The sequence below is a fragment of the Canis lupus genome, chromosome 7 (genome assembly GCF_048164855.1).
Source record: "Canis lupus baileyi chromosome 7, mCanLup2.hap1, whole genome shotgun sequence".
Lineage (NCBI taxonomy): Eukaryota > Metazoa > Chordata > Mammalia > Carnivora > Canidae > Canis > Canis lupus.
In genome coordinates, this window is record NC_132844.1 from 947,501 (window position 1) to 1,018,892 (window position 71,392).

The 71,392-nt window shown below is 46.5% G+C and overlaps 2 long non-coding RNA genes across 4 annotated transcripts; both read left to right on the plus strand.

The window, feature by feature from the left end:
• The first annotated feature begins 2,897 nt into the window (after positions 1–2,897).
• Positions 2,898–7,126, plus strand: LOC140636198 (uncharacterized). The gene is made up of 3 exons (XR_012033494.1): positions 2,898–3,174; positions 3,273–3,362; positions 6,467–7,126. It is a non-coding gene; the product is annotated as an uncharacterized lncRNA (long non-coding RNA).
• Positions 7,127–27,406: 20,280 nt separating this feature from the next.
• LOC140636468 (uncharacterized) lies at positions 27,407–44,457 on the plus strand. Of its 3 annotated transcripts, XR_012033649.1 has the most exons (4): positions 27,409–28,114; positions 28,222–29,624; positions 29,798–29,977; positions 43,131–44,455. It is a non-coding gene; the product is annotated as an uncharacterized lncRNA (long non-coding RNA). The 3 variants fall into 3 exon arrangements; XR_012033647.1 differs by having other exon boundaries at positions 27,407–28,114; positions 28,222–29,977; positions 43,131–44,457; XR_012033648.1 differs by lacking the exon at positions 43,131–44,455 and adding an exon at positions 37,610–39,025 and having other exon boundaries at positions 27,407–28,114; positions 28,222–29,977.
• The last annotated feature ends 26,935 nt before the right edge of the window (positions 44,458–71,392 follow it).

A 71,392-nucleotide genomic window follows, 5' to 3' on the forward strand; every position in this document is an offset into this window, starting at 1 on the left:
AATAACAATTAAGAATATTTCATTTAATTTTAAAAGTAATGTGGTTAGGGCCAGTCTTGCTCAGTTCATTTGAAAGGGGAACGACTATAAAGAAAAGCCAAAATTCATAATAAGTAAATAAATAAATATTTGCCCACAAAGAAATAAAGATTTATTTTCTTAGTCCTATATTCTTTACTAGTTTCTGATTTGATTTGGCACCGTAAGCAAGACTTAGAGATATTTTTACCATATGAAAGAAAGGCAAAACATGCTATTTTAAGAAAACTGCTACTAACATCTGAAAGATCTCCATTTTCCCGTATTCTATTTGGATAAAAACAGAACAGCAATGGAAAATGAATAATTCAAAGAAAATATGTCATCCTTTGCTAACTAGGGTCTCCTTTCTTCCTTCATTTGATTAAGCAGAAGAACAAGTCAGTAGAAAGATTTGGGGAACTTTTAATGGCCATGCACGCCTGCAGCCGAGGAGGGGCCCCTTCGCATCTCACAGCACTTACATTCACGGCTGATGATCGTGTCAGCTCTGAAATGATGGAGTTCTGTTCAGTGCATCCAGCCTAACCTGTGTGAAAATCCTTTTTTTCTCTTTAAAGATTTTATTTATTTATTCATGAGAGACACAGTGGCAGAGACACAGGCAGAGGGAGAAGCAGGCCCCATGCAGGGAGCCCGACGTGGGACGTGGGACTCGATCCCAGGTCTCCAGGATCACACCCCGGGCCGAAGGCGGTGCTGAACCGCTGGGCCCCCCCCGGGCTGCCCTAAAAACCCATTTCTCAACAGATTCGGTAAGTTTTTAATTTTTATGATTTCACTTTACAGATGAACAGAGACCCAGAGAAACAAACGCTTTGACCAAGAGACCTGGGAAGTTAGCAGGAGAGTGAGGGAGAACCCCTAGTGCCCTACACGGCTTAGCCGTTACGGAACCTGGGAATCACCATGTTCCCAGAAGCTCACGTTGCCTGGTTTATTAAATCTCGAAGAATGTGCAGATCATGTATTTTCCAAAATACTATCCTGTTAAGCTTTCTCTTCCATTGCGCACTGTTTTACCTTGCCATTCATTGTCTTTTTTCTGACTCCAGGCCTGTGGGGTTTGACTTGACTTCATATACCAGCAAAGCACTAACCGGAGTTGACACTTTTCTTGATTCATTGTGCTTAGATTGAGTTATTAAAAATAAAAATAAAAGAGTTTTTATATTGTGTTATGTATCAAGAAACACACTCCTCTTTTTAAAGTAGAAAATCAGCTTGGGGTAAATGACTTTCTATCCTTGCTGTTTTTTAATTTAAAAGAAACATGTTCTCTTTTTAATGCAAATAACAAAAACTGCTGAATATCACAACCAACAATGCCTAACTAAAGCAGAGAGCATGCAAAGGTGACTTGTTTTTGTAAATCAGTGACTGTAGGGACTTAAGAAAAGCACTGTTCTCGAGTAAACACAGCACTGGCATCTCAGATACGTAATGATTTAAGTGCATGTTTCAGCTTGTTCATTCTCCGAACAATCTTTCAGGCAACACAGGCGTTTCTCTATTTAAAAATGGTCATTCATTATGATCCTATTATTTATAATCCCAGATCTTAGGAAAAAATATTTTGATCGCATAGATTAAATTGCAGGCATCGGATCATCAGTGGCTTTCTAGAAGTTACTCTTTTTTTTTTTTTTTTATTTATGATAGTTACAGAGAGAGAGAGAGGCAGAGACACAGGCAGAGGGAGAAGCAGGCTCCATGCACCGGGAGCCCGATGTGGGATTCGATCCCGGGTCTCCAGGATCGCGCCCTGGGCCAAAGGCAGGCGCCAAACCGCTGCGCCACCCAGGGATCCCCTAGAAGTTACTCTTTACTGTTCTCTTTGCCCCCGCCACCCCCTGGCCTCCTGCTCATGTTTGCATTTTTAGCAGGTGCATTACTTCCTCGGTTATTATCTGTATATCAAAAGTCGGTGGGGTATTAGAAAGTAAATCACAGCTGAGATCCAAGAAGGGCTACCTATAAAGTGCCAGGTACTTTATTTATTTATTATTTATTTTTTTGCCTTTCCCACCTAATAGCTTATTTTGCCATTGGCCTCACCACGCTGCCCCGGCGGAAATAACTGCATTTGTTTTAGCCGCCCTCCGACCGGTGAACTGGGGAACACTTCTGCTTTCGTTTCTCTCTAACCCTTTGGAAAATAAAGTTATTTAAGTATAGTTCTGGGATTCTTATTGTCTCTAAAGGTCATCTGCTCTGGCCAGAAAGGTTTCCAGGCGATGAGAAATTTGATTTACCCGGAAAAACAAGGAGCCTCGTTTTTAACTCTTCCTAATGGCCTTCACGAGGGAATTAGAACATCCTCCTCAGAAAAGGTTGACATGCTCTGGCATAGACGGGGGCTGAGCCGCACTATAAACATGTTAGTGTCTTGACTGTGAATTGCTTGCCACCTAGATGAATGCTCGTCACACTCTCCGGGAGACACTTGTCACAGCCTCGCGGGGACCTGCTTATCATTCATGTGGTCACTTCCATTACCTCTGCTCAGACTGTGCTGACCTGCTATTAGTGACTCTAATTTAATTTCCCTCACTAGTGTCATGGGTTATTTCTTCCATTACTTGAGAGATTTAATTTACAGGGTAAACTCCATCAGATGAGAGAAGGAATTTTTCATGACAGTAGGAACAAGTACCTTTGAAGATTAAGATGATGCTGGCTATTTATCTTGGTCATCTCGGAGGTGGCGGTGGAAACTCCATTGAATGGTAATATATTCCTGTGTGGACGGTGCCTCCGACAGGAATTAAGCAGTGTATGTTTTGCTGATTTTATGCAGTCACTGTTTTGGTGCTTGTTCATTCAGAGAATCTTAAGTAACAGGTACTGTTACTTAACTTCCGGAAGATAGAGAAAGAATAAAAGGATGTTATTTCCCTCATGTTCCCCCGTGGACTTCAGAATATGACTTCCTTCACTTTTATTCCATTGCAAAAGAACAATACAGGGGGAGGGAGTCTCAATTGTTTAAGATTTGATTAAAGCCTTAAAAGATGTTGTTTTCTCTGTTTTTAGATTTGGCTTCAAGAAATGCCCCATCAGGGGCTCCCGGTAGCGAACAGATAATGAAGGCACAACTGACGGCGCAGCATTGGAGGGGATGAGGCAACTGAAGTGCGTTCGTTATTTTGTCTTTCTATTTTTATCACTAATTGCCAGAAGGTTTAAATATTTTCACTCACTTTTTTTTTTTTCCTCCTTCTTCATCTCAGGACCTTGTCTACGTGGCTTAGTCTTTTCTCCAGATAATCGTGGATTTCTTTGGTCTGAGTTTTGTCCCCAAATGTCTTGTGAACTGTGTGGTAAGGAAAAAGAAGATCAAACAGAGAGCTTCATGTCTCTGTGGGCCTAGATGGAGAGAGAGAGAGAGAGAGAGAGAGAAAGAGAGAGAGAGAGAGGTCTATTCCTATCATCTTCTCCATCTTCATTGTTGACTATCTTGTTCAGGCCCCCAAATTGGGTTCATCCCCACGTCTTTTCCTGCTTTCACACCTGTCTCTCTTCTTCACATACACGATGGCCTTTTACTCCCAGAACTAGGATCCTGACTAGTATCGCCATGATCGGTGTAGGGGGCTTCAGGGAGATTCTTCTCAGATGCTGGAAATAAGAAAAACATAATGGACTTCTGAGAATTTGGCTGGAAATTTAATGCAGGATGAGCAGAATGTGTAAGCGTCAAGGATCCCCGAAGCTATAAAACTGACTATACCCGGAGCGGACGTGTGGACATACATAAGGTGAAAGGCTATCACCTACAGGAGCAGGGGCTTGGTCTTCCATGGAAGCATAAATAGCATCATGGAGTCGAACGTGGGCAGCGCCAGCCAATGCCACGCCAGGAAGAGAAGCTTAACCCCCAGAATGTGATATTCTGGCTCTTGAAGTTCGTTTGAATATGGCCATTTCCACGCCTGTAGGGACTCCCCAACTCCTCAAATCGGATTTTCAAATGTGACCAAGTGAGCTTCTTCCTGAGGAGGCCTTCTGGATGCCTTTTATGATCATGAAGATTTGCTTCTTTTTGGTGGTGGTTTTTATGGAGTGTGGTTCCTTACCAACTCCCAGGAGAAAATACTTTTTATTCTTCCTGTTTGGAAAGGCGGAGATGGTCTTTGGGGCGATGGAGTGGATCGTACCTTGGCAGAGCTTGATTCGACTCTGACAATTGGACACATGGAGTCATTGACCTTGAAAAACGGTTGCGGCGCTTGAAAAATTGCTGAGCTTGGGAATAACCGTAATTTTAGACGATCTTAACAAATCTGTGACTTAATTACATGCCTAATGTAGGGTTTCTAGAGATGATGTTTAGTATTGTTGCGACATATATTTGCTAATTCTTTTCTATTAATGTGTGTACGATATATTATTTAAAATGAATAATTCATTGCGAGTTTGTTTGATCAATTCTCCTGTGAGCTTCTTTGTCCTTGGAAACCCAGAGGAGTAAAATACTACATCTGCTCTTGTGCCTGTCCATGAATGAGTGGATCTCAACGCCTAGTTGGGCAGTGATTAATCAGATCCGGCCTGCCCTGGAACAGCTGTGTCCAGGACATCTCCCCCTGGAGTTGGTCAGAAGCATAATTCACCTCTAGGGATGGCATATGTCTCCATTTATTTTACAATTTTGTGCAGGGAATTTTTTTTTTCGCTTTAAAATGCAGGTAATATTTTGGTAAAGTATTAAGAGAACCAGACTTGTGGTCAAAGATCAAGGTTCTAAGTCTGTCTCACCCCACTGATGAACAGATCGACCTTTGGGAAATCACTTGTTAGCCCTACATTGTACACTAGGGCACAGTTTAATATTCTCTTCTTTAATTACCTTGCCATGTTGTCAGGAGCAACAAATAGATCAATACATATGAACAACATGTCATACTGCATATATACAGAGAGACATACAGTCAGAGAGCGAGCGCACCTCAAAGTAGGGAAACAGTTAAAACATCGTGCGTTTCCAATGCATGACGTTTGTTCTTCCTCCTCTATACGTACATGCTGGGCTACAATGTCCACAGCCCAGGCTCATGAGCAAAATCACAAATTTTTGGGTTTCCTGCGCCCGCACTTGATACTCCTGGGCGTTTTCCTTCCCTTTAATGGAAGAACCCTTGATCTGTGATGTCCTGAGGCAATCCCGACATTTTGGGATTTGTCTTAGTCATCTCAAATTTAACTCTGGCAATTAGAATTCCACCCTCTGCACAGGCACCACCGAGGGCCGCATTGGGGCTGAGCGGGCACATCTGGCCCATGGGCCCCCCGCCCCCCGCGGCCGCACCGGGGGATCCAAGCCTCTCATCTTGCTCTGTCTCCCTTTGCCCAGGGGCCGCGTTCTGGCCTGGGGCCACCTGTAGCACGTGTCCTGCGGCTCTCCCCACCGGCCCTGAGACCCCCTGTTTGGCCAGGCCCGTGCTCCTGTGGCCGGGGGGAGGCCGATGGCTCCCAGCAGCCCGCCCTCATCTCCCAGCTTGGGCAGTGGGGGAACTGGAGGAGGGGGCTGTCTTGTTGCTTCTGCTGGATAATATCTCATTCAAGTCCTGCCGATTAAAGCCTGAACGGAGGCATTTTGAACCTAACGGTCAAAAATCTGTGATTTTTCACTGTGATTTCTCTGCCAGTGCTGGATGAATAAGCTCTTGGTAAAAGGGGAGAAACTCAACGAATAAGGTGGACAGGGGGGCAAAACGCATGGATTATATGCTGTCACATGAATTCCTTTTTGCTCAACTCCTTTTTGACGAGAAGCCTCATAGCATTGCTCTAAAGGTTGATTTCTGAGAAAGGTGAATACTTCAAGTGTGAACGTTGAACATGTGGATCTCCAAAATAGTTTTATTTATTTTTAAAAAATTTTTTCCCCAAATAGTTTTAAAAATATTCCTAGAAGCGCAAATCATAAATACGACACATACTATAGTAATTTCGTTCTGTTGTAAACAACTTTGTTTTTCTTGTATTCTCACAAAACTGTTTGTTGGATGACTGCGGCCCTTTGAGGAAGCATGTGTCCTGATAAAATAACTAAGGGGTGTATTGTTTAGGAGATGAAAGACCTCTGTGAAGTGCGTATGGGCTTCATTGAGATGCTTGTGTTTTTTAATTAATGCTGATCACTTATGTGCACACTAGGAGGGCTTAAAAACAGTAAATAATTAATTACCTTTAAATATTTGGAGGAATATGAAATGAGGTCATGATGTAAGCCAGATTTAATTCAGAAAATTATTAGAATGACTAGATCATATTTGTACTTGGTACCATATTTGTAGAAACAAGAGAGCTTGGGGAATAGGAAATGAAAAGAGGAAAGAGGTCAGAGATTCCATGAAATATTAAATATCAAACAATTTTGACATAGAACACATTTTTTTTCCTGTTTCTGTTCTAACAACAGATACATGGTGAACGAAGCAATGGCCCTACTCTTCGAGGCGAACAGGCTATTCAGAGCAGGAGGCAAGCAAATACAATAAAAAGAAAGAAAGCAAACAAAAAGAATACCACAAGATACAATGCCGTAAATGCTATAATCAGATTGTGATGAAGTCGTGTCTGAATTCTACAGGAGACAGAGAGGATGCGGAGAAAGGGGAGCCCTCGTGCGCTGCGGGTGGGAACCCAAGCTGGTGCAGCCGCTCTGGAGAGGAGGGTGGAGGGTCCTCAAGAAGTCCCAAATAGAGCTGCCCTACGACCCAGCAGTCGCAAGGCTGGGGATTTACCCCAAAGATGCAGATGCAGTGAGACGCCGTGACCCCTGCACCCCGATGTTCACAGCAGCAATGTCCACAGTAGCCACACTGTGGGGGAGCCTCGGTGTCCTCAGACAGATGATGGATGAAGAAGCTGTGGTCTGTGTATACACTGAAATATTCCTCGGCAATCAGAAACAACAAATACCCACCATTTGCTTCAACGTGGATGGACCTGGAGGGTATGATGCTGAGTGAGGTAAGTCAGTCGGAGAAGGACAAACATTATATGGTCTCATTCATTTGGGGAATATAAGAAATAGTGAAAGGAATTATAGGGGAAAGGAGAGAAAATGAGTGGGAAATATCAGAGAGGGTCACAGACCATGAGAGACTCCTAACTCTGGGAAACGAACTAGGGGTGGTGGAAGGGGAGGAGGGCGGGGGATGGGGGTGACTGGGTGATGGGCACTGAGGGGGGCACTTGGCAGGATGAGCACTGGGTGTTATGGTCTATGTTGCAAATTGAATTTAAATTAAAGATTAAAGAAAATAATTCTATGGGAGGAGAACACCAGGATCTTCATGGAATTGCATCGTGCGCTCATGCACAGCATGGGCTCCGTTGGCCCTAAGAGAAGGCGACAGGCTTTTCCTCGGAGACGGACGTGCTGGTGTGCAGGGGGGCCAAGCAGGCCTCGTCCAGCTCCGGCATCAGGGTGCCCGGAGGGCAGTCAGCAGCACGGCCCCAGCCTACGGCCCAGATGCAGTGACATGTTCAAGTATTAGGGTTTCTGTGTCACTGGGACTGGGGGAGAGGTGTGCGGTCAGTCAGGACAAACAGGGCAGCCCCCGAAGCACCGAGGGCCTGAGCTGCCGCAGCCCAGCTTCCCCAGCTGCTCCAGGGGCCCAGGGAGTGCCCCCCGCCCTCCGGGACTCACCCCACAGCCTGGCCCGACCCGCAGGCGGGCACTGCAAACGCTTCCTGATTTATTCGACTCAAGGCGGGGTGCCCTCGGCAGGTGCTGCTCTTCGGGGCCTCCTCCCAGCGGCCCTCAGGGCATCCACGTAGCAGGGCCCTTCCAGCTCCTCCGCAGCTTCCTAAGCCCGGCTCTGCCCCCCGCCCAGGGGCCCCCGGGATGGCTGAGGCATCAGGGTGGGTGCAGGGGTGTGTCCCTGGGGCAGGGGGATGTGGTGAGGGCCCTGGGGTCGGTCCCTGGGGCAGGGGGACGTGGTGAGGGCGCTGGGGTCGGTCCCTGGGGCAGGGGGACGTGGTGAGGGCGCTGGGGTCGGTCCCTGGGGCAGGGGGACGTGGTGAGGGCGCTGGGGTCGGTCCCTGGGGCAGGGGGACGTGGTGAGGGCGCTGGGGTCGGTCCCTGGGGCAGGGGGACGTGGTGAGGGCCCTGGGGTCGGTCCCTGGGGCAGGGGGACGTGGTGAGGGCCCTGGGGTCGGTCCCTGGGGCAGGGGGACGTGGTGAGGGCCCTGGGGTCGGTCCCTGGGGCAGGGGGACGTGGTGAGGGCCCTGGGGTCGGTCCCTGGGGCAGGGGGACGTGGTGAGGGCCCTGGGGTCGGTCCCTGGGGCAGGGGGATGTGGTGAGGGCGCTGGGGTCGGTCCCTGGGGCAGGGGGACGTGGTGAGGGCCCTGGGGTCAGTCCCTGGGGCAGGGGGACGTGGTGAGGGCCCTGGGGTCGGTCCCTGGGGCAGGGGGATGTGGTGAGGGCCCTGGGGTCGGTCCCTGGGGCAGGGGGACGTGGTGAGGGCCCTGTGGTCGGTCCCTGGGGCAGGGGTATGTGGTGAGAGCCCTGGGGTCGGTCCCTGGGGCAGGAGGACATGGTGAGGTCCCTGGGGTCTGTCCCTGGGGCAGGGGGACGTGGTGAGGGCCCTGGGGTTGGTCCCGCAGGGAGGGGGAAATGGAGATGGCGCCGACCGGATAATGAAAGGCTCCTCTGCCAATACTCCCCCCCTCCCCCCAAGTGCCAGGAACCAAGAATTCTCGTAAGATCTTTCTGGGATGAAGGTTTCCTTTCAGTGCTGATGTCACCCTGACCTGACGGGCTCTGCAGGTGCAGGGGCCTCCTGGGAGGAGCAGCCTGCCTGAGGGGTCTACACAGCCTCCGTTCAAGTGTCTGCCTCCGGGGGCCCTTGGGCGGCTTCGTGACTGAGCATTTCCCTTCAGCCCAGGCCATGACCCCGGGGTCTCGGGATCGAGTCCTGCCGGGGCTCCCTGCATGGAGCCTGCTTCTCCCTCTGCCTGGGTCTCCGCCTCTCTCTCTCTCTCTGTGTGTCTCTCATGAATAAATAGGATATTTAAAAAATAAAATATATAAATAACTAGATAGGTAGAGAGTCAGGTGCCCGCGGCAGGCGCCCTGTCGTGTTGTCACCGCCGGGCCGAGGGCGCCCAGCCAGCTGACGCACACTTTACACAGCCAGAAAGTCAGGTGCACAACAGTAGGGGGTCATTCCTATTCTTAATAAAGTCTTTATTTTAGAACAGTCTCAGAATCTTGGAGAAACCATGAGGCTGTGGAGCTTTCCAGAAGCCCCCTGTCGTGTGTGCTGTCGTGAACACCTTCATTGCTGGGCCGCACTTGTCCCAGGTAATGAATCGCTATGGACACGTGCTTAGTCATTAAAGTCCACCTTTCCTCAGATTTCCATAACTTCCACCAGAATGTTTCCCCTGCTGCCCAGAGTAACGGGGTGTCCAGCCCAGCACGTGCTGGGGCCCCGTCATCTCCGCGAGGCCCTCCTGGCTGCGACCGGGATGGCGGCCCTGCGTGTCTCTCGGCCTACGTCTACACCAGCTGCCTCGGGGGCCAGGCCCCGATACCCACCTCCCAGGGTCGAGGGGCAGCTGGAGGGGGAGAAGCAGGCTCCCTGCTCAGTCCCAGGACCTGGAGATCGTGACCTGAGCCTAAGGCACACATTTAAAGCCACCTGGGCGCCCCCTACGTAAACATTTGATACGATTTCCTTTCTCTACTATCTCAGCATGTGTATTAATCATGCTTCTTTGTTTATTTATTATTTTTTTTAGTGGTTGCCCTGGAGTTTACAACATGCATTTTTAAGTAATCTAAGTCTACCTTCAAATAACGCCAAAGCCCTTGAGGACTAGTGCGGGTAGTCCCAGTTCCTCCCGCCTGACACTTATCCAAATGCTATAATCACTCAATACAGTGTTACTATGGTTACTTTGAAAGAGATTTTTTCTTTTAGATCAATTAAGAATAAAAAAAAACATAAAGGGTTTTTACCTTTATTTCTCCTCCAATCCTTTCCTTTATGTGGATACACATTTCTGACATATATGATTTTATATCTGACCTATGTCATGTAATTTTCCTTCTGCTCGGAGAAATTATTTTAGCATTTCTTGCAGGACGAGTCTGCTGGCAGTGAATTTCCTCAGTTTTTATTTGACTGATCATGTGTCTTTGTTTCTTCTTAACTTTTAAAAGATATTTTCTATGGACATACAGTTCTAGGCTGCAGTCTTTTTCGCTCATGCTCTTATTATGTACACGGTTTCTGTAGATAAGCCCCTTGTGATTCCTATTCTGCTCCTCTATAGGTAAAGAATTTTTCTCTTCTGCCTTTTTTCAAGATTTTTTCCTTGTCTTTAGTTTTTTGAAACTCGGAATATGATATCCGGAGATGTGCTATTTTTTGGTGCATACCCTGCCTGGTTTTCTTCGAGTTTCTTGGATCTGTGGTTTGGTATCTTTCATTATTTTTGAACTGCTTTTAGCAATTACTACCTCAAGTATTTCTTCTGCTCTGCTCTCTCTTTTCATCTGGTTTTCTAATTCTGTGTACATTACACTTTTTGAAATTATCCCTAAATTCTTAGATATCTTGTTCTATTTCATTACTATTACTAATTTTTGGATTTTATTGACAAAGTCTCTATTGATGTAGCCTCAAGTTGCCTCCTGTGTTGAGTCTCCCATTGATCCCATTGAAAGCATTTTCCCCGGGGCCCCTGGGCGGCTCAAGGGTTGAGCAACTGCCTTTGGCTCAGGTTGTGATCCTGGGGTCCTGGGATTGAGTTCCCACGTCAGGCTAGGTCTCTGCCTCTCCCTGGGTATCTCATGAATAAATGAGTAAAATCTTTAAAAAAAAAAAAGCATTTTCTGTTTTTATGAATGTTGCTCATGTTTAGTCTTTATTTTTTGGAGAGTTTCCATCTGTCTGCTTACATTATCCTTCTGGTTTTACATGTTTTCTACTTTTCCTACAGTGTCCTTACTACATCAATCACAGTTATTTTAAATTCCTTGTCCAACAATCCCGACATGTGTATGGTATTTGGGTTCTAGTGATTGCTTTATCTGTTCAGACTGCATTTTCTTACTTTTCTGGTACGCCTTGTAATTTTTTGTTGAAAGCTGGATGTGTTGTACCAGAAAGAGGAGCTTATCTAAATATTTCTTTAGTGTGAGGATTTATGTTAATCTGTTAGGAGTTGGGCTATTTTTAATGTTTGCTGTAGCTTTTCATGACCAAGGCTTTGAACTCCTTTGGTGTCCTTGCTTTTGTCTCTTTGTCTTCTTAACTTTGAGTTTCCCTAAGTACTTTTGCTCTCGGAGACTCTGGATTTTGCCGTTTCAAGTGTTTGCTGCGGCATGTGAGCCCTACTGCTGTGGTGGTAAATTGTGGCCAATGTGGAGAGGAGGCAGGCTACAGTCTTCTCATTAAATCTCAATCCTTTAGCCATCCTGTGTCTCAGGACCATGACCTTCACTGTTGTGTCTCTGGTGGTACGGTCCCCCCAGCCCTGTCCCTGTCGCCTACTCTCTTCCTTGCCTGAAGCATTCTCCATCTATTTTCGTGAGCCATGACCTCCTGTTGCATATGTTTTTCTCCCTTTAGGTGAGGCAGGAAAGCTAGAGCAGGATGGCAGGGGAAGAATGCCCTTCCTCCAGATGGGATAAATCTCTAGCAAATTCTTTCCCTCCCCCACCCAAGAGAATAGGCTTTTGTTATGAAGAACAGCCTGCATATGTTTCATAATGAACAGTTTTCCCTTCCTTCTGCTAGAGTTATATGAGGTTTCTTTTTCGGACCTCCGCTATGAACCCAGAAGGGCTGTTGGAGGTAAAACCTATGACAGTGTAGTGGGTCCCGTTTAGACTGTGATACCTGGGAGTTCTGCCTCCAGTAATTCACTGACGTTACCATTGAAGTATTCCCGCCCCCCTCATGGCTCCTGCAGCTTTGGCACCGTCTAAGCAGATCTCAGTGTGTGGGGGGACCACACACACAGTTTCTTCAGATTTTCACCTGGCAGTTTGCCCTACAGCCTTAGTTCTCTGATGGGTCTAAAAAAAAAAGTCATTTATTTTCAGTTTATCCAGCTTTTTCTTGTAATGATGGGAGTGACAACTGGTAAGCTCTTTACATGTTGGAGATAAAACCAGAAGGCCAACATTATTTTTTATGTAAATGGCTTGACCAATAAAATCCAGAGTGGGACAGGTAGCTTGTTCTCCCAGAGGTCTCATATCAGTCGCTCCAAATGTTCATTAAATGTTATCTTACTCCTCCTACAACCGCTCTGAAGAGAATTAAAGAAAATCATTCTAACTGTGGAGCAGGGACTATCTTGGAACAGAGGAAGCTTAAATCACTTGCCAAATTGATGTAAAAGCATCACAGCAGGGCAACCCCCGCTCAGTGGTTTAGCATCCCCTTCAGCCCAGGGTGTGATCCTGGAGACCTGGGATCGAGTCCCAGGCAGGCTCTGTGCTGGGAGCCTGCTTCTCTCTCTCTCTCTCTCTCTCTCTCTCTCTGTGTGTCTCTAGTAAATAAATAAAGAATCTTTAAAAAAAAAAAAAACATCACAGCAGGGACGCCTGGGTGGCTGAGCGGTTTAGCGCCGTCTTTGGCCCAGGGCTGATCCTGGAGTCCTGGGATCGAATCCTGCTGGTTCCCTGCATGGAGCCTGCTTCTCCCTCCTCCTGTGTCTCTCCTTCTCTCTCTCTCTCTCTGTCTATCATGAATAAATAAATAAATCTCAAAAAAAAAAAAAAAAGCATCACAGCAAAGCCAGTACAGGCCTCTGTTGCAGTTCCTCCCCTCAGCTGACTCTCCCTTTCTCTCAGTGTCTGCCGCCTCTTCCTACGAGCAAAATGTGGCCCTGGGTTTCACCCTGGAAATCGGGGTGGGCCGCGGGCTAAGCCGTGATAATTTCCACACCTACAGCATCATTTTTTTTAAGAGAGAAAGAGAGAGAGAGAGAGAGCGCGGGAGGGGCGGCGGGGAGGGGCAGAGAGTCCCAGCCCCAGGTCGTGACCTGGCGCCCCCAGGACCCGCCCCGCCCCTGGACCCGCCGCCACCCGGGCTCTCCTCCCCAGGGAAGGCCCCCCCCCCACGCTGTGCGCCCGCCCACAGGTGCAGCAGGTGCGGGGCCTCTGAGGCCTGCTCGGGGCGCGGCGGGGGCGGGGCTCGTCCGGGCAGCAGGGGGGGGGGGCGGGGGCGGCAGGGTCGCCGCGGCCCGGAGGGAGGGGCCCGGGCACTGGTGGCCGCAGTCACCTGTCACCTGTCACCCGGCTGCAGGCCGCACGGAGCCGCGGGAGCTGGACGGGCGGGGGCCCTGGTCTCTGCGGTGACGGTGACGGCGGGCCGCGGGGCGGGGCACCTGCGGGGAGCGGGGGCACCTGCGGGGAGGGGGGGACCTGCGGGGAGGGGGAGGGGGGCGGGGCACCTGCGGGGAGGGGGGAGGACCTGCGGGGAAGGGGGGACCTGCGGGGAGGGGGAGGGGGGGCGGGGGCACCTGCGGGGATGGGGGGACCTGCGGGGGGGGGACCTGCAGGGCGGGGGAGGGGGGCGGGGGCACCTGCGGGGATGGGGGGGACCTGTGGGGAGGGGGGTACCTGCGAGGGGGGCGGGGGCACCTGCAGGGCGGGGGAGGGGGGGCGGGGAACACCTGCGGGGAGGGGGGCACCTGCGGGGAGGGGGGGCGGGGGCACCTGCGGGGAGGGGGGGGACCTGCGGGGAGGGGGAGGGGGGCGGGGCACCTGCGGGGAGGGGGGAGGACCTGCGGGGAGGGGGAGGGGGGGCGGGGAGCACCTGCAGGGCTGGGAGGGGCGGGGGGGATCCGGGGGTGGCGGGTGCGGACCTGCAGGGAGGGCTGGGGGTGCGGTGGGAGCTACGGGGCGGGGGTGGCAGGGGGTTGGGGGCACCTGCAGGGCTGGGGGGCGGGGGGACCTGCGGGGGGGGGACACGAGGGGCGGGGAGACCTGCGGGGCGGGGGGGGGCGGGGGGAGGCCCGTTTGCAGGCCCCTGGCTGCGGGGTCAGAGGGGGGAGCACAGAGCCTGGGGCTGCGCGGGAGCAGGGCCAGGTCCGGCCCGAGGCCCCGCCGGGACAGGTACCGGTACCAGAGCCGCCGCCGCGCCCCCCACCCCCCCGCGGGACACCGGCCCAGCCGAGACTCGCCTGCGGGGCCCCAGCGATGAGGCCGAGCAATGAGGCCGAGCACCGAGGGGTCAGGGGTCGGAGCGCGACACTGGGGCTGAGGGTCGTGCACGGGGGCAAGTGGCCCGGGGCCCAGGCCAAGCTGCAAGTGCTCTGAGCGCCGGGGACTCGGGAGGTCACCAGGCCCCAGGCCCAGGCCAGGGGGGCACAGCTGGAAAGGGCCGGTGGCCCCAAGTGGTATTTGGGGGCAGAAGTGGGTTAGTGCTGCAGCGCACCCTGAGTCTGAGTTGGGGTGTGAGGCGGGAGCTGCGGAGAGGAGGCACCAAGCGGCTGGGCCAGGAAGACACCTGCACCCCCCGGGGACACCCTGGGGACAGCTGTCACAGCCGCACCTGCTGGGAGACGGAGTGAAGGAAGCAGGCCCAGCCAGGCGTGCAAGTCAGCTGCACCCTCGTCAGCCCCACGCAGAGCACACTGAATCCTGGGGAACCCAGCTGGGAGCCCCCACCAGCCCCCCGGGCTGTGCTGATTCTGGTGAAGGTGCTGGGGCTTTCCATTATGACAGCGACAGCCTGTTGGATCTGAGCTGCTCCCAGGTCGGGAGGTGACCTCGGGGCCTCTGTCTTCAGCCCAGGGCGCTCGGAGAGGCAGCAGCTGACACCTGCGGGCTGCCAGGCCTCCGGCACCTGGAAGAGGACGCTGCGGCCCTGGAACGGGGCCTGGCCCCCCGCGGCACCCCAGCTTTGCAGAAAGTCCTGGGAAAGCGGAGGAGGGTGGAAACGGCCGGAGAGGAAGCCGTAGCCGGTGATGATTTCAAGGGGCGGCCGTTACCCTGAGCTGGTTTTATTTTGCTCGAAGCGACCTTTGCCCTCTCTTAGTGCTTCCTCATTTTTAAATTCCGTTTTTATTTCCTAAAGTTCCCTTAGCAATGCCTGCTCGGAAACACGCCCTTCACCCGACACGCCAGGCATCTGAACCCCAAAGCATGCCCGGGCCTGGCCTGCACTCCCGAGCTGCACCAACGGTGGCCCTGGCCGCGGCCTCCTGGTGTCTGGTGATGAGACCGGGTCTCCCTGCCCCTGAGCTGCGGCAGTGCAGGCCCGCCCCGAGCTGCCTCTCTGCAGAAGGATTGGCAGGGGTTCCCACAGCAGCCAGGAGCTCCAGACCCTCGGCCTTCCTGGCACCCGGCTCCCGATGTGGAGGCTGAGAACATTAAGGCCACTCCACCTCAAGTTTAGCGTTGGCACAGGTACAGCCACCCCAGGCCCCTGTGCGGAAGAGCTGAACTTTACGGGAAAAATGCAGAACACCCTTGACAGAGACGGAAAGTCCCGTATTGGAGTGAAAACAGAGCTTAAGAAATTCCCGCACTCTTTCTGAAAATCCCCTAGACCAGCCCATAAAAACCCAGCTGTAACCCCCCTCCGGGTCCAGGTCCCCGCTCCGCCCGGTCGGGTGCACTTGGACCCAAGCTCGAGCTTGTTAATGAACATAAACCCTCGTGGGCTTGCGTGGGGGTCGGCTCCTTGGTGGTGTCTCGGATTCACAGTCTTGGGCACAGGAGCCCCGCCTAGGCCGCACCACCTTCCTGAGCCGTCGGGTGCTCTTGCGCGTGCTCTCCCATCCTCTCTCCACTTTCAGGGGATCCTGTGTGTGTTTTGCTCTGCAAAACGTTTGGAGAAGGACACTTCCTCACTTTGGAGCGGTTCACTAATGCACCAGAGAATGGGTTTGATAGTGTGAGAGCAAAGGAAATCTCTAGTCCATCATGCATCTAGAACCAAAGACACTGGGGACGTGATAGGAGGGAGATGAAAACATGAAACAGAAATCTCAAATTTCTGGGACGCCCGGGTGGCTCAGCGGTTGAGCGTCTGCCTTCAGCCCAGGTCGTGACCCCGGGGTCCTGGGATTGAGTCCCACGTCGGGCTCCCCGCATGGAGCCTGCTTCTCCCTCTGCCTGTGTCTTTGCCTCTCTCTCTATCTCTCTCTCTGTGTCTCTCATGAATAAATAAATAAAATCTTAAAAAAAAATCTCAAATTTTTAGATTAGAAAAGTGTAATTATGATGAACAGAAATATGGAAGTCAGGAGAGACAGTCTTACTTTTTTAAAACAGTTTGGGAGGAAGGTGGTTATGTTCCAGTATATTCTATGAGTGATAATATAAAAAGTTTAACTACTTGACCGTAAACTAGTATTGAATTTTTATGCAAAAATATTTCAGATAAAAGCTAGAACAGCTGTCAGGGCTATTTGGTAACCTACAAATAGTACAAATATATTTAATTTGAGAGTTTTTCCTTATTATCTTGGGGAGGAGAGTATTATATTTAGGATGGGATGTTTAACATAAATTTGTGGTAATTCAAGGAGTTGGATGCTGAAAGTGTGATCAGCTGTGAATGAAAGTGGATTACATTAGTCAACATTAGCTATTTATGTAAGGGAAACACTATATCAATATAATTTCAAAATGAGACATGTATATGAAACATTTTGCATCTTATATCAGGGTAGCCCCAAATAAACCATATTGACTGATTTTGTTGTAAGATGAGAGTGTAATTTTTTGAACCAACTATTTGCTTAGCTAACACAACACTGGTAATTTTAGGAGCTTGCTAATATGTTTTGGTGTTTTGTAGGAGACATTCTCCTTTTCCACCTTTTCTTTTACTTTTTATATTTTTTTCTTAGCTATTTTTTTTATTCTTATTACACGTAGACTTTCAAATCAGTTTAATTTTTCCTCCTTTGATATCTTGTATTTTTCTTGTTATTGTGCTAAATTCATGAATTAACTTACTTTATGCCTTTATTATGTCTTCCTCTTAGAAAATATGATGTGACTTTTTATTATTACTTAAATATTAGGTTTTATCTCCTTTAGAAGGGCTTACATTTTTTTTAACAATAGGGCTCATACATTTCTTGCCAGCAAAGTGTTAAATTATTAAGAGAGAGAAAGAGGTGAGGTGGCGGAGAAATTGATCCGAAATCGTAGAGACCAGAGCTGCACGTCTGCAAACAGGAAAATGATCCATATAAGGTAGGAACTGTGCAAAGTTTGTGGGAGAAAAGAGCCACGGCACTGCCCTGAGGAGGAAGGCCTGATCTCAGAGAAGGTAGTTGAGAGGAAGGAGAAGAGAGAAGGAAAGCGCACACACACACGCACACACACACGAGTGAACACACATGCAAAGGTCTGCACAAGAGGACGATTTCCCAAAACCATCGCTAAGGAAGAAGGGAAGGTTAGGTACCACCAGCCGTCTATGAACGCTGGAGCTCAGAGTCTGAATTTCGGGTGTCGGCGCCCTTGTCAGCTCCTCCCCTGGGAGCCACGCAGGGATCCGGTGGGAGAGCAGGGCTGAGGATCCCAGGTCCGGGGGACAAGCGGCTCCCCTGCTGGGAAGGCATTTGGAAGGGGTGCTAGGGCCTCTCCCCAGGCAAAGAAGCGTGGGGACCGTGGATGTGGCCCGCGCCCCGCTCCGCTGACTGAGGGCAGCAGCCCCGCGAGCCTGTGCTGCAGGGGCCACGAGTCTGAAGCGCTGCCCGGCCACTGCAGTGTTTGCTGGGACGAGCCTGCGCCACCACCACCACCGTGCGAGGAGACCCCCAGTCAGAGGATCAGTGCAGGTGTGTGTAGGGGGGCGTCTCGGAAGTGTGGGGCTTTGAACCACAACCACGCCTGAGATAAAACACAGGCCAGCTGCCCCACACAGCAGGGGGACACTTTGGACAGACAGGATGAAGGTGGGGGCTGACAGGAACCAGGGACGCAGAAGGACGTGGTTTGCACCTCTCTGAGGGTTTCCCGAGGGGGGGGGGCATGCATTTCCTGCGCTGGAGAGGAGAATGGGGTGAAGCCAGCATCTAATGTCCTGTGGGTTTTTGTTTGCTTGTTCCTTTCTTCTTCTTTTAAAAAAATTTTGTCTTTTAAAAATTTGTATTTATTAAGTTCTTTTTTAAAAGACTTTATTTACTCATGAGAGACACAGAGAGAGGCAGAGACAGGCAGAGGGAGAAGCAGGCTCCCTTCAGGGAGCCCGTTGTGGGACTCTATCCCAGAACCCCGGGGTCATGGCCTGAGCTGAAGGCAGACACTCAACTGCTGAGCGCCCTTAGTGTCCCTTGTCCTTTTCTTTTTAAATACAGAAAGAGCATTTTTTTTTATTTTTGTAAGTTTTACTTTTATTTGATTTTTTTATTTTAATTTTTTTATTTCTTTTTTTCTACCTTTTCTTCTATCAGGCTTTCCATAACAAGCAGACCAAAACACATCCAGGATCTAGCTTTCTTTATGTATTTTATTTCATGTTTTAAAATGTTTTGAAATTTTTATTTTGCTTTTTGTTTTTCCCCTCCAAAATGAGAAGGCAGAGGAATTCACCCCAAAAGGAAGAACAGGAAGAAATGATGGTTAGAGATTTAATCAATACAGTATTAGATTTAATCTAATACTAGATTTAATCAATTCTAGTTTGAACTAGAATTTAAAACGACAATTGGGCAGCCCTGGTGGCTCAGTGGTTTAGCGCCACCTTCAGCCTAGAGCGTGATCCTGGGTCCCAGGATGGAGTCCCACATCGGGCTCCCTGTGTGGAGCCTGCTTCTCCCTCTGCCTGTGTCTCTGCCTCTCTCTCTCTCTCTCTCTGTCTGTCACGAATAAATAAATAAAATAATAAAATCTAAAAAAAAATAAAACAACAATTATAAGGATACTAGCTGGGCTTAAAAAAAGCATAGAAGACACTAGAGAATCCCTTACTACAGGGATAAAAGAACGAAAATCTAGTCAGGCCAAAATTAAAAATGCTGTAACTGAGATGCAAACCAAATGGATGTCATAAAAAATGAGAATGGTTGAAGTAGAGAAATGAATCAGTGATATAGAATATAAGATTATGGAAAATAATGAAGATTTAAAAAAGAGAGAACCAAGGGTAATGGATCATGAAGGTAGATTTAGAGAACCCAGTGATTTATTAAAATGGAATGACATGCATATCATAAGAGATCCAGAAGATGAAGAGAGAGAGAGTAAAAGGGGCAGAAAGTTTATTTGATCAAGTTATAGCTGAAAACTTCCCTAATCTGGAGAAGGATGCAGGCATCAAAATCCAAAATGCACAGAGCACTCCTATTAAATTCAACAAAAGTCAACCATCACCAAGGCATAATATAGTCAAATTCACAAAATACATAGATGAGGAAAGAATCCTGAAAATAACAAGGGAAAAAAATCCGTAATCTGTTTAGGAAGAGAGATTAGGTTTGCAGCAGATTTGTCCACAGAAAGTTGGCAAACCAGCAGACAATGGCAGGATATATTCAATGTGCTGAATGGGAAAAATATGCAGCTGAGGACATCTAGCAAGACTGTCATTCAGAATAGGAGGAGAAATAAAGAGTTTCCCAGACAAACAAAAGTGAAAGGAGTTAGTGACCACTAAACCAGCCCTGCAAGAAACATTAAGGGAGATCTCTGAGTGGTGAAAAAAGACCAAAAGCAAGGAAGACTAGAAAGGACCAGAGAACATCACCAGAAACACCAACCCTCCAGGTAATACAATGACACCAAATTTATATCTGTCAATAATCACTCTGAATGTAACCACTTAGATCCTAAATGTTCTGACCCAAAGACACTGGGCATCAGAATTTTTTATAAAAAAATAAGGCCCATGTGTATGCTGCCTACAAGAGACTCATTTTAGAGCCAAAGACACCTGCAGATTGAAAGTGCGGGGATGGGAACCCACTATTAATGCTAATGGACGTTACAAGAAAGCTGGAGTAGCCATACTTATATCAGATGAACTAGATTTTAAAACAAGCCTGTAACAAGAGATGAAGATGGGCATTACATCATAATTAAGGGGCCTACGCATCAAGAAGTTCTACCAATTGTAAATATTTATGCTCACAACTTGGGAACACCCAGATATGTAAATTAGTTAATAATAAGCATAAAGAAATTCATGGATAATAATACAATGATAGTGGGCGACTTTAGCACCCCCTCTTACAGCAATGGACAGATCATTTAAGCTGAAAATCAATAGGGAAACAATGGCTTTGACACACTGGACCAGAAGGACTCAACAGATATATTCAGAACGTTTCATCCTAGACCAGTGGAATACACATTCTCTTTGAGTGCACATGGGACATTCTCCAGAATAGGTCACATATTGGGTCACAAATTAGCCCTGGACAAGCATGAAGAGATCGAGATCATACCATGCATATTCTTAGACCACACTGCTATGTAACTTCAAGTCAACCACCAGAAAAAATTTGGAAAGACCACAAATACATGGAGGTTAAAGAATATCTTACTAAAGAATAATTGGGTTAACTAGGAAATTAAAATAATTAGTACGTGGAAGCAAATACAAATGAAAACATGACAGTCCAGGGGGATCCCTGGGTGGCTCGGCGGTTTGGTGCCTGCCTTTGGCCCAGGCCGCGATCCTGGAGTCCCAGGATCGAGTCCCACATGGGGCTCCCGGCATGGAGCCTGCTTCTCCCTCCTCCTGTGTCTCTGCCTCTCTCTCTCTCTGTCTATCATAAATAAATAAATAAATAAATAAATAAATAAATAAATAAATATTGAAAAAAGAAAAAAGAAAACATGACAGTCCAAAACCTTTGGGATGAGCAAAGGCAGTCCTACAAGGGAAGTATATTGCAATACAGGCCTACCTCAAGAAGCAAGAGAAGGCTCAAATACACAACCCAACCTTATACCTAAGAAGCTAGAAAATGAAGAGCAAATAAGGCCCAAAGGCAGCAGAAGAAGGGAAATAAAGATTAGAGAAGAAATAAATGACATAGGAACAACGACAACAGCAACAAAACCACCCAGTAGAATAGACCAATGAAACTAAGAGCTGATTCTTTGAAAGAATTAGTAAAATGGATTAGCTACCCCTGGCCAGATGTATCAAAAAGAAAAGAGAAAGGACCCAAATAGATAAAATCACGAATGAAAGAGGAGAGATTGTGCTCGCTTCAGGAGCCCATATACTAAAATCACAACCAACCCGCAGAAACACAAGCAATTATAAGAGAATACTATGAAAAATTATATGTCAACAAGCTGGGCAATCTGGAAGAAATGGAGAAATTTCTAGAAACTTACAAACTACCAAAACTGAAACAGGAAGAAATAGAAAATTTGAAGAGACCCACAACCGACAAAGAAATTGAATCGGTAATAAAAAATCTCCTAACAAACAAAGTCCTGGGCTAGATGGCTTCCCAGGGGAATTGTACCATTTAGAGAAGAGTTAATACCTATTCTTCTCCAACTGTTTAAAAAAAAATAGAAGTGGAAGGAAAACTTCCAAACTCGTTCTACAAAGCCAGCATTAGCTTGATTCCAAAACCAAAGACCACACGAAAAAGGAGAATTACAGGCCAGTGTCCCTGATGAACATGGATGCAAAAATGTTCAGTAATATGCTAGCAAATGGAATTCAACATTACCTTAAAAGGATTATTCACCCACAACGAAGTGGGATTTATTCCTGGGCTTCAGGGGTGGTTCAATATTTGCAAATCAATCAGCGTGATACATCACATTAACAAAAGAAAGGATGGAAACCATATGATTCTGTCAGTAGATACAGAAAAAGGATTTGACAGGGCATAGCATCTACTCTTGATAAAAATCCTAACCAGTAGGGATGGATGGAGCGTACCTCAGCATCAGGACGGCCATTTACAAAAGACCCACAGCTAATATCACCCTCAATGGGGAAAAACTGAATGCCATTCCCTTCCGGCCAAGAACAAGACAAGGATGTCCACTTGCACCGTTACTATTTAACATGGTCCTGGAAGTCCTACTTCAGCAATCAGACAACAAAAAGAAATAAAAGGCATCTGAGTTGGCGAGGACGAAGTCAAACTTTCGCTATTTACAGACAGCATGACACTCTGTAGAAAGCGGGAAGACTCCACCAAAACGATTGCTAGAACTAATACATGAATTCAGTAAAATTGCAGGATATAAAATCCATGTGCAGAAATCTGTTGCACTTCTATACGCCAGTAACAAAGCAGCAGGAAAAAAAAAAATCAAAGAATTGGTCCCATTGGCAATGGCACCAAAAGTCTTAAGATACCTAGGAATAAACCTAACCAAAGGGGTAAAAGATCTGTTTACTGAAAACCATAGAGTACTTAGGAAAGAAAATGAAGAGGACACAAAGAAATGGAAAAGCATTCCATCATCATGGATTGGAAGAACAACATTGTTAAAATGTCTTTACCACCCGAAGCAATCTCCACATTCGGTGCAATCGTTATCAAAATACCACTTGCATTTTTCACAGTGCTGGAACAGATAATCCTAAAATTTGTATGGAACCACCAAAGCCTCTAAATGGCCAAAGCAATCCTGAAAAAGAAAAACAAAACTGGAGGAATCACAATGATGGATTTCAAGCTACATTACAGAGCCGTGGTCACCAGGACAGTAGGGTACGGGCACAAAAACAGGCACACAGATCAATGGGACAGAATAGAAGATGCGGAAATGGGCCCACAACTATACGGTCAACTCAGCTTCCACAAGGCAGGAAAAAATATCCAAATGGAAAAAGGACAGTCTCTCCAACAAATGGCGTTGGGAAAACTGGACACCAACATGCAGAGGAATGGGATTAGACCACTTTTGCACACCACACACAAAAATAAACTCAAAATGGATGAAAGATCTGAATGTGACCCAAGAAACCGACAAAACCCTAGAGAAGAACACCGGAAGCAACCTCTTTGACCTCGGCCATCCCAACTTCCTACTAGACACGTCTCCAGAGGAAGGGAAACAAAAGCAAAAATGAGCTACTGGCAACTTCCTCAAGATAAACAGCTTCTGCACAGCGAAGGATACAATCCACGAAATTAAAGGCAGCCTACGGAAGGGGAGGAGATATTTTCAAATGACATAGAACTTACCAAGCTCAACACCCCAAAAACAAATAATCCAGTTAAGAAATGGACAGAAGACACGGATAGACACTTTTCCGAAGACGACGTCCAAATGGCTGACACGTGAAACGATGGTCGACATCACTCATCGTCTGGGAAACGCAAGTCAAAACCATGATGGGATTGCACCTCACCCCTGAATGAGGGGTGGCCAAAATGGCCAAAATAACCAACACAAGAAACAACAGGGCTTGAAAGGATGTGGAGAAAGGGCAACGCTTTTGCACCGTGGCGGGGAATGCAAGCAGGTTCAGCCACTCTGGAGAACCGTATGGAGGTTCCTCAAAATGTTAAGAAAGTTAAAACCCTACAGTCCAGCAACCACACGACTAGGTATTTACCCAGAGGACGCGAAAATACAGATCCGAAGGGGCACACGCACCCCGATGTTTACAGCAGCATCAACAGTAGCCAAACTATGGAGAGAGCCAAATCAACTGATCAACCGATGGTCTCTATTTCCCAATATTCACTTAAAAATACCGATTCCTTGTATATTTTACCTATAAACATTCCTGTGGTACTTATGGATACAGATTTGAAGACTGTGACAGATTGTGTTTTCCAAGACCGTGGCCACCAAATCTCCTCTCGTGCTATTCTATGATGTGACCCTGCGCTTCCTTTATCAAGGGCGGCTACTCTGCCTCCCCTGGGCCAGTAGAGCACTATGGAGGTGATGCTTGGTGACCTCCGAGGCTGCACCATAAAAATATTGCAGCTTCTGTCGTGTGCACCTGAACGCGGGTGCTTGGAGGCCTGAGCCACCACGTCAGGAGTCTGACTACGCTGAGGTGGTCAGTCTGTGAGGAAACCACCTACGTGGAAAGGCCACGCGGAGTTGCTCCCGTTGGCAGTCCTAGTCCTCCAGGTGCCCGGCCCAGCACCAGACAGGCTGAGTAAACAAATATCAAGACGATTCCAGTCCCTGGCCATCAAGCCACTTCTAGGCTTCGACTCTCCCCCTTGGCCTCCGAGATCACCCGGACTCCTGACCCCGAGTCCATGAGCATGTACGATGGTGAACTTTATCTGAACCCTGTGCTTTTGGAGAACAGTAATGGTCAACACACCTCACCCTTCTGTGTTCTGGAGAATTTTTTTTTTTTCGTGGACATTTTTTTTTTTTTTGGTCTGTTTTGTTTGCTTGCCTTCTGCTGTGAACCAATTATTACCTGTGACGAGGCCAGACACAGACCCTCCAAAGTCCTTTTCTTTGTCTGACAAATGATGCGCGGACTTCTTTATCTTCACTGGCCAATATGGGTAAGATGCCAAATGACTTGATAAACTCCAGTCAAGCTCCTCTCGCGTCCCCAGGCCTTAGAACTATGGCCTACATTTGATCTTAAGCAAATATTGCAAAATGGAGTGACCCTCACTGAATGGTCCCTCCTGAGCATCTGATGACTGTGGAGACAAATAGCTCCTTCTCCACTGTCTTATCACACCACCTGCTCACTCCATTCTCCCCCATTCAGCTCTTTCCACTGGGCTGTTTTACTTCTCCCCGTGAAGGAAACCCCTTCCTGTTCTGCTTTCAAGCACAACATTTGCAGATCTTAGGGTTCAAGCCTTCTCCCTGTTGTAATAACTCCCTTCCCTGCATTATTGCAAGAGTCCCCTTAATGTAGGCTCCCCTTACTCGTACAAGGATTGACTTTTTTTTTCCTTTGACAGCTGAATAAAATGATTAATTTATTTTGCTAAGTAACTGGTTAATTAATGGACTTTGGTTTTTTATTCTTTCCAAAATTTTTCAAAGGGAAGCAAAAGTTTTGTCAATATTGACTCAAAAATTTAGCACTGTAGGAAGGGTTTATTTCGCCATAAAAGTATCCGAAATATTTTGGTTCGGATAGTTACTAAATAGTGATTTGAATAACTTTTTAGGTTTTTGGTCTTTATTTGAGTGAATGGGCCATTTCCTTGATATATTCTAGAAATCTCCACAGTTTTCACTGTAGCTGAGTACATAATAATACAATTTATTTAGGTCCACCCATAGTGTCATCTATTAGTAGATACAACAAGATAGATGTTGAGTAAGAAATGTGTTACAGAAGCTTGATTTTTAAGACTCTGCCTTCAGCTAGAAAAGAAATCTACTAATTGGGCATTGATTCGTGCTAGGTCTTTCACATTCATTACCTCATTTAACCTACAAAGCAACCTTGAGAAAAAATGTATTTTTAATTACACTTTTATAGATGACAAAACGGTCTTCCTCATGATAATTGAATCGCTTTTTTGAAACTTTTGTTCTCTTTAAAAATAAAACTAATCAAAAAAAATAAAACTAATCATTCACATCATAGAAAAGACAAAATCAACGCTATGGAAGTGGAAAAGCACTTCCTTAATGTTTTCATGGCAAAGATAAGAGATGACATCATCTTGTCCGTCCACAGTTTTTATTCCACGACAACTAAAATTTTAGGAAGTGACAGAGAATCGCGGTCCACACACAGGCAGCGGTAAGGATTCCGAATCTGGATTGTGCATGATGGCCCTTGGCGAATGTCCTGTCCTCTCTGAATTTCGGCTTGGCTGCGTCTCCTACGTGTAGGGCCTTGAGATGGAGATGCTACGTTCTGATCGCATAGAGTTCCTGAATATTGCAAGATTAAATAAAATGAGGTGATGTGCTCCGCAACTTGGAGACTAGCGTGCTCTGCAAAAGCAACGCACGTCAAATCCAAGAGCGATGCACGGAGAAGCGGGGCCTGTTCCCGTGTACCTTTCACTTGGTCTTAACTTCCAGACCACGTTTGCTGAGACGGTCCTCCTAGAACGTTTCTCAGCTATGAATTCAAAAGTCTTATCCTGACTTCAAGGTCTTCCTCAAACGCCCCCCATTAGTCCGACCCTTTTCCTGATCCTGTCGGTTGTGTGCGGCCCCTGGCTCCTTAACACGGTTCCGTGGCGACCTGTGCTCCTTTTTACGATCTCACGGAGCCCTTGCCTCTGCGGTTTAGGGCCAACTCCAAACAGGACGGAGAGCGATGCTAGGTGAATAAAAACGGAAGAGTGAGCCCGTCTGGGGAGAGCCGAGGAGTGGCCGTCCCGGGCTAGCACGCCGTGGCGAACCGTAGCCACGTCCAAACACACAAAGGGAAGGTCAGTTTTTAGTAGGTTTTAGGAAGAAACCGGGGAGGGTTGTTGTGAATGAAATCTTTTTGGAAGAGAGCAAGAGTTCAAGGTTGGCTTGGCTGCAGGTGGTGGTTAGGGAGCTGCGGTGGGTGGGGAGGGATCTTCCTTCTCTACCCTAAAGGCAGGAGATAAACTCCACCTTTTTTTTCTTTTAACCTCTAAGTTTTTAAATCTTTTTTAAAGATTTTATTTATTTATTCATGAGAGACACAGAGAGAGAGAGAGAGAGAGACACAGACAGAGGGAGAAGCAGGCTCCATGCAGGGAGACCAAGGCAGGACTCGATCCCGGGACTCCAGGATCACGCCCTGGGCCAAAGGCAGGTGCTAAACCGCTGAGCCCCCCCGGGCTGCCCTTTTAACTCCACTTCAAGTGAGGTTTCCTTTATTGGTTTTCCCGCAGGTCATTCCCCAACTCCTGGAGGGAAGGGACTCCTTCCTATTTCCCGAAGCTTCTGTAGAACGTCGCCCTACTCTCTGTGGGAAGCTCAACACATATTTTTTTTTTTCCCAATGGGATTCTATAAAACAATTCTTATACTAATGACCTTTCTTTGAAATATTGTGAGAATAGCAACTTTAGACTTTGTACATAAAGACCGTAGGGTAAATAATAAAACGAGGGTGAGTAAGGTTCTATGTCTGATTTATCACTATTGTGAAATAATCTCAATTAATTTGATCGCATCCATATTCCTTGACATGTTGTTACAGTTTTTTATGTCCCCGTTAATGAAGTTTTATCTTTGCAAAGTAATAAAAAATATACCCTGTGATCTCAGGGTATATTTTATTAATATTCCTCTTTAAAGAAGATCTAAATTACATCAATTTCTTGACACCAGTAGTATATTTTACTCAATTTCTATTATTAGTTCCTTCAGGGTTATTCTCATCAAAAGAAGTGTATGAATTCCTTTTTTTTTTTTTTCCTGAAGGGTTTAACAGTCCTCAGTGCCGCAGCGAATACTTTGCTGTCTATTCCCAAGGACGGCTGACTTGCTCGGCACCAGAGTGAGTTACCTGAGGACAACCAGCTCTTTTGATGTGCTTTTCATTCTTTTTATCCCTTCTTTTAGCTGGAAAACTTAGAAGGAAATGAATCATGTTACAATCTTAGTGGCTAATTAGCTAGCTGCTTCTGATAACAGAGCCAAGGGGTTTCTTTGGTGGAGGACTCTCTTTCTTCCCCTGATGCCTGAGCTCTCTTAACCCGACTAACTGATTTGTGCAGGGTGTGACTCAGTGGCACCATGTGTCACACAAAACGTCTCGTGAAACGAATATACCTGTGATCCACCAACCTCGTGGTAGGTGAAAATTTGTGTTGACCCCTTTTGCACAATCTTAGGAATGCAGAGAGGAAATCCAATATTAAAAAAAACAAACAAACATTTTTTTCCCCTAAAAATTGCATACAGCATGGGAATTAGCTGATAAAGAAGAAAAGGAGGGGGTTAGTTACCCTATTATTCTATCCGAGTTCTTCTGTGGTAACAAGAGTAGGAGTTACCTGAGGAGGCACGTCACGGAGCATAGTGACGTCATCTCAGGTAAGACAATGGAGAATCCGTTTCCCTGGTTGAGCATTTGGTGAGCACCCAGCACCTCCAGATAGCATGAGGCTTGCTGGGGAGCAGCGCTGAGCGAGGCAGATCGGATCCTCGGCTTGGCGGAGCTCGTCCTCATGACGTAGGCGGATGTGTGTGGAGAGCCGAAGGATTCCTCCAAGTGCCTAGAACAGTGCATGACACATACTAGATTCTCGGTAAGGATTTGTTCAATAATAAATATTTTCAACACAAACTACCCTTCATTACATTTCTTTTATGTACTAAGATTTTATAAGACTGAGTTTTTTTTTTTTTTTTCCAGATGGGGTTGGTACGATCTTGTCACACCAACATTAGAAAGTCTGATGTTCCTGACTCCTACTCTTACCTGCCATATCCTCCAAATCCCCTGAAAATTTCACTTTTTTTTTTTTTTTGGAAATTACCCAGAATGTGTCACTACGCAAATCTGGCAGATTCCTCCCTTTGTGGCCCAGACCTGCTCACGGGCGTCCTCTGCCAGTGGAGGGTGCTCGCCATTGACTCCTTACTGGGCAATCGGCCTCCAGCAGGATGATCATGTGCTTTGTGCCAAGTGTAGTGTCTCCTAATGCCTGAAATGCACATCTGTGTCCTCCACTTTGTGCCTCGTTTCATCACAGAAACTCCAAAGCAGTGATGCTCATGCCGTGGGTCCCTCAGACTCACTTTTGAGAAGTCTATCTTCAGATTCTGCGAGCAGCGCTCTTTCCATAGAGCCCTAACACGGTTTCCAAGCGGGACGAGGACACACGGTGACCCTTGTCGCCCTCTTCCTTTCCTCTTCTCTTCTTTTGTAGACTGATGCTCAGACCCGGGCGATGCAGAATGGCCCAAGCCTCCAGAGGCCGAATAGACTTGATAGCAACAGGCTCCATGAGTAAACTACAAAGCTAGACTGTACCAGGGGACGATACTGTTACTATCGTGAGGGCAGCAATTTCTTTTTTCTTTTCTTTTCTTTTTTTTTTAGGGCAGCAATTTCTAATCTAAATCCCGCCTTTAAATCTGACTCTCTTTACAGAAGTTATTTTTCCTAATTTCAGAAAAGTGAGTGCTCATAATAAGCAAACCTCCTGAATAGGTCAAGGGGACGTAAGCATAAATACACAGTAAGGCTTCTGGCTCCATATTATTCTATTAAAGGCCAGGTTCAATAAAATTGTTAATTTATTAGGTATTTATTTGTACCAGGCACTGTCGATTATGAAAATAGAAAACAAGATTCTTGTTAACTTGGGAATTACTTTTTGGAGGGAGGGTGGAAAAATCTCAAACTGCAGGCAGATTATTGGTAGAATGTACAAGTCTATATGTAGTGCGATTTTTGAGTTTTTAAGCTGATCCCGTGAACCCCACAATTCTTCCTTGCTCTGTGTGCTTGTACATGAAATCATATTAGGAGAAATGCATTTTTCAATTTCAGTTAGTTCCGTGTGAGCTTGTCACAAAGGAATTCCCCATTCAACATTTCCTTAAAGGAGGTTTTCGTTGGATTGGGCATGTCTTGGGCAAGTCGTCGAAACTCACTGGATTTTCTCATTCTACTACGTAAAATGAGGAAGCTGCATCTGATGGCCTCCTGGTCCAGTTCTAAAATCTCGTGATTCAAATGGCGGGGTTGTATGGACAGACCTAGAGGAAGATCAGTGGTGGTTGGAAGAGCCTTCAGACGTTGTGGCAAGGGTGAGTGTTACAGAGCGAATGTTAGTGTACCACCCACCCCAAGTCTTACGCTGAAACCTAATCTCCAATGTGGTAGCCTTTGGAGGTGGGGCTTTGGGGAAGTGATTAGGTTGTGAGGGCAGAGACTTATAAAACCAATCCCAATTGCTCCCTTACCCTTCGTGCCATGTGAGGACACAACGAGAAGATGGTTGGCTGTGAACCAGGAAGAGAGTTCTCACCAGACATCAAATCTGCCAGCAAGCTTATCTTGGACTTTCTAGCCTCCAGCATCATTGGCACCGTGAGAAATAAATTTCTGTTGATTAGAAGCCGCCCCATTGATGGGATTCGGTTACAGCAGCCCAAACAGAGTAAGTCTAGTCTGGGGGCATCAACAAGTAGAGTAAAAGGCCTCTGCACCAAATTTCCAATGTGTGTGCAGTATCCCCACAGCACCAAGTGATTCTCAGATACCAGCTGGGTGTCCTACAACTCAGGTCAATTCTGACACTACCTACTTGGAGATGGCATCAGAGTCCACAGGTCTAGGGCTCAGTCCTACAACACTACCTCTTTTCCCTCTTCCCATACATTTCAGACACCTGTTGCAAGCCCGGGTTGTCACCTGGGCTTCTGACATAGAAGTGATAGATCAGGGTAGATGAAGGACGCTTCTTCAGCACAGTATGCCAACCGCAAGTCTAGGTTGTTACTTGGACTTCTGACAGACTGGCTTTAAATCAGAGGTTTTCGTGACTCCCTTCTAGGGTTTAATTAATTTGAGTGGCTCACAGAACTCAGAGACACATCTTACTAGATCACTAGTTTATTATAAAAGGATATAACTCAGGAATAGGCAGATGGAAGAGGTGCAGAGGGCAAGGTCTGTGGGAAAAGGTGTGAAATTTCCATGACCTCAGAGTGCGCCACTCTTCCCAAATCTCCATGCGTTCACCGACCCAGAAGCTCTCTGAGTCTCATCCTTTTGGGTTTTTATGGAAGCCTCATTACATAAGCAGGATTGCTTAAGTGGGTTGGCCTGTGGTGATTGAACTTAATCTCAAGTCTCTCTCCCATCCCTGGGGGGTGCTAATCACATGGTTGGCTCCTCGGACCACCAGCCCCCTCCTTAGACGTGGTCCAAAAGTCACCTCATTAACATAACAGAAGACACCTTTAGAGTTCTCATCACTCAGGAAATTTCAAGGGATTTAGGAGCCCTGTGTCGGGGGGGAGGAAGACCAAGTCTATTATAAATCGCAATATCTCGTACAGGAAGCAGGTAGTTGGAGAAAGAGAGGGGAAAGAATTCCAGTAAGAAGGACATCAAGGCTGGAACAAAATGCAAATTGTGGATTTCAAGGAAAGTGATCCGACAGTCAGAAGGTCAGATTGGTTGTAATAATACTGTCTACTGCATTTTCTAGAATGATCCTTGTGATTCCAATTCCAATTACTCTTCTACAATTTTGCCATGAAATTTTAAATTCTTGTCCTCTTTCCTATTGTTCCCACCCTGCCAGCTCTCTAATTCCCTTAACATGCCCACTTTAACTGCACATTTGTTTCAATGACTAATATCTTGATTATTGTTATTTTGGTTTCAATGACTGAAGTGTCCCTTCTCCTGTGCAAAGGCAAGGAGCCTTAATGGATTCTCACGTTTTGAGCAGAAAATCTTAATTTGAGATTGGACTTTAGGTTACAAAGCATATTCTGCGCATCTGCATTTTTCTACTCCTTCCTTCAGGCTGGGCTGGATTTTTCTCAGCTCTGCTCTCATAATAACCGGTGCATTTTTCTATTGTGTGATTGGTGTTTAAATATCTATATGTGTCTTTCTTCTCAGCAAACTCTGAGTTTCTTCAGGACGGATTCCTTTTTTCAACCTGCAGGCCTAATATAGCAAATAACACATGGTAACAATCCACCTGTGTGAGGGAATGAGTTACTTGTTGTTAAGCTATATGTCCCATGTTTTGTGATAGAAAATGTCTTGGTGTCAGAAACGGAAAGAACTTTTGAACCCAGGCATGTTTTAACATTATCCTGCCCTCCATTTTCCCCCCTAATATTCTTTAGAGTCCAGCTACATCTCTTAGCAACTGAAAAAAATGTGAAGCTCTATTAGTAAAGAGAAAATATTCAGACCTAAAAGACCTCAAATAGAAGATCAATAGGCTGTGAAGGCAATTATCTAATTCATCTGGGTCACCCTCACCTTTATTGCTAGAAGAACTGGCTTTATTTCAATTCAGCCATAAAACCAGTGGGTTATTAGCAAGAAAACAGGCAAGCAGTTCTTCTACTATAGCTACAGTTAAGAACAATTATGGTATTAAGTTCATGGATACTGGAGAGATTAATAGACTTTTCAAGGAGTTTTATGGACAATTATATATGAATGATAACAGCACTATATGTTAAGGCAAAAGCCCATATATCTGCATTTCCTTAAATGTGAACAAATTTTAGAAGGAAAAGAAACCTTCTTGAATAAAGCTATTCTTCCTACTTAAAATTGTTAAAGTCCTAAAAAAGTCTAGGTAAGGTCAGGATGCAGCCAGCTCCATTAATGCTTTGCATTAAAGGTTTCATTAATCTTTTATAGATTGTATGATAATAAGACTATTTTATCTCAAATGATCCTGGCCTGGATTTTGCTTGACACGTGTTTTATTAAGTGCTCTTATCTGCCATCTTAATAATCCAGGGCTGGTATTTATTAAAAGATTTTTCGTTAAATCACATTTTTTTTTCTTGCAATTCTTTCAATTGAAGAAGTTGAAAGTGTTTTATGGTTGCTTTATTAATATGTCCTGTCGTTCTCTGCTGGAGATGTATAGACAACATTCCCCTTTCCGTTATCCTATCATGTCCTTCTGCTGCGCATTACCTCTCGTTGTTATGTTTCTCCCAAGATAGTGTCTTGGTAGTAAAGGCAAGGAAAGGTAGTAAAGGCAAGGTGAAGATTTTTCTCTGCTGGTTCAGGGAACTACTCAACACTGCTTCTTCATTTCAAGGAAAGCGAAAGGAAACATACAATCCACAGAGAATTATCTTAAAAAGCTTGAACAGTTTTAAAGAATGATAAATAGTTTTTTTTTAAATATCTCAAGGATAGGTTTTAAGTAATTCTATTACAAATCGAGCTCTTCTTTTGAATGACACATTTTGTAAGAGGTAAATATAGTAAAGGTATAGATATTGTTGGTGGGCTGGTTTGGGTGGATTTAAGGGATTGTTGTACTTAAGAGTTCATCTCCCTACAGGATAGAATCTACAAGTTTTCAGGGAGTAATTAGGTCCCAAGGAACGGGTTCTCTTTTCAAATTCAACAGATTGGTCTTGTAAAGCATCGTGACAATTTATTAATTTGTAAAGTAGAGTATGGCTTATTCCTGAGCAGAATAGAAAAGAACATATAGTAAAGCACACTGTCTAGAATGTTACATGAAATAACGTATCTCAAAATCCCTAGCTGAATCACTGGCATTTGAAGAATATGTAAGAAATGTTAGCTACATCTGAAGTAACAAGACACCTGGGGACCAGACTTTAATAACCAGAGGTTGTATTTGAAGGGAGTAGCCATTCTGAGAGATCCATGAAGGGCCTTGCTCTGTTACATGGCACAAGTCTGTGCAATATGAAAGACAGTTAAAAAACCTGTTGGCTTCTAGATTACAAAAAATTTTCATGGGGGCAGCCCAGGTGGCTCAGTGGCTTAGCACCACCTTCAGCCCAGGTTGTGATCCTGGAGACCCGGGATCGAGTCCCACGTCGGGCTCCCTGCATGGAGCCTGCTTCTCCCTCTGCCTGTGTCTCTGCCTCTCTCTCTTTCTCTCCCTCCCTCTCTCGGTGTCTCTCGTGAATAAATAAATAAAAAATCTTAAAAAATAAAAGGACTCACTGAACCTTTTAAAAAATTTTCATGTGTCTTAACACTGTTCTGATGATAAAAATATTATGCTAATTAGCTACTCAATGTATTTTGGACAGTGTTATGTAAACATTGACAAATGTTTCACCCAATTCTTCATATTGCAACACACAAGGAGATATTTTTCTGGTTTTCCTTGGCTTTTCTTAAAAATTTTTCTTTGAAATTCTCCTGGTGTTGGAAATTTTATTCTCATCAATAAGGTATTTCCAGTTTCAAATAATGTATTACTTACGGGAGCTTTCCTATTGATGGCTAAGCATAGCAATGGGGCATGGCATGCATCCTTATGTGCTTCGGTCATAGAGGAGAGTCGATCATTTCAATTCCTTCTTCTTCTCCTGGCCTTCTCTTTAGATTGGGCTAAAAGTCTGCTTTTGGTTCAGAATTATTTTAGTGATCTTTCAACAAATATGCCTACATACAAATACCACCTATCTACCTCCCAGCAACCCCAAAACACCTACATAGCTCCCAACAGCCCCAGAGCACCTACATAGCTCCCAACCCCAAAGCAGCTCACATGAAACACTCACCCCCTACAGGCATAGCTGTGTGCAATCCTTGAACTAGAAAGAAACAACAGTTCTTGAGAGATCCATGAAGGGCCTTTTTCTCCTTAAAATTTGAAACTTAGATATAATTGCATCAGTCTCCCTGAACCATTTAGTCTTCATTGTAGAAGCTCCATCTTCATTGGCCAGGGGTCCTAGAAGAAGTCAGTTGCTTCTATACCTCTGTTACTTGCCCTCCTCTGAAAATGGGTCTTCCTATTTACTCATGCCCCACCATACTACCTGCTTAGGCTTCTCATTCTGTTTGGAATTGGGGCCTCATCCTGGTTCCCTCCGAGTTACTTCTTGCTATCAACTTTATTTCCATGTTAAGGAACTGGACCTAGAACTTCAGAAAAAGAAACTAATGAATTAATTTAGAGGAGTCTCTACCTCCGATGCGGGGCTCAAACTCATGACCTGGAGATCAAGAGTCTCACGCTTTACTGACCGAGCCAGCCATGCACTCCTGAACCTGGAACTTCCTTGTCCCATACCTTGGATACCTCCCTGAAATTGAGATTCCTCTGCCTCCCCCTGCCCCAGAAACTCCGCTGCTGTGCCCTGGTTCCTGTGGGGTCCATTAGCCACAGATGCCATCCATATAAAGCTAAGCTTCCTCTTAATGTGTCAATATGAGTTGCTGCTTCTTTCTAAAAAGGGTCCACCCTATTCAATTTTCCTGAATTATATCTGATAGGGCCCCATGGAAGCTTTAGATTTTATGTTGCTAGAGCTCTGGAGAAGCGCTATTATGTACCAGGCATTGCCAGCACATCCCTCTTGAGGTTTTAGGCATAAACATCCACCTCAGTCTCAGGCAGTATCCATGCTCTTGACTAATTGGAAGACACCATATGTCTATTTTTTTGACATCATCTTTCTTTCTTTAATTAGCTAAATCCTTGGTGATATACTGATAACTCTGGTAGTGGTTTTACTCTAAGAAATAAGGTAGACCGACTTTCAGTCCAACCTAATGCCATGACTATTGTAATATCCTAAAAGAGGGACTCTTCTTTAGGACTTCTTCTCTTACCACTTTTTAAAAGCAAATATGACAGAAATGACATCAGAGCAAACAACGATTATAAAATAATGTTCTCTTCTACAAGAACAACTGAAGCCTTTTCGAATTTCGAGATCTTTTCTGGCCAGCTCCATCTGAGACCAAATGGTTCAGGGGGACTGCTGCAATTATATCTAAGTCTCAGATTTTAAGGAGACATTAACTGCTCATTTAATCTAAAGCTTCCAAGTGAAATAAAACCCTTGGGTAGGATGAGCTAATTATACAGTTCCGAAGGATCATAAAATTTAGTATGCATAATAATTACCTGGGACGCTTTGTCGTAAGCCAAATTCCTTGAACCGGCCCAGAGACTGGGCTCCAGCAGCACCTTGGAGTGGGACCTGGGAGTCGGCCTACTTTACCGGCAGCCTTGGAGATCTGATGCAGGCGGCTCCAGGACCCATGTGAAAACTGAGTGTGTGGATCGCATAGGAGGGAGAGCGAAGGAAGGCAGAGAAAGGTAACCTTTGCTCTGGGATGGGATGTTTGGAAGAGAGGGGGGTGTTTTTTGAGGTTAGTTTCCTGGTCCGAGTCCGAGGGAAAGTGGACGTGAAAGAAGGAACACAGACGGTGCCTTCCACACTCGGTATTTGAAGAACAAATTGTGCTCTGGGGCTGCACATTTGGCACCATCGTGACAGAGTGCGGCACCGAGTCATTGCAGGGCCGAGGAGGAAGCGATCGTTTGCACCCCAGGGGCCCAGCGTGGGAGCCTCGTGGTGCTGGCACAGTGTGACTGTCGCAGCAGTAGCAGGAGGGACGCTGAGAGGTCGCCCCCGCTGTCCACATTCCCTTGTCCTGACGGTCGTCGGGACTGTTGGAGCGGAAGGGACCTGACGTCATGTTGAAGATGCAGGGGACTTAGTGCCTTTCAGGAGTCTTGTGAAGATGTCCTTGGTGGGGAAGGAAGGTGCACGCGTTTGAGGCCTTGCAACTGGCTGGTTTAGAGTCAGAAAAATATGTCGCACACCTTAGGACACAGAGCATTATGTTTCCTGAGACTCTGGGTGTCACTTGCACAGCGATATGTTTTTCAACAAATTCCAACAAGGGCAGCGTGCATTCGGAGCTGTGGGAATGGGAGGATTCCTAAAACCCATTTGTGTAAATGACTTCTATGTACACCCCTATATCTCTATGCCCATCTGTCTACATATCCTCTAATTTGATGATTTCTACAGATATAGCAGATTTGATGTGGCTGGTAGGAAAATCCCAAACCCTTTGTACCTAATTCTTTTAGGTATTTATATGATTACCATCCTGAATGAGCCTGACGATACCTATAAAGTTGGGCAACTCTTGTTTGGAAGTCTGGTTCCTTACAAATATCTGGGTCGGGCGTACGTGTGGTCATGGCTTTGCTGCTCTCCCTTGTTATGTTCTGACCCGACATCTCTTCCGCTGGGTGACGAGAAGCTGTTCGCATGATGCTTCATTCAAAGCTGTGCTTCTCGAAGAGTCCTCCGTGGCCCGTCTCCTCACAGCCACTTACACCTTAAGTGTGCAAGTGCCCAGGCTCCCCTCAATGTCTAGGAGCAAGCTGGGATCTGTGTTTTTAACATGCCCCTAATTGATTGAGTGATTCGTAAGAGGCTGTGAGAGACACCTCCTCTGTCCCGTCCCAGGCCTTCTCGTCCCCTTAGGTCTTTAGGGCCCCTGACCATTCAACTACCCAATGAAGTTCCTGACATTTTATTCTATGTGTGTCTGTGGTCACAACTACAGCAAACAACTCTGCAGATCTGCTCAGTTCGGTCGATTGTCCGCCTTCCATCCCTACCGCCCCCTTTCTCCTACGTCTCATACGCACTGGCTGGTTGAGAGTCTATTTCTGATGAGTTTCTATTCCTGCACAACGTACTGTCTTGCGTACCTTAACTAAAGTGGCAAATGGCAAATCCGGGGGCTCTCAAGGCATCGTCCTGAGTGAGTGTCGGGGAACTTCTTAGGCCCTGAGGGACCCCATGAGTTTCTCATTCTTTGCCAAGTTATCCCCTCTACTTTGCTTCTAAAATTGTTCTCTAATTTCTGGTTTTATTTTTTTTTAATTTTTATTTATTTATGATAGTCACACAGAGACACACAGAGAGAGAGAGAGGCAGAGACACAAGCAGAGGGAGATGCAGGCTCCATGCACCGGGAGCCCGACGTGGGATTCGATCCCGGGTCTCCAGGATCGTGCCCTGGGCCAAAGGCAGGCGCCAAACCGCTGCGCCACCCAGGGATCCCTAATTTCTGGTTTTAACCAAACGATTTAACCCTTGGAAATTTAGCACCCGATTTTCCCTAATTTGTAAGGATATCTCTGTGTTTTTTTTTTTTAACCTCTCTTGTAATGCGTTATACCGATTTCCGAAAGTGGGTGTTGGTCCTGACAAAACGCACCCATTCTCGAGCGTCTTCGTCCGGTCTAACGCGTATCCAATGTCAGTCTGTCCCACAGGAGACCAGCAGCACAGCTGAAGCTCGGGTACCTGGGGAAGGGCTGTGTCGTGGCCTCCTGTGATCAATACAGATGTGGCAAGTACGTGGAAAACAACGCGACTGTAAAAACAAAAGAGAGACTTACTAACCCTAACTCCGATAGTTCTGCAGTAACTTCTCGGCTCTTCCGTCTTCCCACAAAGGCATTTGTGCTCCGCCCTACTCATCCGCTGGTCTTTTTATTTTTCACTGATATCCCCTGTTAGTTTTGTGGGATATGGCTCAGAATGCGCGAAAGAGGATTAGAGCTTTTTTCTTTTTCTTTTTTTTTTTTTTTTTACGGTCCTTCTGTACCCTAAGATTCTATGCGTCCGGGATCGCTGTGGATCAGTGAACGACCATCGGAATAAGGCTGAGCTATGAGGAAAAAAACAAGTCAGAATAACATAGCAGATGAAGAAAGCTCTTTCGTGCTGAGCTGACTGTTCTCCAAGCCACCAGAGACCGTAGCCGATCATTTGAGGGAAAAAGGCAAAGAAAGAAAAGATAAGAGAATTGCACTGTTCAGTTTTCGGTAAAAAAGTATTGTTCAGTTTCCTTTTTTCAGGGTCTGGTCAACAAAATTAGCGCAGGAACATACATCTGGACAAATCACCAAACGTCGCGGCCACTTCTTTTTGACATCTGCTTCCTTTTCTCGATCTCAACGTGAGTTTTTCTTTCTCGTCAAGGGAGTCGGTGCAATGAGGTCGCCGGCTTGCTTGACCAGGACTCCAGGACTCCTGACAGCTGATGAAACAGATTTCGGTGCCTTGTGCGGCCAGTTTGCAATACGGAAAAGTCCCCTGCGCTTGGAGTAATATTTATTGGCGGATACACTCTTAAGGTGGAAGGAAATCCCGCCCCCATACCTGGTTTTCTGACAGTCTTTCCTTTTCTTTTTTGTCTTTGTTTTCAAAAACCGGGCACCCTTCCCCTCAACGGGCCCGATACCACGTCGGTGTGAAGGACTAGTCCGTACCCTGGTGACGGAAGGTCTATTCTTATCCCAGCCTCTTGGGAAATACCCTCTGACCCGTCACTCTTCTCTGTAAAACTGAGACTAATTTAAAGATAAATTGTCCGGAGCTCCCGTGAAGCAGAAGCAAAGATAAAGTTAATGGGAATGTGATTCGATTTATAAAAATCTGATTTACGCACAACTTTTCAGTAGCACATTTATAACATCAAATGGGGAACATCTGTACCAAAGGAAACAACAAATTCCTTGAGCTTTCATTATGAAAAGAAATCAAATCGCGAGGAAAGACAAGATGTACAGGCAATTACTCAGTATCAGCATCGTGGCTGACAAGCTCCACCACAGCTGGTCGAGGAAAATAATTACATTCCTGGAACCGCAAGCTTGTTCCCTCTTTATGGTGATGACGTGGGGGGGTGGGGGGCGGGACAGTGATTGCACCCTGCGGAGCAAGGACAGGCCTGTGTGGCCGGAGCTCCGCATCTTTGGGGGAGCTGCGATGGTGAGTGTCTCACCTGGCGATGGGAGGACAGTGGCCTCCCGGGGACGTCCCATCCTTGGGCCCCCCCATCTGCGCTCGCCTCCTGCTCCGTGCAGCCGTGGGCCTTCCAGCCAACAGACTGGAGAGGAAGGGACCCGGTGGCCCGGGGCCGAGGCAGTTGGGGGCAGGACGAGGGTCTCCGCTCCTGGGCCGCGGGGAGTACGGAGCTGGGGGCGCCCTGCTGGGACCCCCGAGGCCACACGCAGCCCCCCGGCCTGCACTCACCTGCGGGCGAGTCACAAGGAAGCCGGGGCTGCATGAAGCCACGCGACGGGGGGTGAACTTGTGACCGTGGCAGAAACCAGTGTATTAGCTAATTAATAGGACTGCTAATTCAGGCTTCACGTGGATTTTGTGGCTCCAATATCACCTTTCGAGGGATTTCATTTTACTTTTGAAAAGCAGAAGTATTTCAGAGAGTTGAAGAGAGTGGAGGAGAAGCTGCCGTAGTTTCTAAGTCCTTATGCAACTTCATTTTAGAGCTTTTGTTTTTGTTTCAGGAACTGCGTAATGGGGTCATTTTCAATATCAATGGGGTCCAGGTAAAAGTGAACCCTTGGGAGGCCTCGGTGGCTCGGGGGGAAGCGCCCCCCTTCGGCTCGGGTCGTGACCCCGGGGTCGAGTCCGGCATCGGGTCCCTGCACGGAGCCTGCTTCTCCCCCTGCCTGTGTCCCTGCCTCTCTCTCTCTCTCTTATGAATAAATAAATAAAATCTTTAAAAAAAATTGTGAACCCTTCTGCAGGGCACTACTTTCTCTCGTAACTTCATCAGCTGAGCATTTTATTTCTCTAGGTAGGAACATCTTTCAATCGAATCGGTTTATAGGCTCCAGGGTTGATATTAAATTTTTTATGAAAGAGATAGGAACAGTTTTTTTTTTTTTTTTAAAGATCTAACAGTTTATAAATAGGCACTGAGCTGTTAATTTCAAGTCAAGTGAGAGAGTATACAGTCCTGGGAAATTTATGATTCAATATTCTAGTAAACACAGCTACTACTGTCAGCATGCGAATTTTTATTCTAATGCTGATAGAGCTTAGAACTTAGGAGGTGATTTGTCCACACAAAGTCCGAAGTAAAAGGCAAGACTTTGACACGATACGTTCAAGTGTGAATGCAACGTACATCCGATGCATTTCAGCCGTGTTGGGCTGCGAACTGTGCATTTAATCCATGAACGAGTATTCATCGAAATCCTCAAGAGTATTAATTATTTAAATTCATCACCATCAAATTATTATAAGGTTCAAAGTCAGGGCTGTATGTGTGATGATTCTTTAAATTTCATAGCAACCACACGACACATCTGCTCTCATTTATCCCTGTGCTCAAGTGGGGAACTTGAAGAGGCCGTGAATCTAGAATGCCCGGTTCCAGAGCCCTCTCTCTCAATCCCTGCTCCTTACTGTTTTTTTCTTTTTTTTTTTTTTTTAAGATTTATTTATTCATTTATTTATTTATTTATTTATCCATTCATTCATTCATGATAGAGAGAGAGAGAGGCAGAGACACAGGCAGAGGGAGAAGCAGGCTCCATGCACCGGGAGCCCGACGTGGGATTCGATCCCGGGTCTCCAGGATCGCGCCCCGGGCCAAAGGCAGGCGCCAAACCGCTGCGCCACCCAGGGATCCCCCCTTACTGGCCTTATTACCACTTGTCAGGTGTTGTTCTATCCCCGATGTGGATGTGTTTCAGTTATTTCATGGTACTTATGAGGTATGCATCATCCTAATTTTTACGAATGTGAAGACCGAGGAAAGGAAATGTGAAGTAATGGGGCCCTAATCTTACCTGGCAAGCATGGTGCTAAGAGTTGATTCCAAACCCTGCTAAGAGGAGTCTGATTCTCAAATGATGGTGCAGGTAACACCTAGCCGTTCAAATAGAGACGCAGGATACGGTGCAAGGTGCCAACGATCAATTTGGCAATGCCTTGGCGGCTTTCTAAGACACCACAAGGTAGCCCAAAATTCATATATTTAGGAGGGCTGTCAGATTCAGGAAAAACAAAAACAAAAACAAAAACAAAAACCGGACTCCCAGTTCAATTGGAGTTCCAGGCAACCACAACTTATGTTTTTTGTTTTTTGTTTTTTTGTTTTTTTGTTTTTTGTTTTTTGTTTTTTTGTTTTTTTGATTTTTGTTTTTTTGCTATACCAATGTTCATGCAATATTTGTGACCTACTCACGCGGAGAAACATCTTTTTGTCGTTTATCTCAATTTCAAATGGAACTGGGATCGTTCCACTTTATCTAGCGACCTTATTTTCTAGAAGTTTCTTCATTTGTACTTGGAGTTCACAATCATTTACCACATTCAAGGCACAGCTTCCGCTTGTTATGTCTTTGGAGTGAAGGTAGCGTAAAAATGTGTGGCTCATTATTGCTGCTTGTTTACCTAGAGCCGGGGAGGAGGATGGGGTGAGATAGTTTTTAGCACTTCCTCTAGTGTATGCGCTATATAAACATGGAAAAAGCGTATAACTATTTTTTGCATCATTCTCTAGTTCTGATGCATTCATTCCTCCTCCTTCCACTTACAACATAGAGACAGAGATGTTCATGGAGCCGAAAACCACACATTTATTAGTATTTCAGATGCATGCGCTCGGGAGACAGTATAAACCTCTGAAAACAGACACATACAGCGAAAGAGATCATTAGTTTAGACTTTTGATAGTCTTAGTGTGGCTTTGAGAGCAACACTCAGAATTTTGTTCATAAATCAGATTCCGAGAATGTCCCTTAGTTTGAATATAAATGTACCTGGAAATCTTATCTGCCCATATCGAGCGCCCTTTCCTTCGCTCCTAACAAGGCACAGGGTGGTCCGAATATGAAGACACGTCCGCACAAAAGTTTGGATGTAAAAATGATAAATAGTCATTACCCTGGTGTTTCTCTTTCTTTCTGCAACTCGTCTCTCTTAGTTGGGTTTCCGTAGTGTGGCGGTTCCCCCGCTCGCCTGCTACGTGAGGGGTTCGTGGACCGACACCCGACGGACACCTGTCTCTCTCTTCCTTCCGATTCCTTGCTGCGTTGGGTTGTGGGGAGCACCTGCTGCTGCGTCACGGGCCGCAAGAGGCCGAGAGGCAGGTTAAAGGGTTACAGGCCCCGGGCCCGGTCTCCGCGGAGCCTCCGTCCCTGCGGCCAGTTACCCAGGGCAGCGCATCTCTTCTTCCCTAAGTCGCTGGTGCACGTGGCAAAATCACTTGCAGTGTCGGCTCATTGTTCAGGGAACGACCCCCCCCCGCCCCCACTGCTTGTGCTCATGCGACGTTGGTGAGAAGGAACACGTGGCGCCGTGGACGTGTGCGGCGATGAAAGCACACAGGGAGGCAGCAGGGACCACGGCTCTTTCGCTGCGGAGCAAGAGGCACGGGGGGGCACACTCTGATCCTAGAGACGTTCATCCGGCTTCGTCCATCAGCCCGTCCTCTTCTGGGCGCTCTCCAGGCTGGGGAGGCGCCCAGCGGGCTGGTGTCCCAGAATCCCAGGAGCTTAAAATCCGGTGACCCTCCTCCCTGTCCTTTATTTCCCTGTTGTTTCCTTGATGGGCTTCAAAACGGACTGACCCAAAACCAGAACCCAGGAGAGGTATTGACCTAAGAAAAATATCTGAAAACAAAATTCTTTCCCTAAAAGTCACAGAAAAAGGGGTGCCTGGGAGGCTTAGTTGGGTAAGTGTCTGGCTCTTGATTTCAGCCGAGATCGTGATCACACGGGCTGTGCCACTGAGCCCCGTGCCGGGCTCCACGCTCAGCCCGGAGTCTGCTTGAGATGCTCTTTCTCCCTCTCCGTCCACCCCCCTTCCCCATGCAGGCGCCCGTGCCAGTGCCAGCTCTCTCGCTCTGTCCCCCCACCAAAAAAAAAAAAAAATCATAGAATAAAATATATCTAAACCTATTTTTGGTTAATTGGCTATCACAAGGTCACCCTCTTTCTGCACATTGTATTTCCTTAGAACAATGAGCGTGTTTGGAAGAAGTGTGACGGTGGTGGGTTTGGCCCGGCTCACTTAGCGGAACGTCCCGAGAACGGTGTTGGAGAAGATTTTCTACCAAAAGGGACGGATGCGGCACGTGTCACCTTCGGTGGGAACCCTCCCCCTCACGGGTCCTAGGCAGGCTGGCCAGCGTGGGGGTCAAGCTGCACGGCTCTGTGGTGACCCCACATCTTCCTCGCCCACGCACGTCTGGATTTTGCCATAGTCCGTGCACGTTTGTGTAGACCCTCTCGGTCCCGAAAGGATTCTTACCAGAAGGACCGTAAGGCCGGCAGTGGAAGAGGTCATGGTCGCTCCTTCGGGGGAGGACTCCTTTCCCACTCCCGTGACCCGGGCAGCGGCCCTCGCTGCAGCACTCCGGAGACGAGACAATTCAGGAAATTTGCTCCCGAACGCGCGGACTGGAGTCGTCTTTTGAAGTCGGAGTCCGCGGGTACCTGGGGAAGCATCCCACGGAGCCGCGGGCCCTGGGTAGCCTTCGTGGGGCTCATTACCCGAGGGGAGCATTAAGCAGGAGTCTGGCGGAGAAAATGCAATCAGGATTTATAATTAAGTGAGAGCCGAATTTGTGAACTTGATTGTAATTGTAGGGTTTCTAGGCCCCTTTCCGAATATCAGCCACGTGCACTGCAAATATAAAATAAGAATCCGTATGCGAAGAACCGTTTGCTACGATTTCAGGAGCGGTTCTGGGGACTTGGACCGGTTTAATCTCCAGCTGAGAAAATCTGCAACCCTTCGGAAGGAAGTTTGGTTGAAGCAGATTCCTGGTAGATCCCGACTCGAAGTGCTGCAGGATAGTGGACATGACCCCAAATCACTCCTCAAACAAAAAAAATCCATTGCTTTCTTTGAGCATGTCGGCCCGGCTCTCTCTAGAGGAGGGAATCTCTGAAGGATGATCCCAGGGCAGCAGCTGGCTTATTTTGCGGGGACCCGGGTTAGGCCTGAAGGCAGCGCCCCTCATTCCTACAAGGACGCGGATTCCTGGAACTAGCACGGGGGGCGGGTCGTGGGCCTTGGGTGGGGACGGCCTGGGTGCTCAGCCCTTGCCCCCGTGGGGCTGGGAGATGGGCGGTCGGGTTAGTCCCTCTGGGGTCTGGGCGTCCTGCCGGCTGCCTCACCTGCCAGCGGGGACAGGGCGACGGGAGCGCTCGACTCCAGGTTCCCCGGCTGCAAGGGGAGGCGGCGCAGTCGGCGGAGCGATGATTTTAGGAGGCTTAAAATCGACATATAAACACGTACCCCCGCATGGTGGGTCCTCAAGATGCTACCTATATTCATATTTTCTTTTTTTTATTCATATTTTCTTAAAAAATATTTATGTATTTATTCATGAGAGACACAGAGAGAGAGGCGGAGACCCAGGCAGAGGGAGGAGTGGGCTCCCTGTGGGAACCCGGTGGGGACTTGATCCCGGGACCCCGGGGTCACGCTCTGGGCCGAGCAGGTGCCATGGCGCTGACCCCGGTGCCCCCGTCATTCTCATCCCAGCACCTTGCGGCAGAGCTCCCACAGGGCTGTGACTCCCCAGGGTGACTGTGGGGGCCGGGCTGTGACCCCTGGGTGACTGCAAGGAGCGGGCTGTGACCCCCGGGGTAACCACAGGGACAGGGCTGTGACCCCCCAGGGAGACTGTGGGGGACCAGGCTGTGACCCCCAGGGCTGGGGCTGCGGGGAGGGTGCGGTGAGGACAGGCCTGGGCTGGCATCACGGAGCCACCTGCCGCCCGGGGACCGCATGGGGCACTGCCCTGAACCCCAAGCGCCTGCCCATGCAGCCGGGGACAGCCTCACCGAAGCCCCAGGACCCCGGCCGGGCTTGAGCCTCAGGGGCGCAGCTGGAGATGCCTCTTGGCTCCCCTGGAAACCAGCCACGGAAGAGGAGGGTTCTCGCGGGGGGGAGCGTGGCTGCCTGGCGGGGGGCGGCTGCCGTCGGAGACCCAGAGCGGGCCGCTGCCCCCACCGTCCCCAGGGGAGTCTGTATCCAATGGAGGAAACGCCACGCAGTGTCCAGGCCCGGTTTGGTGTGGCCGCCGGGCCTCTGGGGGTGAGGCTCAGGGCACTTGTGTGCACCCGTCCCAGACCTCTCGGGCCGCAGGCTTCCCTGTGTGTGACCGCCAGAATGCACGTGTGCCTGCACACGCGCCTGCTCACGTACACCTGCACATGCGCCTGCTCACGCGCCTGCTTACGCGCCTGCATACATACACCTGCCCATGTGCACCTGCACACGCACATTCACACGCGAACCTGCACATGCACCTGCAGATGCACACGCGTACATGCGTGCCTACATACGCGCCTGCACACGGACACCTGCACACGCACCTGCAGAAGTGCACCTGCACACATGTGCCTGCAGACGCACCTGCACACATATGCCTGCCCATGTGCACCTGCAGACGCACCTGCACACGTGCCTGCACACGTGCCCCTGCACACACGCCTACACACCCAGCTGCACACGCAACCTGCACACACGCTTGCTCATGCGCCTGCACACGTATACCTGCACACGCGTGTCTGCAGACGCACCTGCAGACATACGCCTGCCCATGTGCACCTGCACATGCATGCCTGCACATGCACATGCACACACACACCTGCACACACGTGCCTACACACGCTCCTGCACACGTACACCTGCCCATGTGCACCTGCACACGCATATCTGCACACGCGCCTGCTCACGCACCTGCACACACACGACTGCCCATGTGCACCTGCACATGCACACCTGCACATGCACCTGCAGAAGTGCACCTGCACACGTGTGCCTGCACATGCGCCTGACACACACACCTGCACATGTACGACTGCCCATGTGCACCTGCACACGCACACCTGCACACACATCTGCAGACATGCGCCTGCATATGGACACCTGCACACGCACGCATGGAGAACGGACGTCCTGTGAATAATCGGTTAGGCAGACGCGGGAACGTGGCGCTGGCCGGGATAGTAAGGAAGAGGCCCTGGTCCGCGCCTGAGCCTCGGAGGGATCCTACTCCAGCTCCTTGTGGACAAGCTGTGCACGTTGGTCAGCCTGCGCCCCGGCACCTGACGCAGTGGGGACACGGGGCAAGTACGGGGCCGCGACGGTAATGGAATACATTTTAACGTGATAGGTCACCACTAAACGAATAATGAAATAATGATCCACAGTCACTGAGTGTTGACGATGGGTGGGTTTTGCGGACGTAGCAGTGCCCGTTAGTTCCTTTGACCCTGAGAGACCCTCCAGGGCGTGGGCAGGCTTTCTGACCAGAGCCCGGACTAAGTGAGGATGTGCGACGGGTTGACGAGCTTGTCGGTGGAGACGCAGCGAGGACGCGCCGGGAAAGGAGGGACTCAGCGGGGAGCACCGGGGCTCCCGGACTTGCCCAGGGGCACCGTGCCCCCCCGAGCCCAGGAAGGGGTCTTCAGAGGACCTACTGATGTGGAAGCCGGTCTAGTCCTACAGCTGCAGCTTCTGTGGAGTGAGACCAGGTCCGAGTCCAAACAAAACGGATGACGTTAACAGCTGTCACTTCCTTTTCAGTGAAACAGGGTTATACTCCCTGTTGTTGCCCAAAGTCAGGTTTTACAACACTTGATTATACAACACTCTGCGCTGCGGTTTATTATGCTTTATTATTAAAAATTAAATATTATTAAATATCACTTATGACTTTTACTTGACTATGACCTGGAATCTGTGTTACTTGTGCTGACATTACTTGGGTCCCTGTGCGTATGTAGGGGCACACCCGCAAACCTTGGTGTGCACCCGTGTGGATGAGGACCACGTATGGAAGTGACTGCGTGTCTGCATGAGCCCCGGGGGCTCCCCTGGAGGGCCGCGAAGTTGAGGGACCGATGCAGCCGGGGACGAGCCGGGAGGGTTTGGACAGCGCTCGGCTCTGGTTGCTGGCATTTCAGCTGAGGAGAGACGCGAGCAGATGCAGCGAGGCCTGCTGGGACCCGCCCTTTTCTCTCTGTGTCGCCTGAACACAGGTGAGGTACAGGAGGCTTATCTGGAGCCCGGATAATGGGGCGGGAGCGTGGGGTTCTTCACTGTCAGGAGCGTCCCGCACCCACACGGGTCAAGGCCAGCGCAGTGGACCACTCGCCTGCCCGCACCGCGCCTTGCTGGTGACGCCAGGTTTGCTCTCTCCTCTGATCTCACGGGGCCCCTCATTTATATTCGTTATAGTCCGCGAGACAGTGGGACTCTGTATTGAGTATGCTCGGGAGTGGGCCGCCTCCCGTCTGCCTGCGGGTTTACCTGAACGTTCTCTCTCAAGTGTGCTCAGGTGACCGGCCCGTGTTGGGTCACTCAAAGCGGCCGTTTTGCATGGCCTTGGGGCATCCGAGCTCCCTGTGTTCCCACAGCCCACGAGGTGTTGGGCTCTCTCAGGAAGGTCACACTTGCCTCCGGCCTTAGCGCGTTGTACGGACCAGCTGGGAAGAGCCACGTCGGTTTCCTTTGCTCTAGAGGATCGTCGCCACCAGAACGGAAACACAAGCCCGCTCTCCCTCACGTCCTCTGCAGCTGCCCACCTGCTCTGCTCCTCTCATCGCAAGCTCTAGGACACAGCTGTCGGGGGGCCGGACTTTCGCCCCATCTGCCCACTGGTTCTGCTCTGCTCAATGACATCAGCAATTTCTCACCAACGGCCCAGATGGTCAGTTACTCTCTTCTTCCCGGAACATCTCCTTCTCTTAGATTCTGGAACTCTGCGCTCTTTGCGATTTCTGTCTCATTAGCCGCTTCAGGCAAGTTGCCTCTCCCGGCTCTGCATCCCGGGCTCGGTTCTCTCAGGTCACTGCAGGACTGTGTCCTCTACCACCTTCCTCGCTTTCCTCTGCTGTCTACCCTCCTTCCTCGGGTGGCCTGCAGCATCCCATAGCTCTCGCTGCTGTCTACATCCTCAAAACTGTATCCTTCCTCATCGCCTGCCCCCCTTTTCAAGAGTGGAAAATATCTTACTGTGTACTTGACGTCTCTATACGCTTCTGTGGCAGCACAGCCAACCAGAACTTTTGGTTTTATCCCAACACCCGTTCTTCCTCCAGTCTTCTGCATCTCGTTAAATATCAACACAACGGGGATCCCTGGGTGGCGCAGCGGTTTGGCGCCTGCCTTTGGCCCAGGGCGCGATCCTGGTAGACCTGGGATCGAATCCCACATCGGGTTCCTGGTGCATGGAGCCTGCTTCTCCCTCTCCCTCTGCCTGTGTCTCTGCACCTCTCTCTCTCTGTGACTATCATAAATAAATAAAAATTAAAAAAAAATCAACACAATGTACGGAGTTAGTTGCTCAAGGCACAAACCAAGGAACGACTCTTGATTTTTCCCCCCTTTTCTTCCAACCCTACATCAAATCCTCAGTAGGTTCTCTTGTCTTTCTCTCAAAACAGGCCTTCAATCTTCACTTTATTTTCAACATCACCTCCCTCATCTAAGGCCACCTTCATCTCTTGTCTCGGTTGCTACGTTAGTCTCTTAATCACTTTCCCTGCCTCCGTTTTCCTTGCTATCACTCACTGAAGTATTAGGAATAATCTTTTAAAATGATGAATAAGTTCACGTCACTTGTTTGTTAAAACGCTCTAAGGGCTCTCATCAGTCTTAGAATAAACTTCAAACTCTGCCTCTCCTAACTTACAACATCTTATATATATCTGCCCCCTGCCTGCTCGTTGACCTTACATCATATTAATAACCAGCCTTCTTGCCCTACTCCCCTCGCCGCCACACCTCCCACCACCATGCTTTTGCCACGCTGGTCTTCTTCCCTTTCCTCAGACACGCCAGCTCTCCGCCTGAATTAGGACCTTATCGCCAGCTATTTGTTATGTTTGAATGCTCTTTCACTTAGTCTTTGCCTTCGCAGCTCCTTGTCGTTAGATGTCATCTTCAATGTCATTGGCTCTGAATATTCTTCCCTGAGCCCCCGGACTACAGTATACACCCAGCAACTAACTCCTCCTGGGTACCATGCTATTTAAATTCTCTCCATGACCCTTTACACTTTCTGAGAGTTCCTTGTTTATATTATTTATGTGCATTTCTTTGCTTATTCTTTGTTATCTCCCCTAGAATGTAAACTTCTTGAGGGTACAGATCTTATCTGTCTTGTCCACGGTAGTACTCAACGGCCTAGAACGAGTCAGAGCAGGCCCTTGACATGTACATGTCACACGTTGATAGAATGAGGTCTTGTGTATTGAATTCAAGACGTTTTTGATGCATCTTCTCTAGCTCTCAACCCTTTAACCCGTGGATCTTGGTTTGTAAAGAGTATTTAGTGTTGGGTGAGTTTTCTGGCAGGTACAAATCATCCTACTGAGCAGCACCACAGCTTGGGAGCTAATAAGCAGTTTGCTTCATGTGTACTTGAAAGGCCACATATCGTTCTTGCCTCATCCGCCCATACCTCTCGGCACCTGGAGTGCAGCATGAGGAAGTAATGGCAACAGAATCGATATTCACTATTATGTACCAGTATAATATCTCAGGGAAATTAGACTGATAAATACTCTAATTCAAAATCCTCATAATCCATCTCTCTAGGCTTTCAAGCAAGCAGGCAAACAAGCATAAACTTCATTGCCAACGTACTGATACTGAGGAGTCTATAGTCCCAATTTTCTAGTTGTAAGAGTTGTTAAATCAGTAGTATGACCTAAAAAGCATTCTTAAATGAAAGATTAAGATGAAATTCTGTGGTAGATAGAATCTGAGGGGGCCTTTGCCACCTTCTGGTGGTCCCGTAATCATGGTTTCTTACAAGGCCAAAAGAACCTGGTAGACGTATAATCAGTGGACTTTAAGACTTGAAGACTTTTCTAGGTGGGCCTAATCTAATCCCATGAGTCCTTCAATAGCGAGGAGTGGTGGCAGAAGGATGGGTCAGAAAGACTCAAAATATGAAAAGGACTTGATGCTCCATTGCTGGGTTTGAAGATCAAGGGACATGAGAAGCATGTGGGCGCCTTCCACAAAGAGGAAGTAGTCCTCAGCGTACAGTCATCTGGGAAGCGAGCATCTGAGTTTTATAACTGCAGAGGATGGAAGGCTAATCTCCTGCTCCCCACCTGCACTCTGGGGGGTGGTCTCTTGCTGGCTGGCACCTACACCCCAGCTCTAGCCCGGCCATGCCAGCAAAGTTCTCTGTAACCTGGTGCGCTTGATCACATCTACTCCCCGCCTTCCAAGTTCATCCTTTCCTGGGTCCCCTTCCTCAGCCCTAGGACACCATAGAGAGTTCCCTCATAACTTACCATTATTCTTTTATCACAGTTAACCATTCTTTGTATGAAACTTCCACTGCATAACCTACGGTGTGAGTTCTAAGTCCTGACAGGCCTACGCTGCCACGGTTGGTCACTATGGGCCCTCCTTTGGGGCATGTACAGCTCGCTCTTGAAAAATTTAATAAATAAATAAATTTAATCAAATTTACATATAAAGCTCCTCTGAATCACTGTCCACTCTCTTGTTTGGGGAGCCAGAGTTCAAAGCATACAGATTTTAGCACAGGAAAGAACTACTCTTGTATTTGAATTTTTTTTCAGAAGGTATTTTACTTCGTTTAATAAAAGATCACCTAGTTTTATCACTCGTATAGCAAAAATTTCCATGCCTATCTCTGCAGTGTAAGGCAGATTTTCAGGACTAATACATAAATATTTGCTGATGTTTAGAAAAGTAGCTTAGCTTACTTAGTAGGCATAATTTCCAGATTCTATTTGTCTTACAACAAAGTGATTCCTACTTTAGAGTATCAAGTAAGGATTGTTGTAAGTAAAATGGCTTTTATTGCATTTTAATTCTTCACATTTTAAGATTTATTTATTCTTACTTTTAACCTACTCTCTTGATTGATCTCCCGCTTTTAATGTTTAAAATAAGAATGATTAAGGTCAATCTTTCTTGTGCATCTTGTGGCCAATACTGAGAATGCTTTGTGTTCACCCAAGTGTACATATCTATTCCTTGGAGCTAAAGATGTCCAGCCAGGGAGGAGCTCACAGGGGGCAGGTGGGCTAGCCCATTCCATCTTCACGAGATGGGAGCATTCGTAAGGCATGACCCACAGGCGTATCCTGAACGATGCTCTGGTCTAAAGAGAGGCAAACAAATGAAATTTCAAAGTAACTCAAATTTCCATTTGTCCTTTTTTTTTGGGGGGGAGGGGGGAAGAAGGACAGAGGGGGAGAGAGAGAATCTTAAAGCTTCATACCCAGTGCGGAGCCTGACACGGGGCTCCACCTGACAAACATGAAATCACGACCTGAGTCGAAACCAAGAGTTAGACATCTAACTGACCCACCCAGGCACCCCTCCATTTGTACTTCTTTATCACCGCGAGGGGACACTTATTAGTGATTCTTAACACTTCCCTTTTCTCTTTTCCCCTCCATAACCCATATTTACTATTTCTGCTCTCAGCTTCTCACTCCCAAACTCTCCACGCAGAATGCCCTAGCCTTTCTCAGTGCTGTCTCTCATTCTCTCCTCCATCTTCCTTCCCGATGCTCCATTTAAGCAAGGAATCTCCTAATGGAAGGTGGGAAAGAGAGGAGATTTGAAGTTGGCCAGGTTCAAATCCTCTTTAGTGGCAGAGGTATAACTTAGCCTAAATGATCTAAGGATCTCACTTATTTACTTATTTTTAATTCCATCATGGTTGTTCACCAACAATACCAAATCCAATGAAAGACAACTGGAGAGTGACTTCTCTATTGAGTCTAGGTTCTAAAGCAGGAAGGCATAATGTTTCTAGACGAGTTTATCTATGGTCACAAATTGTACTCCCTGGGAAACCAATTTTGAAATGGAAATTAAGGAACAGGATATTTGTTAGGAATTGCTATTGGCTTGTGACAGGGAATGGAAGGAAACAGGATCAGTCGGGAGCAGTTGGGCTGCAATCAGTCCACACAGCCATGTTCTGGGGCTGGGACTGCTCTCTAGAGCTTCCTTGAGTAGGGGTGAGGGGGCAAGGCCTTCATAGCCCACCGCAGAAGTGTGAATGTGAGCTGTCCCTGGAGGGAGGTATAACCTTGAGCAGGGCACCTTTCCTTCAGCCAAGTCGGCCCTCAAAGAGGGCTGGTGATTAAAGATTGTCTCCTGTCAGCGTTCTCAACAGCTGGGTGGCCCAGTCTTTCATTCCTTAGGCGTGATCTAGGTGGGGTGTCAGTGCATCCGCCACATACGATCAGATGATGTCATTTTTCTGCCAGGGACGTGCTCAGTCGAACGTGTCATTGACTACCACTTGCAGGAAATCTCAATAGAGCTTTATCATGGAACTCTCCAGAGAAATCACACATTATTCTAGCTGTCAGGGAAAATTATGGAATAGCTTGCCTCTGTGGGCGTAGCTGCAGGGTTAGTGAGGCTACTTTAAGTTTGGAATGGGGGAAATTAGCAGGATAGGTGCATAAACCAACATGGACTGGGTCTGAAGTCATGGACTCAAAGATCATTCGGAAACACTGCTTGTGCAGTTGGAAGGGTGACAGGACAGAGAGACATGGTCCTAATTTTGTATAATTTTCTTTCTTTTATGGCTTCTCAGGTGACTTCTCAGGTGTCTCCGTAGCCGTCTATTACACATAAACAAGGACTGGTGATTTAGGGGAAGGTATCTGGAACTTAACATCATTAGCAGGAGAAATGGCACTTAGGAAAGTATGAATAATAACTATACTCCTGTCTGCTCCCACCTTAGATCCCAGAAAGCTTTGTTTGGAATTTTGAGTGACATCCACATTTTGGAAAACATGCTCTAGAATCTGGAGCCAAAGAGGTCTAAATCTTTCTCACAGAGCTATCGGAAGACACAACCTAATCAATGCTTCTGTTGATTGACTTCTTTGTTGAGTTATGAGCTCCATGGGGCAGAAACCATGTCTGTTATTCTCAACCCCTACTGGCCAGCGTTCCAAGCAGAGAACAGATTTTCATCAATGTCTGTTGAGTGATTGGGTGAGGACATGAGTGGTTACTCTATATTGTTGGTATGGGCTTGCTAGTCAGCACTTTTTTCTCGAGAACTTTAAAATTATTCTCTTAACTAGCCCCTATCTTCCAAAACAGACACCTATGTTGGAGCTTCATATCAAAACTTATCGGGCGTGTGTGTTGTGTACCTAATTTAATTGGAAGAAGCGTGTCTTCCCTTAAAGACCATCTGCATTTTTTAAGAGCAGAGGGAGCTTGTGCAGTTGAAGCCTCCAGATTCTAATCCAATTAGGTACCAGGCTGATGGGAGCTGTAATTAGAATCTAATAAGGCTATCAATATTGGTAAGAGTAGCAATCAGTCAGAGCAACCACACCAGCCTGAAGAACAGAGAGCGCCTGTGTCTGACCTTTATTTAACTGGAAGGCAATCTCGCCGCAGCCGCGCGTGGTGAAGAAGCTCTGTGTGGCCCTGATGGAGAGCGGAGAGCAAAGTAAAAATCACAGATGTGAGTGTGGAAATGGAAAGACCAAACTCTGCTGGAAAGGACTGAAAACAAATATAAGCTAAGTCTGAAATGAATAACCATATACATAGGAACTCCCCGGATTGGAGTGGGGGTGAAGCCCTTGGCTCTGGGACTTCTCAGGGAGGATGTGGCTCTTTAGATGAGGATGTAGACGTATGACCATGGCGTATGGAGAGATTCTCTCTGGTACAGAGGTCCTTCCTTATGTTTTCCAAGGAAACTAAGATATCTTCGGGGCTTCTTATGTCTTGCTCTCCCACTGTATGCTACGCGGATCCAATCCTCTTGGTATTTACCTGTGTACACCTAAATAACATGCTTTATTGTTAACCGTCCTCCCCTTAAAAAAAAAGTTTTAGTTTGTGTTTCCTGAGTTTCAGCTAAAGAAGATGAGGATTTAGCCCTCTCTCATTGCTCGGCCCCATCACAGACATGAATAGGTGCGATTCATGTGAATGATTTTGGTTAGATCAATACACAATGTTGGTGTTTTTTTTAAATAATAAATTTATTTTTTATTGGTGTTCAATTTACCAACATACAGAATAACACCCAGTGCTCATCCCGTCAAGTGCCCCCCTCAGTGCCTGTCACCCAGTCACCCCCACCCCCCACCCACCTCCCCTTCCACCACCCCTAGTTCGTTTCCCAGAGTTAGGAGTCTCTCATGTTCTGTCTCCCTTTCTGATATTTCCTACCCATTTCTTCTCCCTTCCCTTCTATTCCCTTTCACTATTATTGATATTCCTCGAATGAATGAGAACATATAATGTTTGTGTTTTTTTTGATTATGTAACAAGGTTCACCATGAAGTCATGCAGCACACTGTGACAGATTCTCCTTTTCTCCCTCAGCACCTGACCTAGTGCTAATATTCATCATAGATTTTCTTTTATCTGCCAATTTCTTTGCAAGGGTTAAAATCTACCCCCAATATGTTCAAACGCATTAAGTTCCCTGTCCGTTTCATTTCCTTGAGGGTTTTTCACTTGAGACTAGTAACCTGCTCCAGAACGGCTGATTGAGTTCTCAGTCTTCCTCCCAGGGTCATCTCATAAATTTCTGGTGGTTTCGCCCTTTCTCTTTGGTTTAATCACGGCTTCCTAGATCCCATATCTTTCTCTTTCTGGGTTTACCCCTTCATTTTGGTAGTTCACATTCTTCACGACCTGCTGAGAGTGGATACATGGAAGGCGCATTTTTTGAAAACTCGAATGTTTGGAATGTCTCCATTTTACCCTTACCTCGGCTGGGTGATTTGGCTGGGTTTGTATGTTGGAAATAATTTTCTTTCTTTGATGATGTTCTGATTCCCACTTCCCCCAGCTTTATTGAGATAGAATTGTCATATAATATTGTGTGAGTTCAAGATGCACCGTGGTGTTGATTTGACACATATTTCGAAGACAATGAACACCCCGATAGCCTTCTCTAACACCTTCATTAGGTCACAGAATTATCATTTCTTTTTTGCAGTGAGATCACTTAAGATCTACTCTCTTAGCAGGCATATAACACAGTGTTATTAGCTGTGATCACCATGCTGTACGTTAGATCCCCACTGGTTCTTAATCCTTTGTAAAAATCCTGATTTGGTGTCTCTGGGAGCATGCATTAGCTTATCTTTTTACTGAAGTTATGCAACATCATGATGATGTGCGCTATCACGAGTCCATTTGTCCCATGGTGCTGGACATTTCTCAGGTCTTTCCGGTAAGGCAAGTCAAAGTTTGATTTCTGAGAAAATGCTTACAATAGTTATTGGAAAAATTCATTCCCTTCATTTTCTATTTTTTCCTTTGGGACTCTTTTTATCATCTTTTCCTATTTCTATTTTTTGGGTCTTTTTTTTTTTTCAACATATACTTTATCTCTTAAAAATTTCCTTGAGATTGTTTTTCATTTTTGCCACCATATTTTGAATTCCAAGAGTTCCTTTTGTTCTCTAATCCCCGTCTTCCCTTTTAAAAATATCTTCTTTTATCATTCTTTCTTCTTTCTTCTTCTTCTTCTTTCTTCACAAATATAATGTCTTTTCCTATTTCCTTCTGGCAAATATCGATAGTATGTGTTTGAAGATTTTTTTCTTTGTGTAGTTTCTTTTTTTTCCAGGTTGCTTTCTTCTGTTCTGTTTTTCTCTTAGTCACCACCTTGCACTTTAGATGTTTCCTCAAATATGTGGTGATCTCTGCCTTATATTTAAAGATAGGACAGTCACAAGATGATAGGAGCTCTGTGCAAGTGGGTGAAGGTCCTTAAATGTGACATCTACTCCTGTAGTCTTAAAGCTAGCTCTCACCTTGGGTAACTCAGTAAACCTGAAAGTCAATTTTTTTAGATGTTTTTGTCTTGGGCTGGTCAGATTTCCAAGAGCAGTCTTCTCCAGTTTCTTGACTGGAGGATTGAGGTCTGATTGCCAGCATTCTGGGAAACTAGAGGTGCAAGAAAGCTAAAGATCTGAACTTCCGTGCATCTACATTGTTTTAAACTGAGCCTCCTCTTACCCCCCAACATTGAACTGTGGCTATGGTTAGAGTACTATGACCCTGAGACCTTCAGTTACTGTTCCAGAAAGCAAATTTCCAGTCTTATGTCAAGGCTAGAGAGGGGCATCGGTTTGTGTGAAGACTTGTGTCTTAGACCTTCAATTAAACTTTGTTTTTAGCTCTGTTTTTATCCCAGCTTTCCAAGATATCTGGAGACACCAATTCCTGAGACTTTGAGGGTCTATAATATAAAGAATTTTGTTCCTCAGCTTTCCAAATCTGTGATAATTAATTAATTACTTTAGATAGCACATGAGGAGGGGAGGGGGTAGTACTGGGGTTGGGAGGCTGAGGGGGAGGGAGAAAGAGAATCTTAAGGAGGCTCCATGCCCAACATGGAACCTGATGCGGGGCTCAATCTCACAACTGTGAGATCATGATCTGACCCAAACCAAGAGTGGGACGCTTAACCGACTGAGCCATCCAGGTGCCCCTCCAAATCTGGGATATTTAAAAAAAAAAACCCTCAGGTTTGTAATGCTAGCTATCACTCATAAATCTGTGTTTAAGTTTCTGGATCTCTCCCTTTCATTTGGTCTTTGTGGATTTAGGCCTTTTATAAATTTTACCTATGTCATTTTAGGGCTAAATCCCTGTGCTCAATACACATATTTATCCAGAAGTTTTCAAATGTGTTATCACTTCTTGTTACAGGTTATTTCTATAACTGTTACTAAGCCAGTTGCTGTACAAAACTTCTAATCCAAGATTATATTAGACATCACTAAAGAAAATAAATGAATTCCTCTTTGGTTTTACTGCTCCACAAACAAGGATAAGAGAATTTAAATAACTTCGTACTTCTCCTTTGACACCACACGTATATTTCTGCTGCTGATATATTGATTCTTTTGTAGTAAAATGGAATATCCAAGTCTCAGTTTCCATCCATGTAAGGACTAAGATCACCCTGGCTGGGGTCTGTGTCAGGGGAGTTGATGCTTGGCATGAAGCCTTAAAGGCCACAAATTAAGGCCACGTATTCTACTTTGGGTAGCTGGAATCAAAAGAAAAAGGAGAGAGAATGAATATATGAGCTCAAGTTCTTGTTAAATATCGAGGGTCAAAGTCAGCTAAGCCAAAAGCCACCTTTAAGTCCACGGCTAAAAAATTGGTCTGGGGTTGTATCTGGAAAGCTTTAAGTTATACCATGAAGTTTAAATTTTAGATAGAGATGAAGAAGTCTTTTAATAAGGTCAACTTTAATGAAATTTAAAATATGGAGCTGAATTTTTATGGGTCATTCAGGAACCCCAGGTGAAAAGTGAGAGACGGAGCTGAGTGTTAGGAGCCGGGGAGATCTAAAGTTTGGTGGAGGTGGCGGTGGACGAATTGGCAGGGTTTGGAACTTGCTTGGTATTGGACATGGACAAGTTGTGCAAGAAGGGTTTTTTGTTTTTTTGGGTTTTTTTCCCGCTGAAAGCCCAGATGAAAGCAGAGTATTACATCTCAGATGTTCTTGAGATGAATCTGGAGGAGAATAAGCTCATGTTGTCACTGTAGGGCACTCCTGAATGTAAGATGTGTTTGGTCCTTAGCATCACAGCTGGTAGAGATAGAAAAGGAAGGCAAGGCTGGTACAAGGGTGGGAGTCACCTGTCACAGTCTCCTTCCTGAGGGGCTGCTGGGCTGGTCAGTATCATTTATTAATTTTTTTTTACTCATAAATCCTTTCGACAAATACATACCTAATCACTCCTATTTGCCAAGCACTGTCCTCGGTACTGGGGATATAGCAGTAAACAAAATACATCCTTTTTGCCTATAAAGACCTTATAATTTTTCTAAGAGGTCAGATATGAATCAAGCGAAGCGTGTAAAGGTGATTGAATCCAGCAGGTAGGATAATAACAAAGGGAGCCCAGGGAGGAAGCGATATCCAGAGTGACACAGACCAGACACAGGGTCGTGGGCGAGGAGGGCGTCGCGTTCCCATCAGAGCTCAGCCCAGAGGGAAGCGTTCACTTCACATCCCTTCGTTCCTTTGCAGCATTTCCCTGCTGGCCATCCTGTCGTGGACCAGGCCCTGTGCCCGGGGTTGGCCTGTCGGGGATGGACTGTGCAGTCGTACATACACGAGATAATACAGTTTCTGCCTCCAAAGAGCTGCAGTCTCAGAACAGAGGCAAGCACATAAAGAAACCATTTTGACATAGGATGCGAAGTGCTCCACTGGGCGGGGGGCGGGGAGGGGGGCACAGGCTGTGCGTGAACATTCGGGAATGACATTCAGACTACACCCGGGAAATCCAGGGTTTGGAGGAGATGGCCTTTATGCGAGACCCAGAGGACTCGAGGTTCCTGAGGGTGTAAAGTGCTGCAGGAGGTCCCTATCCACTGGGGCTGGGAAAAGCCACCAAAGTCAGAAGGGCCCTATACACACGGGCAGGCAGCGAGCAGCCACATCCTGATGGGACGGGAAGTCAGCGAAGAAAATCCAATGGCATTTTGTGTGTCCTTGAGCAAGTCGCTTTTCCCTCCGGAGCCTCGGTTTTCTCATTTGTAAGAGGAGAGCTGTAAGGGAACCTGCTTCGTGGGGTTGCTGTGAGGAAGACACGATGCACGTGACGCTCAGAGCAGCTCGCACTTAGCAGGCGCCCAATGCATCTTAGCTGTAAATAAGGATTATGATTGCTGGTGGCCTCTGGTTGGATCCAGAGCAGTAGGGTGAGAAGAGGCTGCGTCTCAGAAATCACGCGGAGCCCGGAGCTCGTTCCTGATACGGCGGGTGCCAAAGCCCCCGTGCTGGGGCTGGCGTTGGATTTCCTCAGCTTGCGGGCTGACAGCGCTCACGGTCTTCTTGTTTGCTTTTCCTTTTTTTTTTTTTTAAAGGTTTTATTTTTATTTATTTATTTGAGGAAGAGAGAGAGAGCAGGAGCAGGGGCAGGGGAGGAGCGGGCCCCCGGCTGAGCGGGCCCGACTGGGGCTCCACCCCAGGGCCCTGGGGTCATGACCTGAGCTGCAGGCAGACGCCCCCCCGTCGGAGCCCCCAGGTGCACCCACCTTCTCTTTCCTTACGGGGTGTCTCGGAGCAGCCAGCGGAGAGCTGGCGAGCCCATGTTGCCCGAGAAAACGTCCTGAGTGTGTGTGTTCAGCTGGGCTTGCTGCGACTAAGCACCAGGCGGGCGCCTCTAGGTTCCACGGCCGTGCAGGCTGGGCAGCCCAGGGCGGAGGGCCCTCCCCGCTGGCACGCAGCTGCCGTCCTGGGGACACGTCCCGCGGGGCCCAGCCCCTGGCACTCGTGCTCTCCTCTGATGCACTGTCCCGACCAGAGGCCCCCCGGGCACCGCGTGCAGGCCTGATGACCTCCCAGGGCCCCGCCACCCGCCACCCGCCGTCACCGCACCGGGGGGTAGGCCGTGACCGTCTGGAGGCACAGACGCTCGGGCCTGACAGTGCCACCTGGGCCGGCCCCCCGCTGCTCGCCGGACCACTTGGAGGAAGCGGTCCTCAGAGCTCCCCGGCCGAGAGCTCGGGCTGTACCGGTGGAGGCTCCCTGGCCTGCGTGGAGGCTCACACTCCTGCTTTCACACGGAGGGACAGCAGGGGCAGGGGCGGCTGGTTGCGGTGGCCGCCGCCAAGGTCACAGCGACGCTGCAGGACGAGAAGGAGGCGGCGGCGCGATGGGCCAGAGCAAGGGCCCGCTGGCGACCGAGTGGCCAGGACAGACACCGGCAGGCCCGACGGAGGCCCGGGACCGGGCCCTTCGCTCTGGATGCTGTTCCCAGGGTCCCCGGGTGCCCTGGACCCGGAAGCTAAGCTGCGGGCGATGCGGCCTCCCGGTGGCCTCCCGGTGGCCCCGCGGCCCTGCTGGGCGGGCGGGCAGCGGGGTCCCAGGCCTCCTCCCTCGCGCCGTGGAGCTCAGCGCCTGTTCAGGGCGCAGCTGCTTCTCCACAAGCTTCCACGAAGAGCGGGGCCGGACATCCTAGGACGAAGCGCGTGCGAGAAGGGATCCCGCCCCACACACTCAGGACACAGAGGCGTGAAGGACGCCCTGCTGAGAGCTGGGGACGCCGGGCCAGGGGACCGGGAGTTTCTCCGTTCTCGCTTCCCTTGTGGGGTCACGGGCCCGGGGCAGCCGGGCTCGTGGGGCCACAGCCACGGAGTCCAACGTTCTTCCAAAAGGGGGACCCCATATCCTCCAAGATGCACTTATGTTTCTATCTTTCAAGTTCTCTTAACCCCAACACAGGGTTTTCCAGGTGTCTTAGGGGCGCAGAACAGCTAAAGCCGTCATGTGTTCCACCCTCGCAGCACATGCCTGCAAGACCAGGCCCAGGAAAAGGCCCTATTACGTGCAGTTATCGTGCCTGGTGAGCGCGCATCCCACGAGCCTCTTGCCAAACTACTACAACAAAGGCAAATGTCACGTAAATGGTGGCAAATTGCTGGATGTTTGGAAGCTATGAAAAGAAACCCGGTTTGCACCCTAACGATGTCCAGGGGGTTGTCTGGGCAACTCGGACCGCCCTCGCTCTCCATCCCCAAGTAAGCGTCTGACCCCAGGTGTTTACTCTAGAAGGTGACCCTCGTCCAGGCAAGTCCCCATCCTCTGACCAGAGCTGCCCACTGAGGCTTCTCGCACGGAAATCTGGAGCTGCCACTGAGCCTGCAGAGCAGAAAACTCGCGAGAGAATGCGTCTCAGCACAAAACTCTGCAGCTTTTACTGATGGAGAGGATTCAAAAAAAAAAAACAAAAAACAAAAAAACTCATCTACCGAAGCAGGTTTTAATGGCTTCATCTCGTTTTGGGTAGAAACGGACAATTCTTGAAAGTTTGCCTCCTGCTTTGACGTCGTGGTTACTGCCATTTTACTGTTTTTCTCTTAACTCCGTATTTTCTGCAAGACCTTTATCTTGCCAAGCAAGCTTTGCTGACCATAGTGCTTTTTAGCGATACAACTTTCACAAAACAGGGACAATTACTGAATTCCTGACCTCGACCACGTGAGCTTAGGAGACAGGGAGGGCCAGGTTGTAGGTGTAGAGTGGGGATTCAGAGCGGTGGCGCGTGTGGGATCCATATGACAGCCGACCCCCAGCCCCTTTCTTTGCATCTCCCTCAATAATTAATTCTTTCGTCAAAACATTAGTAAACAATGTAGAATTATGTAAAGGAAAGGACGGATGAAGGAGGGACTTCACCTAGTACCCAGCTCAGAAGCGACTTGAAAAACCTTCTTTTTAAAAAACATTTTATTTAAACTCAATTTGGGAACATATAATATCCAGTGCTCATCCTATGGTGTGCCCTTCTCCTTCTCCTCCTCCTCCTCCTCCTCCTCCTCCTCCTCCTCCTCCTTCTTCTTCTTCTTCTTCTTCTTCTTCTTCTTCTTCTTCTTTCTTCTTCTTCTTCAAGATTTTGTTTATTCATTCATGAGACACAGAGAGAGAGAGAGGCAGAGACACAGGCAGAGGGAGAAGCAGGCTCCCCATGGGATGTGGGACTTGATCCTAGGACCCTGGGGTCACGCCCTGGGCCGAAGGCCGATGCTCAACCACGGAGCCACCCAGGTGCCCCCCTGTGCCCCCTTCAGTGCCCGTCACCGAGTCACCCCCTTCCCCCACCCACCTCCCCTTCTGCAACCCTTTGTTGGTTTCCCAGAGTTAGGCGTCTCTTATGGTTTATTCCTGATTTTTCCCCGCCCGGTTGCCCTCCTTCCCTTACAGCCCCTCCCTCTATTTCTTACATTCCCCGTAGGAGTGAGGCCCTATGACAATCGTGTTTCTCCCCCTGACTTATTCCACTCAGCATAATGCCCTCCAGTTCCCTAAACGTGTTAGTTTCCCGAAGACCCTCTGAGGCGGCATCGCTCGTGGGGCTGGGAATCCTCTTTCCCTCCCCGTCCCTGGCCACGGCCCCACTTCTCTCTGCACCTCACAGAGTCCAGCTCAGGTCTTCTCTCTGCTTTCCCTCTTGCGCATGGCCTCTTTCTTTTATCCCAGGAACCCCAGGCCCGGCCTGGACAGGCAGCTCTTCCCCGCAGGACAGGAAAGCCTCGTCTCCATGAAGCTCTTCTCTTTGCAAAGAAGTGAAGTCAAGCCAACGCTGAAGATGGCCTTTGGGGAAAAGCCACCTGTAGAAGTGGCCGAGGAGGAGATCTGGAGATTGACACCTTTGCCCGACAGGCAGGCAGTGTGACTGTGAGGCTTCCTTCCCCGAGTGGAGGACGTCTGCTGGGCATCCAGAGCGGTTGGGAATCTGATCCCGGCAAAAACGTCCCTGTTCATCACCCTATCCTAACTCCGCGCAATCACTTTGCATGCTTCGCATTTAACAAATTTTCATCTGATTTTTTTGAGCTGAATGCAAACTTCCCAAAGAATGGACTCAGAATTTCTGCACCTCGTTCAGAGTCATCAGGTTTGCATTCACTCCAGAACATCAGGAGACTGGAAAAGCTGGAGCGGAGAGCAGAAGGGTGTCCAGTTAGGAGGATGGACTTTATCCACTTTCCACTTGTGACCTAACCTCTTGGACCCGATGAAAAGAGTGTGCATGTTGAATAATATTTCAAGAGAAAAAATGAGAGTAGGAGCTCACTCACTTTAAAACATTCTAAATTTGACATTTTTAACACAACTTTCTTTTTTTTAAATACTTTTTTTAAAGATTTTATTATTTATAATAGACATAGAGAGAGAGAGAGGCAGAGACACAGGCAGAGGGAGAGGCAGGCTCTATGCTGGGAGCCCAACGCGGGACTCGATCTCAGGACTCCAGGATCGTGCCCTGGGCCAAAGGCAGGTGCTAAACTGCTGAGCCACCCAGGGATCCCCTTTAACACAACTTTCTTTGTTGATTATCCCACTTTGATTATTATTTATTGAGTGACTTTTAACAATTTCCATTTATCTGCTCTTTGTACTTTTTTGTACATTACTTAAATAGCTCTGAAATGATAACGTATTGCGCTGCAAGAAAATGGCAATATGAATTTGCCCGTCTAATGAACATAAATTTCAAGGACAATAAATTGTCATAATCACTGGAAAACCCAGGAATATGGAAAATTAACCACAGGGACTTTTCTGTGATGTATGCACTTTTGTGTTACACAGAGATCTCAGTGCTAACATCAATTGGGAGATGAAGTCATCTATAAGAATATAGCATTTGCGTGCATTTAGTATCTGTAAGCACACGGCAATAATTTATAGGGAAAAAAGAATAGTTTAATGTATTTAAGAAATAAGCAAGGAGCAAAATACTTAGTAATGTGAGTCAGGTTACTAATTTAATTTTACCTTTTTTTTTTAAGATTTTATTTATTTATTTGGCAGAGAGAGAAAAAGCGCACAAGCAGGAGGAGAGACGGAGGGAGAGGGAGAAGCAGGCTCTCCGCTGAGCAGGGAGCCCGGTGACATGAGGCTCCATCCTAGGACCCCGAGATGGTGACCTGGGCCCAAGGCACCCCAAATTCCATATTATCTTTATCAGTGTTTGTGTTCACGAGGGTTCACTCAATGACCTCTTAGAATTCAAAATGTTTAGAGAAATTTTATCTGAACTTTTTTTTAAAATGTTGCTTAGCGTTAAGTAGTTAAGTGAAGGAAGTCGGCACATGCTGGGGTTCTGACAAATGCCACTTTCCCGTTTTGTCATCTGTTTCTTCTGAAAATTTCGATTAGTCAATATGCCTCACAATTTCATGTTACACATGACCTTGAAATCAGTTATGAGTTTCAGTGCTCGAAATTCACAGACTACCCGTAGGACCTATGGAGATACATTTCTCCACCACCTCCTCATGTTCCACGTTTCCTACCAGCGGGGATGTGCTCACCTAAGAGTCTGCTTCGCCAGGGGACGAGCAGCCATTCCTGTTTCTGGGACCCTGTATGTTTTCCAACGTTGCACGAGGGTGTGCGTGGCGGGGGGGGGGGGGTGGCCAAATGGTGGCTCCAGAGGTGATAGGGAAAACCAGTCCTCCTTCCTTGGCACAGGTGACCTTGATAGGATCCTCCTACTCCATGGTCCCAGCCAAGACCGAGAGTATTTCACTTACATGATCCGGTAGATTTTCACAGCCCGGTTAGTGGAAATATTAAATTGACTTGCAATCAGCAGATCTGAGCTACACTCCTGACAGCATAATTTTCTGTCAGCTCGCCGAACATGTGAAGTCTGGTTAATTCATTTTTAGATCAGAAATAAGACATGCAAATCCGTGCAAAGCTTGAGTAAGATTTTGAGAGAATAATGACCCCTCTTCACGTTTTAAAATCCCTCGAGTGTTATGATATTTATTTACTGTGTGAACAACTTATTAACCAATTCTCTTGACTAGAATGAGCTGTTAAATTTTATTTTTTTAAATTTTTTTTTTAATATTTTATTTATTCATTAGAGAGAGAGAGAGAGAGAGAGGCAGAGACACAGGCAGAGGGAGAGGCAGGCTCCATGCAGGGAGCCCGATGTGGGACTTGATCCTGGGACTCCAGAATCACGCCCTGGGCTGAAGGCAGGCTCTAAACCGCTGAGCCACCCAGGGATCCCCTATTTTTTTAAATTTTTAAGATTATTTATTTATTTATTCATGACAGACTCACAGAGAGAGAGAGAGAGAGAGAGAGAGAGAGAGGCAGAGACCCAGGCAGAGGGAGAAGCAGGCTCCATGCAGGGAGCCTGACGGGGGACTCGATCCTGGGGCCCCGGGGTCACGCCCTGGGCTGCAGGAGGCGCTGAACCACTGGGCCACCGGGGCTGCCCGAGCCGTTAAATTTTAAAGTATCATAAAAAGTTATCATTTTTTGAGTGTCGAAGGCACTTACTAGGCATATGACCTGCATTATTTGTCTTTAAAAACTTTGGCTACATGTTGGGCTTGCAAGTCAACCCGAAGACACAAAAATACTTGCGGTGATTAGTGAAAACTCATTGTTACAATAAAGGTTCACGACCGTTCTATTGTCTTGGCCAATTGAACTTCGTAATGCTTTTTATTGAGGTAAATGTAAATATTGTAAAATGTATAACTTGAAGTTTTACATAGATGCACATACGTGTGGAAACACCCAAAGATTACTTTTCAGATGCCGCCTGTGTTGCTTCTTAGTTGCTGTTCTCATCTCTCAATGAGTGACTCTTTTCATCATTGATTAGTTTTTGCCTGTCCCTGATTCACAAATAAACATAATTTTTTTTAATGATTTGTAAATTCTTTATTTTGGCTAATAAACGTAATTATATATGTATTTTGTGTTTGGCTTTTTATGACTCATCATCATTCAGTGAGATTTATCCACCTTGTTACGTTTATCATCAGGTGATGTTTTATCAAATGCTGTGTAGTATTGCCTTGTACGCATTTATGAGGATTTACTTACCTTCTCCTGTTGATGGACACCTAGATGGTTTTCAGGTTTGGGTTGTTCAAGGCAAATTATGTAAATACCTTGGTACTCACTTTTTGGTGGATGTATGCACTTTTGTTCCCAGAAAGAATTAGAATTTTTTTTTAAATTTTATTTATTTATTTATTTATTTATTTATTTATTTATTTATTTTTATTTTTGAGAGAGAGAGAGAGAGAGAATGTGAGAGCGAGCAAACAGGAGAAAGGAGAGGAGAAGGACGGGAAAGAATCTCAAGCAGAATCCCTGCTGAGTGTGGAGCCTGATTCGGGGCTCAGTCCCACGACGCTGAAATCGTGACCTGAGCAGAATCCAAGAGTTGGACACTTAACCAACTGAGCCACCCAGGCAATGCAAGAATCATACTTTTTAATCTAAGTATATTTTTTTACGATTTCATCTCAAATTCTAATGAATTTTTTACTTTGACCTACTTCTCATTCTACTTGTTTTCTTCTAGAACTTCTATTACAACGAGATTGAAGTTCTGCCTTTATTTTCACATCCTTTTCTTTCAACCTTATGCTTTTCATTTCTTTGTCCATTGCACTGCCTTCTGAGAGAATTCCTTTACTTGGTTTCTCAGATCTCTGAGTAAATCTTCAACTGTGTAAAGTCTATTTAGTATTTGTTTATTTAATTCTTATTTCAGACTCTTCAGGATTTTCAAGTAGAGTTACTGTTCCTTTTTCACTGTAGGATGTTCTTTTATTATTATTTTTTAATGAATGCATTATCCACTTAAATATAAGTTTTTCTTGTCTTAATATTTCTTTTCTTTCCTATATTAATATTTTCTTGGTCATTTCATTTTCTCATTTCACATTTGTTTGCTTGTTGCATGTTGTTATTTCTCTTCAAATGTGTATTCATTCATGGTTATTCCTATTTGTAGAGGAGGATCTTGACTGACCCAAATTGTTGGCCAGAGTGTATTATCTCTGCCCAAGTGAGAATCTTTTCTCCAGGCAACAAATGGAAACGTAGGAATGGGTTGTAGTATAGTCAGCTCACACAGTGGAATATGTGCATGTGCATTTACGTGTTTTGGTGCATAATTTGAATATGAAACTGTTTTGACTCTTTGTCTTGGATGATGGTTAGAAGCTACCTGGGAGCACTGCCTTTCTTCCCCACTCTCCTGCCTACTCTGTAGGTAGCGACCCACTGTCATATTTTCTCAGGGTGGAACCAGGAGTCAACTGCTCTGTTCTTCAATCACTTACTAGTGAACTTCCCACTAACCACGCCTTTTCACAGTTCTGCTTTATTCATGCATGGGGATATTTTTGGGTTCTGCTTTCAGCATTCGCTTTGCGGTGGTGCCCTTATTTTTCTGCTGGAAAATAGTTTTTGTTGTTTCCTTTGCTCTCTTAGGTTTTCTTATCCTGCTGTCATCTGCCCTATATCTTCTAGAAGGAAGACGATACTGATCAATCGGTAATACCATCCCAGACTTTCAGCATCGCTAGAAATTTATTATTTGTATTGCATCATTTTAATGGAATTTGGGATTGAGGAGAGATAAATCGTTGCCTGGTTAGTCATCTTGAATCAGGTCTGTCTTGTGTGTTGTTTCCAGGACTTCTACTCGTTGTATAACCTCAGAAGGATTCAATAACACACCAGAGTTTATATAGCTGTATATGGAGAAGTCTCACTGATTTCAAAATAATTTTTTTCCATAACTCCCCATTATTTTAAAATAGTAGAAAACCAAATGTCCAATGGATCAGTTCAATGAGGTGTTTATTGAGGATTTAAAAATTTTATTTATCTTCTCATTTCAGTAACTTTGTGTTTCGTGCTGGGCTTACACTGGAATAAAATCTAATTGCAGATAATGTATCTGACAGCAGTGGATTAGTGTATTCAACAGTGTTTTGATCATTAGAGGGAAAAATAGTAATTTAAAAAACTCCACATTCCATTCTTTAAGCCCATTTCTTATTATTTTAATAATATAAATAGTTCATTCCCATTAAATGTGATTTAAAAATGCAACTCCATTTTGGAATACAAGAAAGAGAAGAAGAGGGTTATGTGCTTTTTTTTCCCCAGGAGTTTTCTGTTTAAAACTAGAAGGTTAAGATATTATGAATAGGGCTCATAATATTGTTAAAATGTTGAAAGTATATGCAAAGTTGTTTATGTAGAATAACACTATTTTTGACTAATTTTTTTCTTTTTAAAATTGCAGCAATTGGAATGCTAATTAGTAGTTTTCTTTAAGCTTTGAATATTCCTCACAGTTTTGTAGAGGACCGCATATGTGAAAAAAATTGATCACACCAAATATGTTTGTTTTATTATAGTAATTTAAATAATAAAAAAATTTAATTTTATTTGTTAGAATATTGTAATTATACTAGACATTCATTACCTGGTATACTAGTGTTGTAATTAAAAACAAAAATAGCAATGTTTCCGAACTTAATTGCACTTGAACAAAGAACAAAGAAGCCAAATAGGTTTTTACCGGTAAAGCTGAACTCTGTGCTTTCAAAGGACATGGATTACAAGAGGGCAATGTCATTGTAGTAGATTGGAGCTTTGTTAGGTCATATTTTTCATAATGTCAGTTACTGGTGATCACTGATGGTGGCAGTAATTATGGTAGAGGCATTATTTGACAATGAGACATGAACATGGAGGACTCTAGCTTTTTTCCATATGCTGAGCCTGGACTCGGTGTCTTTTTTTTTTTTTTCCTGTGAATTTGATGTGAGGACATTATTGAAAAGGACATTTTTCCATGATAATTTGCACAGTTATTAATAAAACATCTCCTCTTACACAATAATTGAATACATTTAATTAAAGTTGATGCAATGACAATAATAGAAAAAGACTTTTCCCTGATGAATCAGATATGAGTGATGGTAATCTGTCTGGATTGTGCCAAAAAGGAAATAATTCCAGGAGATGAGCTTGATAGCTCTTCTTCAGTAACTCTAGGTTTCCTTATGTAATGAAATTTTCGTAGGAAATGCTAAGTTATGCATCCCCTTCTTAATACACAGTGACAGTAACTCAATATGTCATAATCTTTTCCATCATCTGACACGTCGTGATGCAGATCAGCAAGTCCCTGACTTCCTTTTATCTTTTCCTTGGTTCTTCTAGACAAACTCTGAAAACAAGTCTTCCTGCACCCCAAGCAACCAACTAGAGACTCTCCAGCTTTCTGTCTGGAAGGGAGTTTTTTCACTCAAAGGTCAAGAAAGTGCATCTAGAAACAATTAATGGGTGCACATTATTAAATTATCTATTCCTAATGATTATCCCATTAGCTATAAAAGATTGTGATAATTCTAAGCAGAGCAGATATATGAGCTCATGACAATTGTGTGGATTTAAATTTTCACTCATGGTCTCTCTCATAAAAGAATTCTAAATGATGATTGAGTATGTTTCATTTTCTCTATTACCAGTATTTAGCGACTGTTTTGCATAGATATTGAAGAATCAAAATTGACTCACAGTTCAGGAAGGTTGAATTCGCCAAAGCACACAGTGATGACCCATATAATGAATTCTTGGAGATTTGATGTTAAATGGACATTGCTATTAACTCGGAAGCAGAGAAGATGAACTTAGAAAAGGGGGGGAAATGCTGTGCTGGGAAATAGACCAAAAGGCTAGGAAAGAATAGACACTTTAAAAAGAGATTTTTTTGATACTATAAAATTATTTACATTTAACTTTCTCTCTCTTTTGTTCCCACTGTGCACATGACAACGAACCCAAACCACTGCCAGACTCCACAGCATGTCAAGGGGAATCCTTGTCCAGTTCTGGGGAGGCTCATAATCACCTACATAGTGAGGAAGCTTCGTTTTATGAGACTAAGACTGTGCTCAGTAGTGGGTGAAACACAGCTGACTCCTCTCCTGATTTTGCTAGCCACAGAACAGTTAGTGTTTTTTTTTTTTTTCATTTCATGTCTCTTCAGAGTTTTAGGAGGTATGGTCTTCAAACGTATTAAGCAACACTAGTTGGACAGAAAATCCTAGAAGGATTTCTGTCCTTCTGCAAACTTTTGCAGTTGGAAGAATATTTTTGTGTGTGTGTGTGTGTTTTTTTTCTGTGTGTGTGTGTGTGTGTGAGTGTGTGGACTCTCACAGCAACCTCATACTTGTTTGTATGTATCTGGAAACTTGCAGGACTCAGATGCTGGTGCAGCAGCTCAACTCTGGCCTGCGACCCCAGGTCTTCCCCAAATGGAATTTGGTGGTATAGAAGTGCGAAGAGCAGGACGGATACATTAATAGCCACGATGTTTGGGTTGTCTTCGTCAAGTCTGGGTGGAGAGAGTAAGGCGTATTTCCTCTTTATACACTCGGTGGGATCGTTTCCATTTGTCCAACACGAACAGATCCATTGAAGGTTAGTCTGGCTGAAAGGTGAAGAGAAAGGGACTTTCAAAACCTGCCTTCCCCATCTGGCTTTGTCTATCACTAGCTTCCCTTTTCACTGAATTACTGAACATTTGAGCCTCAGTTTTATCCTCTTAGATGTCTCACTTCAAAGTCGCAGGATATTAAAATGTCATGATTTATAGTATAAAGTGATTCAAAGGTAACATAATAAAAATTAATAACATTACTTTCTGATATGGGAAGCTTAGTTGTCACACTGGGTACTCTGCAAACAAACCTTTAGGGGCTCCTACCAGCCACTGTCCCCACCTCTGGCCACATTCTGACCCAGTAGGAAGGACAGGTTAAGTCCTGGCTCTCTCCTTCCTTCAGTGTCTTCCTTTGCTAATACTCAGTTTAGGCATCACTGACAGCAAACTCACCTAAGGTATCACCAAACCACTTATCAGTGGCATAAAACTGTGACTGTTGCAGTACATTCTTTTTCAACTTTTATTTTTTTTACTAAAATTTTTTAAAAATTTTTTTATTTATTTGAGAGAGAGAGAGAGAACAAGAGAGCAAGCTAGAGAGAGAGATAGCACAAGCAGGAGGCGGGGCAGAGTGCATTCCCTGCTCAATGTGGGGCTTGATCCCAGGACCCCAAGATCACAACCTGAGCTGAAGGCAGGTGCTTAACCGAGCCACCCAAATGCCCCTGCAGTAATGGTTTGACTTAAAGTCAGAAACTCTTTGAATTATGAAACACAATTAAGAAATGTCCGTTCAATATGGTTCTTTGTGAAAGCTTCTTGGGCTTTTTCTACAGAAATACAGAAATTATGCTTAATAGCTTAGCATTTTATCAACTCTTACAAGTATTTTCTATTTTCTGCGTCAAAATTAATTCTAGTTCCTTCTCCATGTGTCCCTATAAGATAAAACTTCCAGCCAATATTTTGGTGGGGACCGTTTTTGCAAAGAACAACGAACTCAGGGATCAAGATTCCGCAATGGCTGCTTTCTAGAAGAGAAATAAGATTCCCTTTCTTTTATATGCAATTAACTTTAGCTGATGGCTTGTGACTGGTGTGGATTCCTCAGACGCTTTCTTACCTTCTCGGCCATCCACCTCCAGGCACAAGTCACTGTGATTTGATCAACCAGAGAGCTTGGTCAGGGATAGCTTGTAACATAACAACTTCTAATGGAAGGAATATACAACATAATTGGGAATCTGCCATGGCAGATGGCCCAGGGCATCAGCTTTCAATATTGCTCTTCTAAGCTTGTAGAGAGCATGTAGTTGAGTGCGCCGGACTAATCAAGGCCCAAGAGCAGCATATGTGCTGTCATAATTAACTGGAAGGAGGTAGTGCACTATCTCAAACTTTCACTCGTGCTATGAACCTTTGCTTCTCATAGGGTGGTTCTTAGTCACCATCCTCCGAGAGCTTGTTTTA